The 60948-nt window shown below is 41.8% G+C and overlaps 2 protein-coding genes across 7 annotated transcripts in view; both read right to left on the bottom strand.

Moving 5' to 3' along the window:
• Positions 1-452: 452 nt before the first annotated feature.
• LOC131456680 (lysine-specific demethylase RSBN1L-like) lies at positions 453-37469 on the bottom strand. Of its 2 annotated transcripts, XR_009239921.1 has the most exons (10): positions 36778-37469; positions 29203-29355; positions 23551-24122; positions 23308-23466; positions 13957-14094; positions 11667-11809; positions 6455-6622; positions 6243-6351; positions 2431-4941; positions 453-1018 (listed from the first exon to the last, which is right to left on the bottom strand). XR_009239921.1 is itself a non-coding variant. In XM_058625205.1 (9 exons), exons 1-9 carry the CDS (start codon positions 37382-37384, stop codon positions 3010-3012), a joined length of 3981 nt encoding a protein of 1326 aa, XP_058481188.1. In that variant the 5' UTR covers positions 37385-37469; the 3' UTR covers positions 453-3009. The 2 variants fall into 2 exon arrangements, 1 of the variants encoding a protein (XP_058481188.1); XM_058625205.1 differs by having other exon boundaries at positions 453-4941.
• A 4842-nt stretch (positions 37470-42311) lies between these two features.
• ptpn12 (protein tyrosine phosphatase non-receptor type 12) overlaps positions 42312-60948 on the bottom strand; it is a 40041-nt gene continuing 21404 nt past the window's right edge. Inside the window, exons 9-18 of one of the 5 annotated variants that reach the window (XM_058625216.1) lie at positions 60326-60392; positions 60160-60237; positions 58714-58812; positions 56198-56283; positions 50326-50515; positions 48598-49549; positions 44418-44489; positions 43567-43620; positions 43076-43163; positions 42312-42463 (exon numbers count right to left, since the gene is read on the bottom strand). In XM_058625216.1, the coding sequence (XP_058481199.1) occupies positions 42454-42463; positions 43076-43163; positions 43567-43620; positions 44418-44489; positions 48598-49549; positions 50326-50515; positions 56198-56283; positions 58714-58812; positions 60160-60237; positions 60326-60392 (1696 nt within the window). In that variant the 3' untranslated portion in view covers positions 42312-42453. The remainder of the gene's footprint in view (positions 42464-43075; positions 43164-43566; positions 43621-44417; positions 44490-48597; positions 49550-50325; positions 50516-56197; positions 56284-58713; positions 58813-60159; positions 60238-60325; positions 60393-60948) is intronic. The other 4 variants (XM_058625215.1, XM_058625217.1, XM_058625219.1 and 1 more) reach the window with 4 other exon arrangements.

The raw sequence follows: 60948 nt of genomic DNA, 5'->3' as shown, positions 1-60948 counted from the left end.
TTTACCCCGTTTTTATTAACGACTTGTTTTGAGTCATGCTGTTTTATTGTCGGTTTTTAGGTCTTTCATGTTTCAATATTTCATTTTTCGCTGATGTACAGCACCGTGTTTCACCTGTTGTTGTTTTTAAGTGCTTTATATTTTCTATATTTATATTTTCTACATGTGTGAACACTAAATTATAACTGAAGACAGACGCCTCGTACAATTAGCTTATACTATACCACTCAAAGTCTTAATATGGTTCCTCTTTTGAACCCTTTTTGCATCCAAGCCTGTTTTGTCTAATCTATAAAATACATAAAATGTCATAAACTGTGAATAAATACATTTCAAAAGTACATGTTTAAACACTGCCGGAGCAACAATAAGCGTACGTTCTTAAACACGTTTTCATACATTGAACCTTTTATTAGCTAGGCTCATATTTACTGTAGAAACCACACTACAAGTTGTTGTTGTTTGTTGTTTTTATCCTCTTTACAAAACGTCTTCTTATGTACACTACAGTGCTGACGAGTTTAAAAACCACAGAAACACAATAAAAAAACAACAACAACAACAAAACAAACAGAGCTGGAGATAAATAAAAACTGACGACACGGCCCCCCGAAGACTTCTCGCCGTCGCCGTCGTTCTCAACCATAACAGTTTGTCACATTTTGTACATTTAAAAAATAAAATATGTTCCTGTCATGTTTCGTGATTCTGTAAAAGGCGTAAAAAGAAGAAAATAAAGAGCTGTAAAAGGCTCTCGCGAGTGGAATCAAGTGCTTTTTTTTTCTCTCCAGAGCCACACGGTGAAGAAAGAGGAGAAGAAAATATAAGGCGTCATTCTGTCAGTTGTGTTGTTTTTATGTAAAGCACGTGTGTACAAAACGATGCGATACAAATAAAGCTGCCTTGCCTTTCCTTGTGAAACTCCGTGATTCGGCCCCTCCCGTCTTCTCCGCACGGCTCTGGACCGTGAAGCAGGTCGCGGTTGCGAACAGGCACGCTGTGGGGGAAACGCTGCGGGCTACATTAGCACAAGTGGACAATGATCATATCGATAAAAGTCAAATTGAGACCTAGATTAAAACAAAAAGCAAGAAAAACAAGTAAAAGACAAATCCTCTCATCATCTTCATAACTACAAATAGAATTTCAATAATTTACGATACTCCGAACACATAAGGTTACTTCAGTCCCTGGTTGATAAATAATAACATATATACTTTGTTTTTTAATATTATACAAACACTGCAGAGAGAAACTGATAAATAGTGCGTTTTTGACAGTGTACCATCTGTTTTTCTCTGAGTCCAAAAATAAAAACATATGCCTCGGCCTGAATGTAATAAATTCACCAACTTGGAAGAACCTGAAATTTGCCCTCTTGATAAACAAACATAAAACATTGTATACACATACATATATGTGTATACATATATATATACATATATATTATATATATATGTATATATATATATATATATATAAATATAATTATTTTTATATTATACCAACTGTTTCCATGTTACAAAGTGCTGTGATGAGTCATGATAGATGTTGCTCACTAAAATGCTGCAGATTGAATCCTATTTTAACATTAAAAGTGGTATTAAAGTGGTTTGTTTTTTGTTTTCTAGTAGAGTCATGGAACAGTTTTTTTTTTCTTCCTGAGACTGTAACCGAGTCTCGCTCTCGTCCCGACAGACGCTGGGAAACTGAATCTGGTGAGATTAACGACAGTGGCATCTAGTTTCATCATTGAACGGTAACAGTAATTTTGTCAATGATACGGTAATATTGAGGTAATACCATAATAACGGGGTTATAGTGTCCGAATAAGGGTGAAATATTACAGCGAGAGTTTGTTATTTCCAAAGTAATATCCAGTTTAAGAGCTTATTCATGAGAATTTCCATGAAAATGCCTCCATTTAAATTCACAATTATCAAATTACAAAGTTGAAATTGATGGCCCACGCACATTTTCATGGCTATAACCAAACTCAGTGATTACTTTACAATTAAGAGGATATTACCATAATATTACTTCCCTATAATATTATTGTTACTGTACTGTTCAGTGCAAGACTGCACTCACCTTCCTGCAACTGATAATTAGGATAATTTGCGACGCTCAGTGACGACGTTAAATCTCCGTCCTCTTTGAGGAACATGACTCCAAAAAAGAGGGGCTTGAAATTCACCCGGAAAATACTGACATTAGTCAGTGATTTGGGCAGATTATTGCTCAAAATACAGTATTGGATAAAAAGTTTGTACAATTTGAAAATGGTGGAATAGTGTTCATTTGAACTCTTTTTTAGTGAATATTTAACACTAAAGTAGCTACATAGTGCTCAATAATTTAGCTACTTTTAGCTAACTATTTTAGTTAACCTCAACTATTACACCATTTATTTGACGCTCACTGACTTACTTTCACTGTGTACTGTAGTGACGAAATGTAAGAGATATCAGTTTGACCCATCGTTATTCCAGAAAACAGTCTTGGGCACAAAGAATAAAACCTGAAAAATAAAAAAAAAATAAAAGACACAAAATGGAAGCATTAGCTGCATGTTAAACAAAAAAAAGATCATGAACATGACCCTTCTTTTATATATATATATATATAAATATCTGACATAAAGGCTTTTCTTCTTCCTCCCTCTGATGTTCAAAAGGACTATGCTCACTTCAAAAGTTTAAAAAAACAAAACAAAAAACAGAACACAGCAGTTTGACAGACTCGTCCTTGGAAAATCTCTCCTTCAGTGTCGGATTCCGGTGCAACCTCATTTCACTAAAGAGCAAAAACTACTGCTACATGCGAAAAATACTGCCTCTGGACCAGAGCGCGACCAAAGAACCACGAGGTGTGGCGTCTGTTTTATAAAATACTGCGTCCAATCACGTCCCCTTCCTTTTTTTTACAAGTTTTACAACAACGCCGCCAAAATAAAACCTCATACATTTGCAGTTGTTTTAAAAATACAGTGTCGTTATCTACAAAAAACTATAAAATCTGCTGCTGCTCCTCGTCATGCTTTGGAGGAAAAGAGAGGACGGATGGGGAAGGCTGAGGAGGGAGAGGAGGTGGGAGAAGAGGAGGAGGCGGAGGCGGAGGCGGTGGTGGAGGAGGAGGGGGTGGCAGGGCATGAGAGGAGGACGGGGGAGGAGGTGGTGGGGGAGGAGGGGGAGGAGGAGGAGGGGGAGGGAAAGACTGCGACAGAGAGAGCTGAACCTGCGCCGGTGGCGAGTTCTGGTACTGCGGGTAAGAGGCTTGGGAGAGGAACGACTGAGGGTGGAGGAAAGGGTGAGAGGAGAAGTGCTGAGGAGCGTAGAAGGGTTGGTGGTGGGGAGGCAGGTGAGGGGGGAGAGAGTGGGAGCTGGTGAGGGGGGCAGTGTTAGGGGGCTGGTAGTACGGCTGGGACTGTGTGGTGATGCTGGGCTGGTGCGGCGGAGGCAGGTGGTGCGGCCTCATGTGGTGAACCGGATGGGTGGACAGTGGACTCGGGGGCAGGTGGTGGGAGTGCGGGAGGAGAGGGGAGAAGGAAGGGGGGAGCATCTGAGGGAGGTGAGGAGGTGGGAGATGCTGGGGCGCGTATTGCTGCATGTAACTCCCCTGCCTCGCCGCGTCCTGTGCCGCGCGGATCTGCGCGTCCAGACCGTGAGTCCATTGCTCTGAGAGCGTTTGTGTGCGACCGTCGGCGCCTGCGTGTGTCCTCGTGTCCGACTGCGAGGCGTGTGTCCTCGTGTCCAACTGCGAGGCGTGTGTCCTCGTGTCCAACTGCGAGGCGTGTGTCCTCGTGTCCGACTGCGAGGCGTGTGTCCTCGTGTCCGACTGCGAGGCGTGTGTCCTCGTGTCCGACTGCGAGGCGTGTGTCCGCACGTCCGCGCGTGTGTGGGTCTGCGCGTCCGACTGAGTGTCCAGCCTCGGGTGAACGCCGACTCTCGCGGGCGGTTGGTCCTCGCGAGAGGGAGGAGGCGTCCGTTGAGATGAGAAGATGGTGGAAGGAGGAGGGAGGGTGGGAAAAGTGGAGTTCGGCGCAGGTTTGGGACAACTCATGAAAGACGCGCTGGACGTGGATAGAAGAGGAGTGGAAGTGGAAGAAGCAAAGGAGGAGCAGAACGGAGAATCGGTGGATCCAGCTGACGGCACGGAGGAGTGAGAGAACTTTGAAAAAGACGGAGAAAGAGGTGATTTGCGATCTGAACAGGACGACGTCTTCCTGCCCTCTGAGTGATGGTGATGATGGTGATGAGGTTTTGACGACGCCTTTGGTTTTACGTCCTGGTGAGAAGGAGGATGGAGCGAAGAAAGAGGAGACAGAGGAAGAGGCGACGGTGATTTATTTTTGCAAACAGGAGGCGCCGGAGAATCTGTCTTTGTCTTAACAGGAGGTGAATCCTGCCGTTTGTGTTTACCCCCTTTCACTCTCTCGTCAGTCTCCTCCACTTTGTCTTTAGTGCCGCACACAGAGTCCTTTGAGTGAGCGAGCGGAAGCACCTGAGGTGGATGTTGTGGAGGAGGAAGGTGACAATCCTGCTTCTCCTTTACGGCAGCTGACAACGTCCTGCTTTCTGCCACCTCCACCTCTTCATCTTCTACTTTTATCTTCTCCTTCGCTCCTTTCTCACTCTTCCTTTCACTCCTCGCCTCCTTTTTTTGCACCAAATCCGCCGTTTCTGCCTCCTCCTCCTCCTCCTCCTCTGCCTTCATCTGAAGCGGCTTCTCCTCCTCCACCACTCCCTCCCCTTCTCCTTGGTGGTACTGCTTTAATCGCACGTGCCACGCCAGGCTGCAGACGGCGGACACGGTCTTGAACTGGTGGACCACGTTGCGGGGGATGAAGTAGACGTCGTTGTGACACAGGCGGATGCGAGCGTAGCGAATGCCCTCGCGGCGCATCAGGTTCAGTTTGGCGTCGTCCACCCACTGCACGCACTGAAAAGAAAGGAGACAAAAGAGACGGGGCATGAGACGAAGAGGTCGCCCACAGTAAAACAGGCAATGAAACTGTTGTCATAAATGTTTATTTTTAAAAACCCTTCTCCTCTTTATTTGTACCAGCCTCTTTTTCCACTGCAGTAAATGACTACACAAATCTCTTCGGTAAACGCAGGACATATTTAGAGTTGACACTTTATGGCGCAGTGTGAGACGCCGCAATCTATTTAGACGAGTGTGGAACAGCCACAGAGATAAGGAGTGAGCATAAAGACGACAGCAATAGTCTGTAGCAAGTTTAGATCACGCAGAACGAATGAGGACAGCTTTGAAAAAGTCACTTTTTTTGGATCCCACACAATTAAAGAGGTCCAGTGTGTAAAATTAAAGTTATTTTGATTTGGCAGAAATTAAGGGGTACACCTTAACTAAACCAGGTCGCCATTTTGGACCACCATAGCGGTGTTGCCATTATATTTCAGTACCCTTCCCTTGAGGTACCAGAGTAATGGTATGGTATGATACAGGTGGAGCTAGACCGACGACAGTGAGCTGATTGGGCGTCAGAAAAACGTCACTCCCTTGCAACCGGTGTTTCTCAGCGCCTACAGTCTATCCTCATGAGCCTATGGCCAAGTCGAAAGGGAACTAGGCTTGTATCTGGAGGTCAAAAAAGGGCTGGGGTACCCCTGAGCAAGGTATCTAAGCCCCATTGCTCCAGGTGCGGGCAGCTCCTAATGGCTAGTGGCTAGTGGCCTGGAAGGGTTCTAGTAGAGGATGGGTTAAATGCAGAGAAGGAAACTGATGTTTCTGAACCTGAACGATCATGGTGTCTGACGTGAATCGACTCTGCGCAGAAATAATACTCAAACAAACGACTGCACACAAACACCAGACTTGTCCAACAACTTAATGCAGTTCTTTTTTGCCACACCAGGTGGCAGCATACAACACCAATGCACAGCATGTTACTGTACCACCTGAATTACGATTGGATATGAAGCATTACATCAGCCTGTGGGGTGATTCTGTGTCTAAATTAGGATCTGGAAAGCATTAGTGTGCTCTGTGTGTGTGTGTGTGTAGGGGTTTACTTGTATATAAACCACAGGAAGCAAGGACATTTAGTGAAATTGAGGACATTTTTTATCGTCCTCACGTTGTCACACCTTAAAATGGCTGGTTTTAGGGTTCAGTTTAGGTTAAGGATTAGACATGCCGTCGTATCGGGGGCTAAGTGAGTGTCACTTAGATGGTATGTGTGTGTGTGTGTGTGCATGTGTGTAAAAATGTAACACCTGAGACAGCGGAGGTTCATATAAGTCCAGCTGCAGCCTCTGAACTACATAATTGAAATCACCGGCATGGAAACACACAACGTCTTTGGTAACTCGAGGAGGCTCCGAGCTGAAAACAAGGGAGAAACACAACAGCCGTGTCTGCCCGTGTCCAAATAACTTTAGACAGCCAACATGTCATCGTGTTGTTGCGTCCAGTGTCCGCTGCCTACCCGTCTCCACACACGGCCTTCAGCACTCCGACAGCCGCCGTCGTCTGACGCTCAAAGCCCTGGCCGATGTGATCGGCATGGGCCCGAGTGCGGTCCTCGAACAGCATCTCCCGAGGCTCGCTCGTCCTGGGCAGCGACTGCAGCAGGTTCTTCACCTCGTTGGTGGAGCTACGAGAGAGGAGAAGATCACTCGTTCATTATGGCTGACATACAGAAAAGGTGTTTTTTTTATACATATATATATATATATATATATATATATATATATATATATATATATATATATGTATGTATATATAAGTAAACAAAGTTTTCAGATTTTTCAGCTTCTTAAATGTGAATATTTTCTGGTTTAGTTTGTGGACAAAACAAGACGTTTGAGAACATCATCATTTCCAGGTTTGAAAAACACTGAGCAACATTTTATGGACTAAAAAATAAATTCATCGAGAGAATAATCGACAGATTTATAACTGCTTTCAGTTAATTAAGCAAAGAGTGTGTTAGAAGACATAGCAAAAGAACATGTTTATCACATTCTGTTCTTCACAGTTTGATATGATTGCAGTTTGTACAATTGTATTTTTTCTTTATTCAATATGTAATATTTTCATCATTGTTTGAGTGCATATTTTGGTCTGTGTGCATGTTAAGAGAAAGTCATTAGAAAAATCTGAGGAACTGTGATGTGTGTTCACTATTTTCTGACATTTTAAAACTACAAAAAAAGAACCTAACATTTCTGTCTATGTACATAGCAAAACTGCACCTGAATTGTTCTCTCCTCAGACTAATACAGTATCTTGCTATTCAGTTTACTTTCCTGTGTTGACTGGCGGCAAAAATGTGCAAAACTCGCAAATGCACCGAATAACACGCAACAGGAAGAAAAATTAGAATGAGTGCGAGTGCTTTGTGTGGAAAGCCGACGCCGTGTTTGAGATAAATGGTGGTTAAATTAAAATGACACAAACAGACGTCGATGAGCGTGGTTTCCGTGTGCACTGTGCACACTGAGAAGTTAATGAGTGAAGGCATAAAAAACACGAGCGGTGTTGCCAAACAATGGAAGCACTGCAGTCAGCTTACACTACTGGATCAGTGACTCACACCGGAGCTGCAGTCAGATTCAGACATGAGTAAAAAAAAAAAAACAACACACGCTCACACAGCATGTGAGAGGAGAATGTTATGTTACACTGTCACACACACACACACACACACACACACACACACACAGGTTTGCGCAGCTATTCTTTTCAGCCATCCAGACTAAACAAAGCCTTAACCTTAAAGGAATACTTCACCGATTTGCAACTCACCATTATTTTCAAAATCAACGAATCTGTCGATTATTTTCTTGATTAATCGTTTGGTCCATGAAATATCAGAAAACCTTAAAAAATGTTGAGCGGTGTTCGTCAAACCTGGAAATGATGATGTTCTCAAATGTCTTGTTTTGTCCACAAACCAAAATGATTAACTTTTAATGATTTCTTTGCTATCCAGAGCAAAGAAATGAAGAAAACACTCACATTAAAAAAGCTCAAACAATCTGAAATCTTGTTTTAATCATGAAAAAAGCTTTGAACCGACAAATCGGTTATCAAAATAGTTGTCAATTAATTTAGTAATCGATTAATAACCAATTCATCGATTAATAATGGATTCATCGATTAATTGTTTCAGCTCTAGTCTATTCTTTGTTACGTGCCCACCAGTGACACTTGGTCCTGTTAGCGTAACTGTTAGCAAAGATGGCGGACACTGTTTACATTCTGGGAATGAGGTCCCGTCCCCCTACGAGTGGGTCTAAAAAGTGCAGAATTAGCATTGCAGTTTCAAGCCTCGGACCAAGTGTCACTGGTGGGCACGTGACCAAAAAATAGAATAAAGATATTTCTCGACTCAGGGGAAACTGAGGTTGGGAGGCACAATTTTTCCTATTCTAGTAATACAAAGCTAAATGCAAATCGGTGAACCCAACCATAACCTGACCACTATTCAAAGTATATGCCAGTAAGGTCCTAAAGAGGTAACAAATACAAGTATACATACACACAGCAGCAGCAGCAGCAGCAGTGTGAGCGTGACTGCACGTGCTGAACAGTGAATTGTGCGTTTATTCATTCAGAGATAAGAAGAGATGGAAGAGGAAAAAAAAGAAGCAGGAAAATACAAAAAAAAAAAGTGGAGAGCGGATTAACACACACACACACACACACGGCTTAGTGTGTCTGAGCTGACTGCAGGATGACAGTAATGAATGTAAAACCAAAAAAAAAAAGAAAAGCTGGTGAGTTAGATTCGGGAAAAAAAAAAGGGGAGGCAGTTTGAGGGAGGAGTGATGAATGTGCACGTCCACCGTTTCTTCTCCCCTCAAAGCGTTTTCCGTAACTCACCGAGTGTGAGGTGCATTTGTCCCGTCGCGATGTTTTACGACTGTTAGCGGAAGTGACCGACGTGATTCATGCGCATTTGTGATCGGGCAAAGTGAACGGATGAAAGGGAACAGATGGGAGAGAGAGATGATGGAGGGTGGAATAAGGTGGTGGTGGCGGTGGGGAGGGGGGGGGACAAGGAGGGAAGCACATTGGAATACTGTTGATGTTCATTTACATTGCAGCTAATACAGTTATCTGAGGAACGCCAGGCTTCTCCCACTCATTATTCTCATTGTTTATTAATCTGCTGATTATTTAACCAGTGAATCTATTATCTGTACAAATCTGGTCGCTGGGCTTCCGTCCAATGTTAATGCAAAATGTACAGTGAGTCAATAAATAGAAACAAAACAATGGGGTTAATTAGGTATAATAGAAACTCCTAGACATCAACTGTCGGTGGCACTAATTCTCCAGCCGGGTGCAATTAAACTGTTAATGGTAAAAGGCTGAAGACATCGTGAAAAGCGCGTCAGTCAAGGCCAATAAAAAAAAAAGGCTTAAAAGGAAAGGTGATACTTACTTTTATTATTTTCTGTTATACGCCATTATTGTATTATCATTTTCAGTAAAACCAAAAACTCTCAGGATTCAAAAAAAAATCACCATGGAGCACAACAATGGGGCAGTAAAGTGTGTCTTAAAACTTGATTTCAAACTCTATAGACAGTCAATATTGCTGCTTGTTGACCAGTCGACAGCTGCTGTCGCTATGTAATTATTGTCAGCCTCTGTAAGTGCAACACTTGTCCACTAAAAACTGAAATATTTCTGGTTTATTTTCCCTTGTCTGACCTCTATAATCAAAGCTGAATTCTCAGACTGGGAGTCTCGGGCGCTGACGGAGGCAACAGCTCGACCTTTTCCGCTGAAACCAGCAGTAAGACAAATGTTCAACCTCCTTACAAACAGTCAAGCTCTCACTTGGAATAACATTATGCCCTTCTCCCTTTCTTACTTTCTTTCTTTCTTCTTTGTACACACACGGAGAGACACAAACAAAAAACGCCGCTGTCACATGTTTTATAAATGTGCTTTCCATAGACTCACTTCTAGCACTTTAGACAGTAACATCACGTCTAAGATAAATCAACTTAACAAAGGAAGGAGAGGTCACAGAGACAAAAACGGAAGACGGATCGTTAGAAGAATGCAGAGAGACACACAGGGCCAGATATTTTAGAGGTAGCACGGGGACAAGGACAGAGAGAGGAGGCAGAAGTGGGAGGAGTGGGGGTTAAGAGGAGAAAAGAAGCTAAACAGAGAGGAAAAAAAGTACACCTCAGTCAGTGTGTGAATATCATTTCTAACGGTGCAGTATAATAGAGATATCGAAAGCACGTCTACAGTATCTCTATAGAAACAGATTCTTTCAGTCCCAGCTGTTACACAAGTGTTTCTGACATTCATTCACACCGACACACTCATTCTTCAGTCACCCCCCCTTCAAACGCTGTCTCGACACTCTGCAACAAGCAGCACATGACGTGCACAACATACTGCAACACAATGCACCTGCACATTGTGCAGTATTCATAGCCTCAAATAAAGTGCATTTCCTTTATTACAACCTATTTTTTCTGACTGAGCAAAGCTCAAAAAAAAAATCATCATCATCATTACTGATTTCAGTCAACACAACTTACATTTACAGGCATGTATTGCAAGTATTTGCAGTGTATGTATTATTTTTGTATGTGCTTTAAAATGTAATTGTTATCATTTCTGATTGTGTAGCACTAATAGCAATAACAACTACCGCAATAACTACCCAATTTGTGGTATATGTATTACCTTAATGTGGCAGCATTTAATTAGTGAATGACATTTATGAGGTTCCTTGAACGCACCTTGTAGTCACTCCACTAACCACTAAGCTCAACAAGCTGTGAACTGACGTCGCAGAATTAATTTTAAGCCTGTCAGGCAAGCTTGGCTTTTTGCTTTTGGCAGCTTTACACAGAAAAAATGACTGTACCTCGTAAAGCACAGTCCAAATCCAACCATATTCAGTTAATCTGTGTGCAATAATAACGAAAACAAGAAAAAATCCACACATTTTGATGAATGCACAAATATACGCTTTTTTTCCCGGCAAAAGCAAACAATTCTAAAACATATTAAATGACCGGATATTAGCGATAACACTTCCAATCAGCAGAACAAGAGAGAAATAAATGAGGCATGGATGAACTGTGTGTGTATGTGTCTGTGTGCTGTGGTTGGCCGGCTGCCATATGAAGTAGCGTCTGATGTTGACTCTATTAACATAGAGATGATCTCATCTCAGTGGAAAGCCACAAAGTGCTCACATCACAAAGAACGTGCTCAAATACACGCATCGTTTCTCTCGTGGTCTCGTGTGTGTGTGTGTGTGTGTGTGTCTGTGTGTGTCTGTGGGACACAGACTGTGTGCAACAAAAACACAGTGTGACACAGACTGAAATTGGCTGCTGGGCTACAACAAAGCTTCATGTGGCTTCGGACTCTGTTGCTTCAAATGTGTTATTGTGTGTTTTGTTACTGTTTTCATATTCAGCCCTCGTGGACAGCGACCAGAGCACACAGGGAACGCTGGGTTACAGGCACACACACACACACCATTAAGACCTTTACGGGCGGAACAAACAATCATATGAAAACCAAAAATCCCTGTAAACTCAGTCAACTCAGAGTGGGGTTTAAAACAAAATTGAAACCACTGGCTCATTTTTTTTATCCCAGTGTATTTACACTGTGTGATGTGCCGTAAACTGTGGAGTGCTCACCGCTTTCTTTTAAACGGGGACTTTGGTATATCGGTCACGGGTATCATCTGCTCCCCTGGTCTGACCCACATGATGGGACCGTCGTCGCTCTCCGTGGGACTCATCAGACTCAGACTGGAGGACGTTCCCCATGGAAGGGTTCTCTGTAGCAACACAGCCGGGGAGAAGAGGACATGAGGGAAACGGAATCAAAACACTGCATTAGGACATTGTTCACTCTGAGCACACAGCCACGTCTCCTGTTTGGCCTCTAGTTCTATTCAGAACCTTGATGTCGTCAGTGGTTCCCACACCTCGGTTGTCATCAAATTCAAGGCCTATTTAAAGGACTATGCAGGAGCAATACCCTCAAATTCAAGAACTGAATGCGCTGACACAGTTTAAGATTAAGGAGGGCTAATTGTAAGAGCCACTTCGCCCCGTGGCGTCCTCTTTTATTGATTTCCAGCCCCACTCTGCATCTGGCCGAGTGATTGTCCTTGGGATCTTTGTAATTGTCTTTGGTGAGACGGAGATCGTGCAATTTGCATTTTCCCAGGCATCACATAATTTGCTCTCTCGTTACTCAGCCATTGTTCTGCATGGAATCTCACGTCAAAGGCAGAGAGAGAGAGACAGTGGACGGTGTAGGTAGTAGGTGGTATCGTAACAAACAAGGGCACAGGAGGCATTTACCCAAATCTCAACTTAACTTCTTACTTGAAGTTAAGAACCTTGAATCTTGATCTTGAATCTTACTTGCATAAAAGTCAAGCACTTTCAATGATCCATGTCCATTTAGGGCAATTTTCAAAAACTTTCAAAGGCCTTGAAAATGTTTTTTTTTAATTCACAAACTTTCATGGATTTCAATTTTCCATCCTTCTTCCCCTCTGTCTCCACTGGTGACATAACGTTCCCGTGGGGAAAACAAACATTTTCGTTTGCCAACAGGAACCAACTTTTCAGGTCCCAAACCAATTTATTTTTGCTGTAAACACACACCAGCCAGTTCAAAATGTGGTTTGGGAATAGGAACCGTGCTGGAGCAGTGCCAGTGTGAAAGCAGTTATGTGTCAGTTATCAGCCACTTCATCAAATATTTTAACTCTATAATTCTAAAAACAAAATCACACAACTGAAAAACAGGAACTGTCAGGAACTGGCAAATATGGTTCCTCTGAGCAAAAACTCTCAACAAGAGAGGAAGCACCAGAGGATGTTGTGTCTTTTAATATTCAGCGAGTGACAACACTCCTCCCTCTGCACGTTCATACGAGACATTTTAAGTGTCACCACAGGAAAGACCAACAACAGCAGCAGTCACGGCGACATTTCAGATGGGGAGCAAGAGAGCCATAAAGTTTTTGGAGGTTTGTTCCTGCACAGACAAATTTAAAACAAAATAAGAAGCGACTCCCCGAAATGAAGCTGCGTCAAATCCCTCCGACGCGTCCACTTATGGCCTCTTATTTTTCAACCACCACCGAGAATATGAGGGTTTGTGTTGTGGGTGTTCACCATCTATTCGGTGTGTGTGTCTCATTACCAGATAGTCAAGCTGAATTAGCATTCAGACATTTGGAATAAACTGATTTTATATGAGGAATAAGTGGGCATATTAAGAGAAGAGAAACTACTTTGAGAGACAGTGTTGGTCACACAGACTAACAAACAGAGATGAGGCACCACTTAGGCTTTGTTTCAAATCTTCTGAATATCATGGTAGCACACACAGAAAGTATCATGTAAGGCTAATTTAGGAGAAAATGTTCACCTATGTAACAGTTGGCCACACTGTTTTCAATAAATTAATAAATTATTGCATTAATCAAAAAAAAGGGCTTGAGTCTGAGGGATTTGAGGGATTTTAGTCTTGCAAAACTGATAGTTCTGGTTTAAAAGCTGCTCTTTTGTGATTTATTCTCATATTATTTTCTTATTTTGCTACAATAAATCACACATAGAGAAAAAAAAAATTAATTAAAAATAATTCAACCTTGCTAAAAAAAAAAAAACATAATCTTTGTAACCAAAGCATGGTACTGGATGATCTCATTTCAATGACCACTCTGTTGCACTTATGTCCTTCCATAATCATTAAAAAAAACACATGTACATTTTTTTTATTAATAATAACAATAAATAATGTAGGTTCTTTGAGGTCAGTCACACATTAACCAGCTTCAAATAAACCACTTTATGTGAATAAAGCCTGTGCCGATAGAATTTATTTTAGCTCTCGTTATCCACCTAAAACATCACTGTTGTGGTCCAGTCATTGCTGCACATTCACGCTGATCTGACTCACCTTCAGGAAGGGCGACTCCTCCAGCATGCCGAGGAATTCTGGGAAATAATTCCCGACCTCTTCGTCCACGGCTCCAACGAGGCTGATCTGTCTCATGGCGCCGGCTCTGTATGTGCCGTTACTGTACGTCTTCTTCACCTGAAGAAATAACACGGCCATGTTGGGATGTCACGCTAATACACAAGCTTTTATTATTAGGCATGACGACATGATGTGATTGTAAAAAATGTAATAAAACCAAAGGGCAGCAGTGCAAGATGCTCACCTACTATTTCACAAAACAGTGTTCCCATTCCTTTTGTGTGACACCTTAAAATGAATCAACATCTGTTAACACTGTTCAAAGTTCAACTTGTTGTGACCAGTTCAACCCTATTTTTGCATTATCTGAATCATTTCAAAAGAGGAGTGATGCAGAAAAAAACAAAACATAAAACATAAAAAGATCAGAAGTTTTCAGCAGGTATTTTTACTGCAGCCAGCAGAAGAGTCTCAGGGCTCAAATATAAATGTCAGTAGATACATTTTCTTTTGATTCATGCCCCGAAAGTCGAGACTTGTTCTTTTCTTATGTTTGTAATGTGCAGGTCTTCATAATCATATTAAAAAACAAGTGTCAGACTGAATGAGGTTAAATAGAGAATAGGTTTTAATATAACAAGCTTGGCCTGGAAATAATTCGATATTAATATTATATCGCAACATCATTTTCTTCAATATCAATAATATATAGTTGTTATGGATAGTGTAAAAGATATAATCACAATATATAATACTGTAAAAATGCTTCTGTGTTCATGAGTGTTTGTTGTTTTCTGTCCATAAAGACATTTAAAACAACAATGCACTGGTTTGTTCAACTGTAATCGACAGATTTGAAAAAAATTTCATCGTGACAACATTTATTTGTTTGGTCCATAAAATGACAGAAAACATTAAAAAGTGTCAATCAGTGTTTGTCAAACCTGGAAAAATTAGGTTCTTGAATGTCTTGTTTTGTCCACAAACAAAAGGATTCAGTTTGAAATGAAGAAAATATTCACATTTAAGAAGCTAAAACAATGAGAAATCTTGTTTAAATCATGAAAAAAGCCAATTCAAACCAATTAATCGATTATCAAAATAGTTGACGATTCATTTGGTAATCGAATAATCGAGTAATTGTTCCAGCTCTAATCGCAATACGGCTTGCTGCAATATTTCTTAAGGCCAAAATGTGAGAAAAATTGCCATTTTAGATTAATATATTGTCCTGGCCTTTACACATCATATTCTATAGACTTGGAGAAAACATCTTTGTTTCTCACAGATCTACAAAATGAACACACAGTAATCATTTTATATATGTTATTCAAAGGAAAATGAGAATAATTACAAAGTGTAAGTGTATTCGCAATAGCAGATTCAGTCAACATAATCGCAATTACACAACAAGGCATGCGGTCAACCATATTACATGTCCTAGGTACTGGGCAGGGCAGGTTAAACAAACAAAAAAATAAATAAAATAATCGCAATTAGATATTTATTCGAAATCGTTCCACCATAATATGTATGTATAATACAATACAATACAAGCCAGGGAAGGACAAAGGAAGACATTTGTCAATTTGGACAAAAAAATAGCCTGTTATTCATCACTGGGCACCAAAATAGTCTCTCTGCGTGTGTGTGTTGGCTGTTTCACTTGATGTCTCTGCTCTTCTGGTGTGACTCAGTCTGTTTGCTGCTCTTCACTTGGCTGACAGAGCACCACGTCTGTGTCTGTGTGTGTGTCTGTGTGTGTGTGTGTGTGTGTGTGTGTGTGTGTGTGTGTGTATGTGTGTGTTTCTAAAGCGCCTACCATACCCTTGGCCCTCAAAAGTGTCTTTGTGTGTGCGTGTTTGTGCAGTCCATGCAGCATGTGGCCAGCGTGCTGTACTCTCAGCTGTGTGTGTGTTTGTGTGTGTGTGTGTGTTGGTCAACTCCTTGGCTGCATGCCTCCAGTGAGTCACCACTTGACAAACAAGGCAAAGACAGAGGGAGAAAGAGAGACACCAGAGGGATGAGAGAGTGAGAGAGTGAGGATACACAGCAGAGGAAGAATGAGGGGAAGAGACACAGATGGAGAGAAGCAGTGAGAGCAAAAGAGGAAGAAAGTTCAGAGAGACAAGCTGTGAAATGACAGAGACAAAGGAGAAAATAGGAGGCAAGGATGGAAATGAATCAAAGGGAGGAAGTCGACGCGATGTGAGCCGAGGTTATAAAAAGATATATATATGATGTGGAGATGTTAAGGAGACAAATTGGCGAGAAAAGAATATAGGAGATGGAGGAGAGATGAGGGCAGGTGAGAGGATAGGAGATAACGAGAAGTAGTGAAGGCAAAAATATTGAGTTGGAAAACGATTTAAGGAGGGAGGAAAGCCTGCATGCGCCCCTGAGCAAGGCACTAAATCCTCAAACTGCTGCTCACAGTCTCTAGTGTGTTGAAGCAATATCCACACAGGTGCATAAGAAAAAGTTTCCAGTCCAGATGTGTAGTACACACACATTAGGTAAGGTGATAAGTAATCATTGACCATAAAGTGAAAATGTAGAGATAAAAAGGAGAACTCATCACCACATACTGGATTGAGTGATACAGCTAAATGGCCACATATATAAATTCCATCCATCCATTATCTACCGCTTTATCCTCCACATGAGGGTCGCTGGTGTCAATCCGAGCGGACAGAGAGTGAAAGGTGGGGTACACGCTGGACAGGTCGCCAGTCCATCACAGGGACACATGTAGAGGCAAACAACCATTCACTGTCATACAATGTAGTGTCCAATTTGCCTAATCTGCATGTTTTAGAACTGTGGGAGGAAACCCAGAGACATTAAACCACACACACACACACAGGGAGAACATGCAGAAAGACCTGTGTTGTTGTTGTTGTTGGGTCAAAGAGTGCTTAACTGCACAGCCCTAAAGCAGTTCCCACACCGTATGGAAATCAGCAATTCGACGAGAAGGTTTCCAGATGTGAGCGGTAAAGAAAAGAGAGCGGAGCGCTCTGCACTGATGTGAACATCGCGTTTAATGTGGTAGCAGCTGATGTGGATGACAAGCTACAACATGAAGTCACTGATCCGCAGAGCGACGACAAGCTCAAAGCCTTGCTCAGAATCTCCCGGCTGCACCTGCCACCAACGGAAACTTTACTGTGGTCAATCTTTAGTCACTTATTAATGTATGATTTATTGTCGCAGCGTTGACCTTCACTGAGGAGACATGTACGAACAACTACACAATAAGAGGGTCTGTTTTTACACCTGAAGGGAAACACAATAATATATTAAAATTCTCTGCACTGGGAAAACAGTGGAAACGGTGGATACAGCAGACCTGAGGGGGAATGTACGACTGATGAGGGAACCACAGCATTTAGAGCTTAGAGCGAGACACAAATATTACGATAATAATAGATGGAGGAAGGAACGAAATGCCACCATGTCTCCAGTCTTCGCATTGCGCCTCTCTCATCTCTTTGTGGTGACACAGACGTAAAAGGAAACTGACTCCAAATATTCAATTTACAGCAGTGGAAGGAAACATGCTTTGACAGAACCTTTAAAAAATTCGGTTAAAGTTTTGCTCTATGTGAAAACCCAGCTATTGTGAGCAGGAAAAGACTCTCGCAAACAGCGACTGACCCAAAACTGGAAAGCCAGCAGTTTCACTCGTCACATTAAAGATGTTAGTGGGATGATACACTGCATGTATTCAGTAACTTGATATGGCTCTCAGAGAATGTTGTAAAACTGAAGTGGGGCCTTGAGAGAAAAACTGAATCATCTAAACAATAAATCATCCGACAACTCTAAAATTAGAGTTTTTACTCGGGGATAAAGTGTCCTGTGAGCATTTGCATGTTTCGCCTGTTCTGCCTGTTGTCCTCTGGTTAAACGCTAAACAAAAGCTACGCATGCATTTAATCTATGATTCCATGTACACCTGGTGCTCAGTGCATTTCATATCCAAGACATATGACTTAAACCTGATTATATTTAGACCCGTTATTGATATGCATCTCCGGTGTCCACACTGAGAGGATTAAAATTCCTCTGACCAGCTTACATCCTCCTCAGGTGTACAGAAATATTACCCCAAAAAATAAAAATAAAAAATAAAATAAAGAAGAAGAAGGTGAGCATCCTTGACAATGTGTGCATATGCTCGCTTGGCTTTTAATTAGCCTCATCTTCACTAAGTCTACACCTACTTAAATCATATGAAGACTGAGAAAAGGGCTGATTTATTTTGTGTTTTTCTCGCTGCTGCTGCTGCTGCTGCTGCTGCTGCTGCTTCTACCCCACTGAAAAAAACCTGTCATGTGTGATTATTAATTCCACTTTCGCCGTTGCCGTGTGTGCATTGACGGTGAAATTGGATTATACTTGTGCTCGGTGTGGTCACAATGCCTTTGTGTTCAACTATAGCGCTGGTTTTTCGCCGATCTAATCACAATCCATCCTCTGCGTGTCTGTGTGTTAATGTGGTCAGACTCCAGAGCCGCTTTTTCATTATACCGTTCTCGCACTACTTGGCCGTACTCGGCTTGCTATCAGGCACTTCATTTTCCATTACCTCCTCAATGTGGATGGGGGGGTCGTGCAAAAGTTTTATACGCGACACACGCAAACTAGTGACGGATGTTACGCTGAGTTCTGCGTACCTGCCGAGAATTGCATGCATCTGACACAACTGGAACCATAGGACATCGACAATGTCATACTTTTGATGGCAAGATATGGCTTTAAGGTGCACATTTTTGGGATTTATTAGTGACGATTAGTTATCCGACTAGCAACGGACATTTCTGGAGACAAACGCAGTGTGTGAATGCGTTACAATTAAGCCCATAATGGTCTACAGTGCATTCTATACAGTATACAGGGCTGATTGTGGAGCTGACAAGATGTGCATCATCTATTTTTAGGTGAAAATGTAGCCAAATATAACAGGAGCATTTTTTTAGCAGAGCTGGTTTTACAGTTGCCAGGTTTTGCATCCCCCCCATTTTACTGAGCCAGGAAGCTTGTTACACATGTGAAATTAACTCTCACATGCAAGAAGACATCCAAATATTACATGAGCACCACCATTTTTATCCCAAATACCCTAAAAAACAAATGAACAGGCGGATGCATTTTTTGACAGCGCTGGTTTTGCAGCTGCCGAGATCTGCATCCCCCCCATTTTATTGAGCCAGGAAGCTTGTTACACATGTACAATTAACTCTTATATGTTATAAGACATCCAAATATAACATAAGCGCCACCATTTGTATCAAAATACCTCCAGGAAGAGGAAGACTATTAACAAACGTGACCTCTACTGCTTAAAATAATCTGATTAATGTACTGTCTGTGATTGTCTCTCTCTCTAGTACTTGTTTGTAAGATGTAAAGGGAAACAGGAAATGTGACAGACTTCCTCTGAGCTGCTCTTTGAGATGCTTGTTGAGTATGTGCATGTGAACACACACACACACACACACACACACACACACACACACACACACACACACACACACACACCGGACTGTAAAATTAGTAAAACAAAAAACAAACAATTAACATCATATTTACACTTTTCTTTCATTCTACGTAGGAAGACAGCAAATAACAGAAAAACCTGTACCATCAAGTCAAACAACAACAACAACTCTGCACTCAACATAGTGAGAACTCTTTAGTATTATCTAAATTTGCCACATCTCGTTTCCTATTCCATGTCGTCGAATTCCCAGCATTACAAAGCCCACATAATTATATATAATTATCGTGACTATCATTTTCCCCCTGCTGTCACTTTCTGAGGCTAAAAGTAGTATATTTTTTTTATCAGACCAACTAACTCCAATTTTACTTTATCTCTTTGTCTCTCGGTGTGTGTCAGCCTCCTCCACACTCCTCCTCCTGCATGTCTTCCCTGATAAAACACATGACCCCGATGGGAAGTTTATTAGATGAAGCCGCTCTCTTTCCTGTTCTATTTTCCCCATCTCTGGTTAATTCTATCACAACTTTTTTCTTTGTCCTGTTGACTCCTCTCTCGCTCTCTGTGGATCAGTTTACGGTGTGACTTCATCTCACTAATCTCTGACCTCTTCCTCACCTCCAGTGTGTCCCTCTAAATGATGATCTTCAGCCAGTCTCTAGAGCAATACGTCTTTTAGCCTATTACCCTGCCTGTATCACAGCTATGCTTCTGACTGCTGATATAACACAATCACAACCACACAGACACACTTGATTAACTCAAAAATAAATCAAGGCAGGTGAAACTGTTTTTTTTTGTTTTGTTTTTTTAAATAATGGAATGGTTCCTATACTGAAATATCAACAATGGTAGATATTATAATCTGAAGGCCAAGTGCAAAGATTAATTTGAATTGACTACTAATTTTAATTGGTACAGTACACAGCTTTGAGTGTGGATATAAACACAGACTAAAACTAAATTTAAAAGCTGCAGTCCATTTATTTGCCTTGTACTAATCCTCTGATGTTGTGGCTAAACTATAACTCACCACGGCTAAATTACCTCACTGTCCGAGGAGCACATCCCACTGTATATTGGACTGTCGAGTTGCACTTGCCCTGAGAAAATTGAGTGCCGTAATCTCCCATAATCCTTACCAGCACCGAAGATGCCTGAGGTCAGGTGCTGAATACATATTACTGGAACAGACAAAATACTTACATTCTCCTGATCATCACAAACACAGGTCTCTCACACACACACACACACACACACACACACACACACACTGCTCATTATCTACGACAGGATGAAAGTTGCACATGGCTCCACACACAAAATTACTAACACAGCCAAACGACGCCCCCAAATCACAGCTACTCCTCTTAGGACACAGCATTGATTCCATTCATTTGGACAGCCTAAAGAAAGCGTTATCCTTAACCTTAACTATAACCTGTAAAGTAGGGATGCACCGAAATGAAAATTGGCCAATATGTCTCCTAGCGGGCTCTCCGTATTCTCTCCGTATTCAACCCAGCCCGGAAAATTTCTCTATGTGCTGCTTCATCCCCACATCCAAGTAATGACGGGGATCGAGCACAGTCGCGATGAAGTGCCGGGGATTCAAGTCAATGTCAATGTCTGTTTTTGGACAGTGGGAGGAAGCTGGAGTACCCAAAGCACACAAAGACCCTTGGTCAAACAGGGTTTCGAACTGGTGACCTTCTTGCTGTGAGGCAAAAACACTAACCACTACATCACTGTGTCTCCATAAACATAACCAGTTTGGGCGGTGAGGCTGTGCCTCATTCAGACCAGGTTATGTTCCCCATGAGGGCTACTGGTCCTGATCAAGAAGCCAGAAAATGTCCTAAAGTGGTAAAATATACAGGCACAGGGAAAGGGAGGGAGAGAGAGAGGGGGGGAGCTGTCTAGTCACTTGTAAATGGAACAGAGACAAACAGCAGAGCAGCAACATAAAATGTGCACGATAAACCATTAATCTCTGTGCACGCACGGGTGTGTGTGTGTGTGCAAATGGGTTTGTGTGTCTATATATATCTATATATCTCAATGTGAATGCTCACATCTGTGTGTGTGTAGACTGTATGTCTACTTCCCAAGGTCACTGCTGAAAGGTAGTAGGGAAGGGGGGGGGGGGGAATTAACAAGACCAGTGGACAATGACGTTAGCTCTGCAAGGAACACTACTCTTAAAGGGACAGCTCAGGACACAGGCGTGACGGGAAAACTCGCTGATTCAAGATGTTTCATTCATTCGCTTCATGTATTCACAACTGGGGAAGAATTTAAGAAAGTGTGTGTTTGTGGAGGCAAAACAGATAAAAACACACTATTGTGATGAATATTTCATAATAAGGGCGAAGAAGAAAAAAAGGAAGAAACGACTGCCTAAAGGAGAGTGATAAAGAGCAGAAACTACTCTACCCCCTGTAGTACCTCGGCACACACACACACACACAGTCATGCAGTGTGGTGGTCCATGTTGCCTGCACTGACATTGAAAAAGAGCAGACACTATCTTGATACAATGCCACTGAGCATGTTTGGGGCAACAAAGGGCTTTTCATTGGTGAACTGAAGACATGGGACAACTTGAAATGAAGAGGACCTGCTGTGTTGCTGAGCACAGGCGACACAATCCAGACACACACCAGCAGCACACACACACACACACACACATATACAAACACTTCTTGATTTTCTAGTGGTCCTCAAAAGGCTTCAGTGTGCTGAGGGCTGGGATCGAGGCATCTGAACTACATCTGCTCCTATACAGTGCGCAGGAAAAAAAAAAGAGAGGAAAAAGCGTCTTTTGTGCCGACTTTGACTCTATAGTCTGCCACCTGCCTGACAGCAGTCATCTCCTACAGTCTATAAAGCTGCTCGGTACTTTCCATGCACAGTTAATATGAGCTACAGTTATAGCTGGACAACACCATTTGACTGGAGTACTGTTGCCGTGCCAGTGTACAAGCACTAGTGGGGAATCAAGTTATTGAATTAAGTATGTGCGCCTCCGCTCCGCTAGGGCGCAAACCCCCCATCAGTTTCCTCGTCAGTCCGATTAATGCCACTGTAAACTATGATTATGTGAACTTATTTCTTATCTATAACACCTACTCCAGTTATTCCTTGTAATGTGGTCAAAACTTAACAAACATGTCTGAGTTGAAGAAAAAAGAAAAGGAATAGCCAACCACAAGTGAAGTTAGCATCTCTGCTAAACAACCAACGCTCTGTGCTGACAAATGATGTATAATCACGTTCATTTTTAAGGCAGTATTTTGAGTTTTACTCCTGTTTAAGTGCAGCCTGAATTCTCAGTGTGTCAATGCCATCATCCCTTTTCTCCACTTCTATGTTGCTATATTAAAAAAGGGAGAAACAGAACGCAACACTTTTGTTGAGTCATTAAAAGCAGAGCACGCTGATGCACCTGACAACATGAAATCAGCGAGCTGCAAAGTCAACGTCAAGCTGAGAGCTCAGTGCCGAGATCTCCCTCTTCCTCTGTGGGGGGGGGGGGGGTGCACTCAAGTGTTGCATCATTGTTTTGAGGACAACCTACAGCTGTGACTCGCTCCGAACAAAACTGACTCTGCCGCTCGCTCTAGTGTGACTGACCGAAACCTGCCTCATTAAAGATAAGCAGCTTCAGCCATTGCACTTGAAAGAAGAATGAGTCAATAATTCTCTATAACTCCCCGAGGCTGTTATTAAAACAGAAATGGTCCTTGATAGGTTGAAGTTCCACACTACGGGCCTAATCGATGTTTCTCTTGGCGTGTGTGTGATTATGTGTGACTAACCTGAGAGTAGAAATTGGTCATATTTGTAGTTTCTATGTCCTTTTTCCCCAGTATTTCCATTTTGACTGGAGCTGCGGGGAACTTGGTGGAGAAGTAGTCCAGGAAATCAGGCAGGTAGCTGGCGTCTCCGTGGACAATTGCCATGACGAAATGAGCTGCCTGGAAAGCACAGAAAATTGTCTTAATGTTCAATTTTTTTTTTTTTATGATGACGGTTTAATCTGATAAATATCAGCGCCGTACCTGGGATGAGTCCTCGCGGAACGCCAAGGTGACAAACTCTTGGGCAAATCTGTGCCTCTGGACCGGCGACAGAGTGGTGAGCTGTGAAGTGTAGGCATGGGCCACCAGCGCCCCTCCGTTAGGCTGGTTCTCTATGTGGATGTACGAGGCGAACTCCAGACCGGCCAAACCGGGATGCGTGCTCTCAGGCTGTTGTTTGGTTGGGGAAGTTAGCAGTTTCTTGGTGGCGGAGGAAGAAAGGGAGTCGGTAGTGTTGTGAAGAGAGGAGTTTAAGAGTGATTTTGAGGAGAGAGGATGAGGAGGAGGAGAGGGGGGCATGTGTGAGGTCTTGTTGTTGAGTGACGGGTGAACCGGTAGCGGCGTCTTGAAAGGAGACAGAGAGGAGTTGTGCTTGAGATCCGAGGACAGGGAAGGTGAGGTGGAAAGCAGGCCGGCACAAACGGTTTGGCAGGAGCGGTGGTACATCTTCACTCGTTTGTGCTTCTCCCCCTCTTTGTGTTTCTTTTTCTTTTTCTTCTTCACTTTTTTGATTTGTAGCTCCTCCGCATTGATCTTGGGTTTCTCTTTTTCATCTGGGCCATGACACAGAGAGAGAGAAAGAGGACAGAGTTATTATAGAGTTTTTGCTAAGAATCTACTTACTATATATAAAAATTGAGGTAGTATAAAGTGGCAGATGGCCACCAGGGGGGCGACTCCACATGTTTCAAAAAAGATTGAATGGAAGTCTTTGAGAGAAGATCATCATATGTTTTTATGAATCGCTTGATTCAGGTATTCTTTAATTGAGATTAGATTACCATTTAAAACATTTGAGTTGACACCAGTGTGATTGGCAGCGGCAGGTATTGGTACTGGTTGCAAGTTACAAAATATTTTCAGGTATTAATACTTTGCAAACCGAAAGACAACGTCCATTCTGCGTGCTCACGTGTTATGATAAACCAACAATACTGATTCAGGCTCTTTCTAATATAGTATGGCAAAAAGTGATCATGCTTGAATTCCTTCACTCAGATTATTGTATGCAGTCTTGTATAAAGGACCTAAACGTGATACTTGAGTAAAAGTACAAGTATCTTACCAGAAAATGACTTTGGTAGAAGTCACTTTTTTTAATATTACTTAAGTAAAAGTCTTAAAGTATATGACTTTTACTGTAAAGGTGAGGAGAAAGGATTGAGCCATGGTAGCTCAGTGGTAGGGCGAGTTGTCTTTCAACTGGAGGGGTGTGGGTTCAATTCCTGGCTCTGCTAGTCTATACGTGTCCTTGAGCATGTGGCAGCGTGTGAAAGCTCATCACAGACCATTACAACTCTTCTTCTTCTGATTTTATCTGGTAGTAACAAAGATTAGTTAGAGGAAATGTAGTGGAGTAAACGTAAAAGTTGCTAGAAATATAACAAAAAGTAAAGTACACACAAGTGAATTTTCGTACTTAAGTACAGTAAAGGACTATTTTTAGAAAGTGTGGACAGATGGGTGTATAATTTTCACAGATGGTGGTACAGCCCAATAAAAAGCTCTGCAATGAATAACTAAGCCAGGACTTAAGGCTTCCTAAAGTGACATATCCAAACAGACACTGTGCATCGAAGGCCATCTGGAAAATCAAGACATGTCACTTTTGCGTTACTATGTGTAATTGTCAGTGAGAGTGTGAGACTCAGAACCATCAGTGTCAATTGACAAAAATGTAAACAAGAGGGCATGTATATGTTTATTGTGTGGTTGTGCTTGATAGAGCCGCCGCTGCCTCAGCGTTACTCAAACATCTCTCTCTCACACACACACACACACACGTATAAACATACACGTTCAGTCTAGTTTGTAACCCACACACGTTCAGTGCAACATGAGACAGGAACGAGAGACAGGATGAAAAATGGGGGGAGAGAGAGCGGGCGAGAGCACAAGCAAAAAAAAGAGAGCAATAGAGAGAGAGAGGGAGAGAGAGAGAGAGATGGTATTTGCAGCACAATACCAGAGCTACTAATCCAAAAGCTCTTTAACCCACATGTCACCCCTCCCCCAATGTCTCATACGCAATAGTACACACATATTTATACAAGTTTATTCCCCAAACCTCAGCCCTTACCAATCCACAGAAAAGCAGCGCAATATGAAGAACATTTGTTAGATATTACTCTATAAAATACAAACTATTTTACTAGTTCCTGCTTATCAACCCCAACATATGAAAACGGAACATTAACCGTATGTCCAACAATTGTATTAACACTTATTATAACAACACAGCTATTTGTACAGCAAACCAAGACCTGATAATGATTAAATAGAGATTTTGCAATGTCAAACACATTTAAACATTTATGAAAAGCTATTATACTATAAATGCAATGACAATCTTCCATTGTGAACACACATGACAGCTTAGCATGTGTATTACATAATAGGAATATAGGTTGTCTGTAAGGCTGAAACAATTACTCGATTACGAAATTAATCGTCAACTATTTTGATTTGGTTTGAGTGTTTTTTTAAAGAATTAATACAACTTTTTCCAGGTTTTTCAGTTTCGTAAATGTAAGTATTTTGTGGTCCCTTTGCGCTACATAATGAAAGAAACTGAATCATTTTGGTTTGTGGACAAAACGAGACACTTCATCAACATCATCATTTCCAGGTTTGAGACACTGGTCAACATTTTCTGACATTTTATGGACCAAACGATTGCTCGATTAATCAAAAGAAAAATCGACAGATTAATCTATGATGAAAATAATCGTTAGCTGCAACCCTATTTGTCGGTTTTTTTATTGATTTTTTTTTAAGCAGGTGGCCTTGACTGATTTAACAAGGTCAAATAATTTTCCAGTTGAATACGAACACACACAGAGAATCTGTATGTTCACTCTGGCTCTCTCTCGTTGAATTGTAGACTTAACACCTCTCTCACTGATTAAATTGCCAACTTTGTCGCCCAATCTCTCTGTTCTCTCCTCCAAACGTTTGCAAACACTGTGATTAAATGCAAATGTTCTTTGATTAAATGGCTTCATCTAACCATCGACTATTGTCAACCCATGCTCTGATCTAATTCAATAACTCGCCATGTATCCCAGTGTATATTATCATAAACACAAGATTAAATACTATGATTTCTCACAGGTCGACTGCAGACGCGCAAGTCTTTTTCTGAACTCTGTGAGCAGGGAGAGACTGAAATAGTGCGCCAAATAATCCATCTGTAATTTTCATCTGTAGCCACTCGCCATGGTATGAGGCCAAAGCCTTACTAAGACTTTGAAATGTCACAGTGTGGTCATGATACACCAGCACAAACACGGCAAGTCCAACTGGAGCTTAACAGCCAATCAGAATCAATCAAAATAAACACAGAGTTCCAGCACATATGTCACTGTGTGTGTGTGTCAGTGTGAGTGTGTGTGTCTATAAAGGTCAGGTTTTACAGAGAAAAACTCTGCTGCTAACAAATGGAGAGCTGCAGTTCAGTGGTTGAGCTCAGATAACACACACACACACACACACACACACACACACACACACACACAGACAGACAGAAAGAGAGGATGGAGATTACATCACACTGCTCTGTGAATAATACACTCCTGTCAAAAGGTGAACAATGAAAACCTCCACTACATCCTGAAAATGTTCACAGCAGCAGACAGACACGTGGTGGACGCAATGAAAGAAGATTCTCCAAATGTTCCCACAAATATTGCTAGTTTTGGTTGGAATACAAGATTTGTGACAATAAACATTTGCAGAAGAGACTGTTTTTTTGTTTACACTGAATCAAATGAGCTTAGCGCCGAGTCTGATGTGCGTTGGCGTTGGGAATCAGACACGCGACACCATTCCCTCCTTTAAACAGGCCTATGTAAATGAGGCCGTTGACAAAGTAAACACGGACAGGCTACGTTGCCCCTTGCTCGCCTCTCAACTTCTCTTGTCACAAATCCCGGTGACCAGATGTAAACCACAAACAGTGCCACAGGGGTCGTACTAAATAAACACGCCCCCGCCACCCCAACCAACCCCGAGCCAAATTTCTTCACCCACTGAGCAACACAGTGCAAAGGTCCTGCTAATGCCAGGGATCAAATTCCCAAAGGAAAATAATAGTTACAGCCAGTGTCACACTGTCCACATACTGCTCTGTAATGGGGCTTTTAATGGCTATGACAACGGTAGGACGTGATTTAACACACCGAGTGTCAGTTGGATCAAAATGTAATATGAAGACACCACTATAGTCTCTGTGAAGTTGTCATCGTACCCGTTTTTAGAATGTGTTGTATTTAGTCATAAAGTGACCCAGATTTGTCGTCAGAGTTTCAGGAAAATTCTAGCTTCACTGATAACAATAATAGAGGCAGGATATCCACTGTTTACTGTGAATTTAGGGCATACAAACTCTGTTTACTGAAGCTTTAATTGAAGGTTTTTTATCCTTTACATAAGCGTAAAACTAACATATAGACAAATAAGTACAAAAACAAACATGTGGGAGTAACATTCTGTTTTTCCCGTGGTCTCAGTCGCAGTTCTTGTCTTGAATATTGACCATTTTAACAATTTTTCTTCAAACTGAGCTTTTTGTAGTCTTAGGGGGTGTGTCATCTTTTCCAGTATGTAACTCTGTTTAGGTTTTGAGCTTGTTTTTTCGCCTTTTACACCACCAACCATCCACCAAACGGTAACAGAGCTGGTGGCACTTCTACAGAACTATGGGTCAGAAATAGCTTACTTTCAACCAGAGAAGAAATTGGGGCTGATTTTGAAAAATGCAGAGAGCAATTGAACCCTCTTACGACCATCATGATATTCAGGCCGCCTGGATTTATGTTGAATTTATGGCTGTAGAATTGTCAAAAAATGGTTCAATGAGTGAGTGCTTCTCCCTCTTTCCAAAATAACTTTCACTTTCAATATCTGGCAGTTACTCAACCGCTTAGGAATCACGGTACTGAGAAGCTGACGTCACAAATGTGTGAATCTTGTCTGTGATTGGACGGTCGTTCCATGGAAGTCCAGAGGCGCTACCGTAACGACAAGTATATGGGCGCAAAGCTCTATTTCTCTGCTTCCCGGTATCAATCCATCCATCTTCTACCCCTTTATCCTCCACATGATCGCGCAGCGAGCTGTGCCAATCTCAGCTGACATATGGTGAAAAGTGGGGGTCACACCTTGGCCAGATCGCCAGTCCATAGTGCTTTTAATTTTCTACATATCACAAACGGTCTAGGAGTTACGGTAATGAGAAGTACGCATCCTGTCAGCGATGACAGGATGGTCACAGGAGGGTTAAAGACAGATTACCAGGTAAGCATGTAAGCTTCAGCCAACCCACTTTCTCTCTCTCTCTCTCTCTCTCTCTCTCTCACTATAATCACACCTCATTATGTGATTATTCTCTGCTGCTCAGAACAGACACACTTTCAATCTCTGCCTGTGGCTGACACCTGAAAGTTAACCAAAATAAAAGTTTGTAAAAATGGAGTAAAACAGATTATGTAACACAAGATAAACTGTAAGTGTAGGTCTGTTGTGTTGGATCGCTGTACCCGTTTTGTACGCCAATTCACAGTTTTGCAAGTAATTTGTTAGTATTCACGTCTCCAAAAGTCGCTCGGTTTGCAGTTACGAGATTTCACCAACCTTTAATCGGCTGCTGGACTTCTCCGTTCTCCCTCTTGATCTCGTTCATCATTTTGTGCTTCTTCTTCCCCTTTTCCCTCGCTTTGTCTTTGACCTTCTTCTGCTCTCGCTCCTCTCGGTCCCGCTCCTTTGCCTTGTCCTTGGTGGAGTTTTCTTTGGAAGCAGAGAGAGAGAGAGAGAGAGAGAGAGAGAGAGCGTGAGAGGGAGGATTTAGGTCTCAATGGTGGGAAAGCACGAGCACACAGATGTGATCGCTCTCAAATGTGCACACTTGCGACTTTCCAATTTACTTCTCTGACCTCGTACCCATCGCTTTGACTTTTACGTCTCCGCGTCAGTCTTACTTCCCCCGGTGCAACAAATACATCTCTCTCTTTACAGCCTCCAGTGTCACATCTCATGTTTTTTACAGCCGTGTAATGACCTTTGAAAGAGTGCAGCTCTGCAATGACTTCAAAGTTTCATCTTAACCAGATATGTCTCATAATACCCCTTAACTCACTCATGTCCTCTCATGCTCTGACATAAGCAGCAAGAATACACTTCAGTCCTAGAATCCTCCTTGAATCATTTTCATTTCCTCTTACAGCACTTTTCCAAGTGTTGGTTTCAAATGTAATCAATGTTTTAGGAGTAATGTCAATAATTCATGTAATTAACTCGTAAAAGTCTGTGTTTGTCCTATTTCATGTCAACAAATGTCTGCTGTGAAAAAGACATTTTATGCCTGGTTTTTTTGAGACATGCTTGAGCATTACATAGACAAGTATCAGTTAAACTCATTGATAGTTTTCTAATATATAAGATCAACTGTCAATCCAAAAGTGTTTGACGGACAAAATCAACAATAAATATACTATGACACATATCCGCAGTTGTTGGGAGTGCCGTCCGAAAGGCAACTGGACACAAACACATTCACTTTCTGAAAAGCAAAATCTCTCATCTCCAACCGAGCTAAGAGATTTTTGGAACTTTCTTTTATTATTCGCCTTCTTTGATTCTTTATTTCCTTTCATTTGCCCATAAAGAAATAAAAAAGAAAAGCCTTTATTATTATTTTTTTCCTCCCCACATTTGTTCCTTTGCACTTTTTCTTTCCCTCTCTGCAAAGAACTTTTTTTTTGCTTTGAACTCTGTCAGATCCATCTTAAAAAGGAAGCTGTGTTTTTCAGCCTGTTCACTCTCCTGTGGGTGTGAGAGGGAAAGTGAACACAGTGGGGTTGGACTCACAGTTTGCAGGATTAAAGGAGGAAAGCTTTGAAAGTTACAAAAAAAAAAAGGCTTACATGAGCAGCAGGGAAAATTAGAATTACATCGATATGCTCCACTTAAATAGAAATAAAAACCTGGACATTTTAGATTGTAGCAGATTGGTTTTCTTTGTTTCTGAACTTGCCTCTCATACTCGTGTGATTAGGCACAGAAAGTTAACAAAACCATTTTAAGAACAATGCTAAATAAAAACAGTTCCACAGGAAACAGCCCATGGGTCGCTCACATCTAGTGCCAGATTCATAAAAACATGTCACGGCACTAACATTCATAAACTTAGAAGTTGACAGGTAAAGTAAATTAGGCCAGATGCCTGGTGTAGCTGTGAAGTTACAGTGTGGGATCTCTATCACCCCCTGTGGACGTCTGAGTAATTACCACAACACTGCGGTCCTGATTTGACCTAGTTTTTCTCCGCCACCCTCCCCAGTCACACAGAACTGGGGCCAACTTTTTGAACAGTACTTTGGTAAGTTATGTGTTGATTATCTGTTTGTTTAACATAACACTATTTGTGCAGGCACCCAGGCAGGCAGTTGTTTGTGGAAGATGCATTTACAAGACCGGACAATCACGTTAAACCTTGCAAATGCTTGTTGTCCATGTTAATTTAGAATCTAGAATCAATTTTTGAAGCTTATTTTAGGCACTTCTTGGTGATTTCAGCTAAAGTGCCGTCTCGCTTTACTTGAGCTGTGTGCTTCTTCCACCTTGCCCTGCTTAATCGTGTCATTAAGGCCATGTCCACACAGAAACAGAACTTTTTCAACTCTGACCTGTAAGTGGCGCTGCAACACTACACCAAAAACGGAGAGGCTATATACATTACAATGTAATGTACGCAAAGAGATGGAGACAGATTGGACCAAGCCAGGGGAAATAAAAAAAGAAAAGAAAATGTTATCATAAAGCACTCGGCAACGGTCTCCACAGACACAAAAACAACTTGTGTGAGTCCGACAACACACATTTATACGAATATTTAAAAACGTACAAACTACAGCTTTAACACAATGGAGAACAAGCTGATTTATCACAGCCTGGTCTTCTTCCTAAAAATGGACAACAGACAACTTTTAATGCACTATTATAACCAAGTTGGTTTTGCCACCATTCCTGAGACAAACAGAACAAACAAAAGTGACAGCAAGACTTATAGGGGATCAAACATGAGCAAATTAGGTCTTGTTTTTATTACATGGTACAATCAGTTTTCGTACCTTATTGGAATATTTAAGTGGGAAGGACAGTTTTTCTTTTAGAAGCACGCTAATGAAGACAGTGACAGATGATACTGCAGTAGTTACACGGGCTGAACCACAGCTTAGGGGTCACAAGTTTAAAAACAAAACCAAACCCATAAAGCCACGATGACTCTAACAGCCCAGCACATCAAACAAAACCGAAGATGTAAATGAATCAGAAAAAAAGCTGTGAAACTGAAACTGTTTTTTACCGCTTGTTTTCTAACTTTGGTGCAGCTTTCGGGGGGAACACAGCAGGTGGTTTTCACTGAATGTGTTTGTCTCGATGATCACAGAGGAGACACAAGATCGAGAGCTGCAGGCGGTTTGTTAACTTTAACTACACCAGTCTAACTTTTTAAAAGTGTGGAGGAGAATCACAAATGATTGGAAAATCAATGTGTTGCTTGCTTTTTTTTTGGTAATGTAAGCTGCAAACCCCGAAAACCTCTTGTGAAATTAACTTTAATTAGTGTGTGTATGAACTAGTTGTAACCTGAGGCAGCACACTATAGCCTGGCCAAGTTTAAATGTGTGCTTGCAATATGATAAGACTGGCGACCTGTCTTGAACGCTCCCTGCTTCTCGCCAAAACGCACGCTGCGACTCCAAACAGGAAGCAAATGGCACAGAACGCGCAAGAAATAGCTGTACTAAACGCAGATCTTACAAAATGTCTTACAAAAATTTAATTTCTCATGATTAATATAAGATCCTACATTCTGAGTATCTAACTTTCAACTTTCTGTCATATTTTCCTCATACAGATGATTAAACTGAATCTTTCAAAATGTGCTCCTGAGGAAGAAACTCAAGGATTCTAAGATTAGACACGGTGAGATCAGCTCGCCGCTCTGAAAATCAGTGCTCTCATGTGAACAAAATGCCGGACGCTGACTGAGTCTGTATCTCTATAAAAGAGAACAGGTACATGCAGGCCCTCGACGTCAAAACTAAAGTGGGAAGACAAATGATATCACATTTAGTACCAATGTACATTAAAGAGAAGATGATGTGAAGGGGAAAGGTAGCTCTTCAGATTTGAATAATGCCGCAAACATAAAATGGTCAAGTTCACACACGCTTCACCATTTTGAGTGATCTCCGACAGTATCTGCAAGAAAAATAGGGAATCTGACAAGTGTTCAGTAGTTTAATCGAGCGTCGATTACAGCTAAGATTAGATTTCTCTCCGTTTTCTCCCCTCGCTGCACTCGGCTGCAAAAATTTATTGCCAGAAGTATTCAAGCATTCTGTCGGCAAATAGTGTTTCCATGCACCCAAATAACCTAATTAAAGCAAGAGTAACCCGACCTCCCCTAATAACCCGGTTCTATTTGTCTTTTTAATCATCAAAAGCAACAAAAGATGGTGATTAAAAGACTATCACGTATTCCAGCTCCATTAATTGACTTATGGTCACTTTTACTGCTCAGCTCGAGTAAGATTATCCACCACATGCACTGCTGAATATTACGTAGACCCCAGAGAGAGTAGTCACTATTACACATTACAGTAGCTACTGTGTTAAAATCCATCTGTGCTAATAATTAGGAGAGGTGCATTTTATACAATACAATGTGTGTAACTGCAAAACTTTAACACTTGAGGCCGAGTATGGCAACAACAACTTGAGCCTGTGGTTCAGTCGTATCTGTTGTCCAGTAATTTGTTGTCTACTTAACGTTTCCTTCTCTTGGCCTCATGTTGGACTCATGTCTCTTATTTCAGTAGCAGATGAAGCCAGGAGTCCCCTCTCTCCTACAGCTGTGACAACGTTTTATTTATTATAGCCCAACAACAAACTCTCACGTCAAGTAATGGGGGAAAATACGTTTAACATAGAGGGAAAAACAGAGAAAATTCAGGTTAGAGAAACAGAGGAGAGATCCCTCTTCCAGGACAGACAGGACATGCAGTGATGATGATGTGATACTTTTTGGATTCCTGTAGGAAAATTCCTTCCCTGCAGGAAGGTCAGAGCAGTTGGACTACTCAGCTGCAGCAGAACTCTCTCTCTCTCTCTGTGACTCAAGGACACACTTCCCCAGTACTGTGCCTCAGAGTCGTTGTGTCCTTAACGCAGCCTGTCTCACCACTGGGTCAGTCTACCTGCCACTCAGTACCCGAGAAAAAAAAACTGTGCCCGTGATTAATGTGCATTAACACTCATTCGAACACTTCCTCATCTTCATGTTGAAAACTGCTCAGTATAATTACAACCTCCTGCCATTAGCCAGCCGGCAGCTCTACACTGAAGCAAACAAGAGATTCATTGCTTTTGCTCGTGGTCACCTCTGAGGTAATGTTGAAGGAGAGCTTTTATATTTATGTTACTTAATGCTAATGCGTGCTGCGTGTATCCTAGTGGGAGCTTAAAATAACTGTTCTTGAAGATAATGTATTGCCTTTCCGTGTGTTTTGCTTTGCTTCGCATAAAGCATTAACTGTAGAAATACAAATAAAAACCTATTACAACAATAAAACCAAACCACCATCCTTAGTGTTGTGAGTGCTCAATGCTCATTTGTGAGTCTTCAGTTGTTTTGAACCCCTTCTAAGGCACTCTATGTCTGGCATTCTTTTTCTGGCTTGAAGAAAATAAAGCTGACATCCAGCAAATCCCATTCACCAGACAGTGCTTTTGTCTTTTTTACGGCTAAGAGCCAGCAACGCATTCCGTGCTGGCGTTTCTCGCCCGCTACAGGGGCTGTTCAGAATGTGTCGTGACCCCTTAAACTACCCGACTGGAAGAGGATGACATCATGCACTCGCAGATGTGTGTGTCCACTCAGTGATTCTGCTCACGTTGGAAACATCAACAGACAGATGCCTCGACACGGTGGCAAACACTAGGTCCCTGCGTACACAGGTTTTTGACATCGCTCTGAGGTGACAAATGGCAAACACGGCACCACAAAAACACGAGATTGATGAAGGAAGCGTGGCGCACTAATGAGACAGTTGTAAAAACAGACATTTGTGGTTGTGACAACCAGTGAGAGGAATGCTATATTTATGCCACAGGAACTAATAAAAATTTGTTTATGTTATAAAAAGAATAATCTGATTAAAGGCCTGAAGTCTATGGTCATACACAGCTTTCAATTCATTTATACTGTGAAGCAAAGAAATCAATTCAGCTCTTTTATGCTGTATGGCTTATTTTCCCTTGCTGAACCAAACATACTTCAAATCATTACAATTATTGCAATAATGTTGTGAATGGCAGTAATTGCAAGATAAATCTTTTCTAGGGACAATAATATAACTAATTAATTAATCAAGAAGTTTGAGAAATTTCTTGATAGTTTTCTCGATTAAGCAAGTACTTGTTGTTGTTGTTGATCAGCATTTACCAAAGCTGGAAATTATGTTCTTGAATGTCTTGTTTTGTCAACAAACCAAACTGATTATCATAATATTTCAAAATTAATTTAGTTTTCGGTTAATAATCGTTGCAGCCCTAGTCAACAATGTATATATTTACTGATGTCAGTAGTGCCCAGGGAGCAAAGAAAGTAGGAAATAATCCCATTAAAAAAAACAGAAACCAGAAAAACAAAAACAACTAACTGATGGTGATGTACTCCAGTCGAGTATTAATGGAATTAAGTGTTGCCGTCCTAGTGAGAACATGCTGTGTTAATGCATCATTCTCTGCACGCACAACTGAAAACATAGACTACCAATAAGCAACTAAGCCTCTGTGTCTGTTTCTAATAAATTGCATGTTTGAGTTTCTTTTCTTCTTTTTACTTGATTTTGTTCACAAAATTAAACATATATATGTAACATTCCAATAGTTTTCATAAGTTTTAGTTTTTATTTTGTTTTGACTTGTTGCTTTTAAAATGAGCTAGGTTTAATTCGTTTTTAGAGTGGGTTTGCTAGTTTTGATTACTTTTTATTTTTGTAAATGCTTAGTTTTAGTTGGGTTTCTTTGTAATATGGAGTATTTGCCAGGTGCAAGCTATAAAATATAATATTACGACTTCATTATTTTAAAGATTTTAAATTCAGTAACTTAAGCTTGGCTCTAATACTCCGTAGTACCAAAGGTTTATACATGAATTAAATTTACAAGGACGAAAACTAAGCACATTTTCACTACAAAAGTTTTTATTTTTACATTAGTTAGCGAAAAGGTTTTTTCAATTTCAGTTTTAGTTAACTATAATAAGCTTGATTCTTATAGCCTCTGTATATTTTAATATAGTCAAAAAACAGCCTCAATGCTCTGTGTTCTAAGGGTTAAATACTACAGTGTGATGCTGCATGTTGCAAAAACACATTGGTGGCGACGTGGTGGAGTGAATGCACAATTGTGTGCATGTGTGATTGTCAACAAGCTCCTGAGTGCGTTCCGTTTCCCACACAGCCTGAGGCTACAGAAGGGGGCGTGGTGCTCCACCAAAACAACACTCACACTATAATGGCGGGCGGCTGTCATATTGTTATGACAACGGCGTGTAGTTTCTGCTCCGAGTGTGATATGAAATAATTAAATATGCGTCCAGTTTACGTAATAACCGACAACGCAGCGCAATGGTTTCGACGACACCGCACAGATTAGCGCTTTAATTTCCCCCATTTATGACATGTTAGTTTGGATATACATGGAAATATATATAAAAGCTAACAGTGTATGAAATGCGCTATGTTTTCATCAATAGCACGTTACTACGTAACAGTTCCGCAGCAGCACGAGAGCAGTTGTTACAAGCTGGTCGCGAGACTGCCGCTCTGGTTCAGTCCAGCTCGAGGGTTCACGAGCGGGTGAACGAGCCACGCAACCCCACGCAAAACAGTCACTAAACTGGGCTTTACAGCCTCCAAACTCACCGTTAACGAGGACAAATGTGGTTCATTAACAGCACGGCAGTATTCTGTGGCGTACTCGGCGTTACAGAGAGCGCACCTGAATCCACTTTAGCTGGACAAGGAGGTAAACTCCTGCCCACTCGTGACAAACAAAAACACCACACTAACTTTATCAATCCCCGCCGCAGTTTTAGTGTATTTTAAGCAAATAAAACAGAGTTGAATGGCCTACCTTTGGGTGGCAGCGTGACCTCTCCATTCTCCCTCTTCACTGCAGAAATGTAATTAAATTTGCTGATAGCGTTCGCGTTGTTGTTGTTGTTGCTAACGTTACTCGCGGGTGCGGAGGTCAACACCAGTTTATGCTTCTTTTTCTCGTCTTCGCCTCCTTTGCCCGTCTTGTCCCTGTCCTTCTCCCGCTGCTTGTCTTTACTTGGTTTCTTGGGGGTGGACGAAGGCGCTTTGTGGAGGAAGAAATCGCTCTGTTTTAGGACTTTTGTCGGTGTTTGAGTCCCACCAGTACTGAAGCCCCACACAGCCGTGCCGCCGCTGCTGCCGTAACTCTGCTGCTGTTTCGGGGGCTGCTGGAGTTTCTCTTTGCCGCTACCGTTGCCTCCCACTCCGCTGAGTTTCTTGGGCTTCGCACTCTTCTCATCGACTCGGACCTTCTTGGGCGGCGGCGGTGGCGGGTCGGAATCCTGCGAAGACTGGGAGCGGTTATCGGGGGCTCCTTTCGCCTCGGTCAGCTTGACGTGCGGGCTTTTCACAGGCGCGACCGTGGGGGCTACCGCAGTAGCCGCAGCTCCAGTGAGGGAAGCTGAGCCCAGTGAGTCAGCCATCTTGAGGCGTCTATTTACTCTCTTCCCCCAACGGTCGTCGCTGCTGTTTCTGTGCGACTCGCAGGCGGACTAGCAAGGGGGCGGGATTCAGGTTTGATTGACAGGCGGTCACTGGCGGGCGGGGCCAAGGCGTGATTGACAGGTCGAGAGGGAAAAACGAGAGGCGGGGCTTAGCTGCTGTTTTTGTAGCCTGCAGATAGTGTATTTAAAGGTCCAGTGTGTAAGGGTTCAGCTTCTTTAATGGAAATAAGATATTGTTTATTTTTTCCACTGGTCTGATTCACATTAATAAAGGCGTGTGCTGGACCAAAGTTCATAGAGAAAATCTGATTTTCTGATTTTCTCTATGGCGGCACACACACACACCGACTCACAGAATGTGGAGAAGTTTTGCAGCGGCTGGTTTTGCTGAGATGAAAACGTCCACAAACAGATAATCCTATCAGAATTACATCCTTATACGGTGTCTTGAATCCTCAGGTACTGTGTGAACACTTCTTAAACTCGCAGTTCAGCCCGTCAGCCAAGTGGGAATGCTTACAAGGAGGGCTGTGTGACAATAAACATGATAACGCAATTAAATGTTATGTGTGTGCAGTGGCAGCAGAAGGCCTGAGAGTTGGTGTGTGGGGAAGTCAACGTCTTTTAAATGAGGTTGAGTATATGTTATGTATTACAGATGCTCACATACTCTCAACTTACTGTATAAATGTGTAGACCATTATGTAACAGCTCCATGGGGAACCTGAGGTGACCCAGTTAAGATAGAAATCTGGCAGAATGTATACTACACACAGTTGTGTGTACTTTTGTGTATGTGTTGCAGAGATGAAAGTGCTGCATAGATAATCCGGTGTGAGCAAGTACATGGAGCATCATAAAACAAAGGAAAGGAAACACTGGGGTGTCGAGAGGCCGACCGCTGCTTCATTATGTACGCATTCAACATAAGAGGAATATTAGTCTTGTGTCTGAAGGCCATACGGTTATTTTTTAGATGTACATTTAGATTACGTAAAGTGGTAGTTATGTATTTCATTCATTTCCTGGTTCTTTTTGAAGTGAGCAGTTTTAAAAATGGTCAGAGTAGAAGGAAAACTCACAGGGAAGGTTTGTAAACGCACACTTGTTCTTTTTGACGCAACCGAAACATAACATTTTTGGGAAATATTTCACCACAGTGGGACAGTAAGACAAAAAGTTGTTTTAGGGCCACTTCACCCAAAGAATATACAGGTTGTGTACACTAATTTCCAGAGATGAATGTGTTATTTGATCAGAGGAAAGTTAGGATTGAAAAAAACAAATAAAATTGACAAAAGCTGACATCCAAAGACACTTCCTTCAAAGGAAATAAAAGCCGGTCTTTTGGTCTTTACTGTTTGTCAATAAATTTATAAAAAAAAGGTCAAATTTGGTCACATTAAACAGCAGCATCATAATGATTTTAAGCCTATTCTTCATTTGACCAAGTGTGGAAAATGGGTGAAACAGCCCTATAATTTCATTTGTGTGACTGTAGTCTAATGATGCTTCTTTATAAAGTGACAGTTCTTTCCGTCACGCGTTATTCGTCAATAAATGTCCAAGTAAATGTCAAAAATGTGGTGCTTTGTGTTTGTAAGAATGACACTAACATGAAGACAAACCCACCTAAACCACCCATGCTTCAAATGAACTACACTTTTTTTGTTTAAGTGTATTCAATCGATCTCATCAGTATTAATGAATGTGAAAACTCCGGTACAGAGTGTGTCTGAGCTCACCTGCTGAGCCTGGGCTGTGTCGAGAGTCATGTAAAGTGAATACATTAATGTGAAACCCTGAAGGTCTGAGGGTAAGACAGTGAGCTAATGTGTGTTTATACCACCTGCTATGATTAATTAATTGCTGAATTAGTACGTGTGTGCGTGTGTGTGTGTGTGAGTGCGTGTACTCTGCATTCTGGTCGGTTTGTGAGAGTGTTTAGACCCACTTGTCTCTGTGAGGACACTCAGGTCAAACTTACTGGGTCTTAACCCTCATAAAAGGCCAAAATGTCCTCATAAGAATAGGTTTGAATCACAATGAGCCTTCACAGCCTACAACAAACACACACACTTAATTGAAACTAATGAGAGTGGAGGTTCATTTTGAAGTCACTTGTGACTGACATTATCCGATGAAGCAACAGGAGACGGGATTTAATTAACTTTGGAGAAAAGTGGTTTACTAACCACCTGACTGGTCTATGTTACTACACACACACACACACGTTTGCATTCATAGTGAGGACATTCATTCACAGTAATGCATTCCCTAGCCCCTTAACCTAACCTTAACCATCACAACTAAGTGCCTAACCCTAAAACCAGGTCTTAACCCTGAAAAATACATTTTAAGGGGTGTCAGAATGTAAGGACAAGCCAAAATGTTGCTCACAAAGATACCCATACAATAACACACACACGAAAAAATAAGAAAAAAGAGGCTTATTTTTACTTATCGTTCATTTTTACTGATTGAATTCTGCAACATACAAACATTTTTGGGCTGTGTGTGTGTTTGTGTGTGTGTAGAGACAGGAATGGGGGGGGGGGGGCTAAATAAGAGTCCCACAGGAGGCAATGAGCAAGCAGCAGCGAATCATATCACTCACGCTCATGCCACTAATGACGATTGGAGGGGACGGGACGAGGGGAGGGAGGGAGGGCAGGCGGGCTCTCTCTTAAAGGCACAGGTGGGGCTCTTTTCTGAGATCGAGGCTAGTGTGCGGCTGAGGTGGGAGGTGTGGGGGCAAGAAGAGATGAATGATTGAACAAAATTCAAAATTCAAAACATGAGGGTGGGAGATGAAAGAGAGAGAGAACAGAGGAAAAGAGGAGAATAATGACATGTTGGCCATCGCTGTTGTTTGTTTTACTTGCTAAGAGTAAAGAGCAAGACATCAGAAGAGAGGAGAGTGGAGGTGTGATCCAACAAACAACTGTGTATACAAAAATAACTTTAAAATACCATTTACAAAAAAAAAAAACGACCATTATTATTATCATTAATATTATTATTACAATCTCATTAGAAGCCCGTTGGTGCCGTCTGAAAGGAGGCCAGCCGGCAGTCTAGTCTTTTCATCTGCTGACCAATTAAAATTAAAACAAAACACGTTCTTTCACCTTCTCCAAAAGTAGAATTCAAAACCCTGACATATCTGACAGAAGCAAAAAATAATTTACAGTCTAAAGGGGAAACATTTTGTAGGGAGAGGAATAATAATAATCATCATCATCGTCGTCGCTATGTACTGACTTTCTTACATCTTCTGTTAATAAGAATATTTTAGCAAAAACAAAACAAAAAAAAATCTGAATATTATATATCTTAACTGTCCTGTACAGTTCTTTATCTTTATAAAAAAAAAAAATGCATATACTGTATAAGTCTGGTAAGCTAGTGAAGGAGAAGTTAGCAGAGTTGGATAAACAGTAGTCCTGGGTCCCTAGCTGCTCCGGCTCTGATTTGTCTCACAGAAGCACAACGGTTGGCCATCGCACGATAAACCAATACATGTCGTGTGTGTGTGTGTGTGTGTGTGTGTCTATATGATATGAAAATCTGTCACGATTCCATATCCGCGTTACGGGTGACGTGTGACATTCATACGTTCCTAACACTGGATTGTTGTGAGTAAACCAAGAAAGAAGAGGAAAAACTTATAAATAAAACAAAACAGCAATCGTGTGTCCCAAGGTAAGACCAGGAGAAGCCCGAAAACACAGAGAGAGGAAATTACCTTGAGAGAAAAGCCAAAATTAAGGCTGTTTTCTCTGGGTCGACGGGGCGGGGCAGACTAAGGCAGGCTCATGGTCCCAGCAGTGAGAGCCAGAGTCACGAGGCCAATGATGACTTTGGCCATCGACGATGTGCTTCAAGGTTATTTAACTCTGTCAGGGATGTCTCAACTCACTATTCATATTCAGTCTCTGCTTTGAGCTTCACATCCCGACGCAACAGGAACATCATCATCATCATCATTATGGTCCAGTGCCACCTGAAATACAACGACCAAACCACATCGGCCTCGTTACTCTGATAAACAGGGAGTCAACAGAGAGAGAGAGAGAGAGAGAGAGAGAGAGAGAGAGAGAGAGAGACTAGAGCCGACATCACGGGGAAAGGAAAGAATGAATGTTGCCCTCTAAATCTGTCGGTTTCTATGATGATCCTTAGTCATGTAGCACCAGCACACAGAGAGGGAGAGAGAGAGAGAGAGAGAGAGGGAGAGAACCCTGGCAACCTGCACATACCTAGCAGAAAAAGGTTGCATCATGGGTAACAGATTATCGAGGTTCGCTTTGAAGATTGGTCTTCTTTCGGTAAGAGGGAAGCAGATGCCGGACGCCTTCTGCAAGTTCAGAACCCCCCGCGGCGGCGGATTGAAGACAGTGTCAATAGTTTCTCATTTTGGTTTGAACAGAAAAGTGTCAGCACTTCCGACTTAACGCGGAAGGGTCGCACCTGCCTTCCTCTTGGTTTAGTCTAAGAACGAGCGAATCTTCGTGATGTGTCTACAGCTCAGAGAGAGAGTGAGAGAAAATAACAAGGACTCTCAAGTCACAAAAAAAGAAAGACAAATTATCCTTTTACCATTAACAGGGAAATAACTAGAGTGATCCCAGGTCAGCGTGTACAGAAGTCAAGACCTCTAACATCAGCAAGCTGAGCAGGAAAATACCGGCTTTGTTCGAAAACGGACAAGCCACTTAAACAGCAACTGTTGCACAGTGGCACTGTAAAGGAAGGGCTGAGGAGGAGGAGGAGGGAGGAAGAGGAGGAGCTCAGTCTTGACAAGCTGTTGGCACAGAGTCACACAGAGGGAGCGTCTATGTAACCGTGTGCTGTCTGTCTGTCTGTCTGTCTGTCTGTCTGTGTAGCATCGATCAACTTGGTATTTTTCTTTTTTTTTGGACCAGCCAGGTGAGAGTCGGCAGAGTCCGCCCTCCTGACAGGTGAGGACACTGCCTGCTGGCGGACTGCACCATCATGTCCACTCCAGGGGGGGTTCCCGAGGGCCTTTAGGCTGGATGCAGCGGTTACCGAACCCTGGAAGAAGAGGAGGGAGCTCTTAGCTGGGTTTGAACCATAAAAAGTGGACAGTTTTTTGGACAGGTTTTGTGAAGCGTCTGACTGCTGCTGAAATTCACAGTCTTCACTACCAGCTGTCAATCACAGGGCGTCCACTCGTGTTTTATCTGCATACATACACTGCATCGTCTATTTTCCTATAAATGGGAACAGAATTGACTAAAGTGAGAACATAAACTCCTTAGGAAAACGTTTCCTGGCGTAATAAATCAAGTAGAAGTGGGCACATTTTCCCATAGACTTCCACTCAAACAAAGACTCAGATCTCTATGGTTAGAAGTAGGGCTGAAACAAGTCTTATTGTAAGTCGCTTTGGATAAAAGCATCTGCTAAATGACATGTAATGTAATGTAAAGTCAATAATCAGCAAATGTGATTCTTTATCTATTGCTAGTTATCTGAATCAAACATTTTCTGCACACCCTGCCCAGAGCTAAGGTTCCAGTCACCAAGAGCAGAGCCACAGATCGCAGGAAACTAAAACTTAGTTCCTCTAGAGCAGAGCAGTCACAGAAGAACTCAGAAGTAAAATCACAGATGTCAAGGAGTCTGACAAGAGGAATGACTTACCCACCCAAGTCTGCCTTGCTGTCTGCTGCTGTGGTGCCGGCCGATGCAGGGTCCACCGGTGAGGTCTTCTTAACGCGGTCCGACACGTCTGCGCACAGGGAAACACACACAAACATCGGTCAATGGAGGGGGGAAGCACTGAGTGAATATCAGCGGTGATGCACGACCTAAATCTATAAATGACACGCGTCTATAAACACCGACACTGGGCTACAGTTGTCAGACATTTATTCCCTTTTTTTTGATTGTCCACACACACAAACACTCGCTGAAACTACTGGAGCTCTTAATTGGCAGTGACATCATCGCACAGTCCTTCTGGCAGTGATAAGCATATGCACACAGACTATTTTCCCTCCGTATTCTCTCTCTTCTTTGCTCGGTTGACTGAAGAAACGGCAGATAAACGCCTCCATGAGCGCACGCACCGCTGCGGTACAGATAATCGGGCGGGAGTGAGCAGTTACCAGGACTTCTGTGTGTGTTTGTACCTGTGTGTAAGCCGCTCCACTCAGCCGAGGCCAGCGTTCTCACTTCCTGAGGGTCTGATAGGGAAGTGAGAAAAGGAGGGAGTGAGAGGGAGGCGAGAACACGCATGGACAGAAGGTTTAGACACGCACTCACGCACACACACACACACACACACCTGAATATCAGGGATTATGTCCAATATTGATGCCAATATCATAGCCTTGAATTCTTAGCAGCAAAATCAGATTTATATTCCTCTTTTTTTTTTTACATGTATCAAACAATTTAACCAATAATGTGAAATACCTGCCGTTACACTCGAGCCGTGAGTCAGAAATGATCCAATCTAGTAATATTGGCCGAGTATAGGACCAAATATCCAGTATAGGATCAGCTCATCCCTACCAAGCACACAGTCAGGCACTTCTTTTCAAACTCACTATGCGTCACAGCCTTCTAAAATGCAACCTCTCCTCCACACTGCAGGGGAGACCACCCTTAAGTTCAACTGGGAGCAAGAAGTGATGCATATCTGAGACATAACGAGGCGTCGAACACAAGAGAAACACATGCCGACCCTGCAGCGGGTAAACTGCGCATGCTGCCCTCTGGTGTTGCAACACGGATACAGCCGCACAAAAGCAACACGGCTCACAAAGATCTCCTGAGGTCATTAAAAGTACAAATATGGAAAGATTACATTTGATATCAGGTCTAAACAAAGCAACAACAGCAACACCTTTTTGTTTTTTTAATGTAAATCAAGCTCACAACCACCGGAGGGAGGGAGGGAGGGAAGGGGAGAAACGGTGTCACTGAATCCACAGCATCTGGAAACACACCTGTGAAAGCTTGACCAATGCAAACGCACCTGTGGCCAGTATGAAGGACTCGGGGGTTCTCGCGGGGAGAGGGGGAGGGGAGTCGTCGCTGTCCCAGCAGTCTGGGGTTAAAGGGTTAGAGGTCACATGAGAAGCAATGTTAAAAAACTGGACAAGGAGAGAAGGAGAGAGAGAGAGAGAGAGAGAGACAAGAGAGATGGGCAGATCGATGATGGGGGGGAAGAGAGAGAGAGAGAGATTCTTCCTGAGGACAGCAGGAGCACAGAGAGAACACAAACACAAAACTGTGATTAAAAAAGATGCGATTTACTCCCTTTTCACGATTTATCGTAATGTTGTTGCTTAAGAATCATGAATGAAAGTGTAGAAGCTTTTTTTATTATTATTATTTTAAAAACTGCATGTTTCCCACATTGTCTGGATTGTGTTTCAAGAAAGTGAGAAATAATAACAAATCTTAATGATACATATGATCTTTTAAAAGATATATTAAATAAAGAGACATTAAATGACCAGTTGGTGATGCACATTTTGGATATCAATTTCAAAACACTTAAATTATGAGGCTTCATAAACCACATTTTTTTTAATTATTAAAAGGATGTCAGAGGAAATGTGTGTGTATATGTATATATATATATATATATATATATATATATTTGTGTATGTACACATATATACACATACATATATATATGTACATACACACATACATATATATACACATATATATATATATATATATAAATAAATAAATAAATAGAGCATTATTTGACGTTCCTTATCTCCAAGAGCAATATTGTTCCGTCTTTGTTGTTCTTGTTGTTGTTTTATGTTCATCTCCGCTTAACTATAAACTCAGGTCGACACTTCTTTTGATTTATTCTTAACGCCTCGCAGTAATAATAACCTTCTTTTTGGTTCTCTTTGGAAACCCAGAGTAATATTTACGCTGAGATTTACGCAGCCACTCTGAACATTAGCCTGCCGTTATAAATATTGTGAGCCTCATTTCCTGGAAAGGAAACTCTGATGATTCACGATCAGTCATTCACAATAACTCCACTGCTCCACTTGGCTTAAGCTGAGCTCCTTTAATGGTTTTAACGTGAACAGTTTTGATCAATTCTCTCCCCTTGAACGTCGTTGTTTATGCGTTTATGCAAAAACACGGGTTATTGTGGACTTTGAATGTCTCTTTCATGTTGTTGTCCTTCACATTATTTTAATGTTTCACATATTTTGATAGCAAATTGCTACTTCCATTCTGCCTTTGTTATATAATCGGATAAACACAGAGGAAACTTCAGAGCATGTTGTATGCTGACTTAGAATGTGTCATGACGTGCTTCAACCAGCAGAGGGTGCACTGACTTCACTGTTTCTGGGGACTGTGTGAATATGAAGGTCAAATACAGTGTAAATACCTACAGATATAGAGAATATTTGAACTATGTAAGGTTTGTGTATGTTTGTCATGAATTGAAAAAGAAAAAACATGAATGAATCATTGATAAGTGTCAAAAAAAAAAAAAAAAACAAGCAGCCACCAGCTTTTCCCCCCTTAACCAAACACAAAGCGGCAATGTTCTCAATGCACCTCGTCAACAAGCAACCATTAGATTCTTGCAACCAATTAAAATTAAAAAACAAGCAGCATTAGCTTTTTTCCATCACTGATTACAAAGCCCCACCACAGCCCAAACAAATGATGAGCCAGAGAAGCCAAGCAAACCCACACTCTCTGCATTTGGTTTTAAATACTGGAATTGACTTGAGGAGAGCGTCATGTATGTATGACGCCAGACACTTAAAAGAGCCAGACTTTAAGGTAACTTTTGACTGTGGAAGTTTGTGTTTCTTGGTTTAAATGAGGAATAACAAAACTATGTCAACCTCTTTGTGATTTATCCAAATTATGCTTGAGATAAATTCCTCTTCCATCATTCTTTATGTCAGGGGTCAGCTCTGCTGTTGCTGACCACAACACTGTTTTACTCATCTCAAAAGGTCCAGTGTATAACATTTAAAAGGGTTTAATAGAAGATATTGAATACCACCACTATTTTGATAATCAAGGAATCGGTTTAAAGCTTTTTGTCATGATTATAACAAGATTTCTGATTGTTTCAGCTTCTTAATTGTGAATATTTTCCTTATGTCTTGGAGCCACATGACAAATAAATCTTTAAAAGTGAATCATTTTGGTTTGTGGACCAAATTCCACTTATTGACACATTTTTTTAAAAGTTTTCTGACATTTTATGGACCAAGCGATTACTCGGTTAATCGAGAAAATAATCGACAGATTAATCGATGATGAGAATAAACGTTCGTTGCAGCTCTACTTTACAATAAGCATTGTGGGTTTAGGTTTGTAGAGCAGCCTGCATTAAAAAAAAAAATAGCTTGGGTTTTATGGTTTGAGGTGGAAGCTTACAAGAACATCATCATCTCTGGTACACAAAGGCCACCATAGTTTCCTGATGCACTTAAGAAAGGGAGCGGTGAGCGGTCTCACCATTACATGTCACTAATTATTACACACTGGACCTTTATCACAATCAAATACAGCCATTGTCAGCTGAACTAAAAGGATCCTTAAAGGATCATTGTTGATTTTAAGAGCCCGACACTTCATCGCCACATCACGCCTCCTCATAGCGTCATCCAAATATCTAAAAATGCAGTTATTTCATCCACAGGTTTAAAAACCGTTCCAAAGCCAAGTCCAGTACAGTCCACTTCGCATCAGCTGCGATCACAGCAAGAATCAGATTTCAGAATCACTTGATTTTGAAATCAAAAAAAGGGAAGAGAGGAGGAGGAGGAGGAAGGAGGAGGAAGAGGAAGGAGGCGTTTTTCTTTTTGATCCAGAGAAGCTCAAAACCTCGTCACGGCAACCGTGACAGTGCGGCTACACTGCAGCGTGTGACACTGCTGCTCTGCTCAATCAGGACGTGCACAGGCGTGCGTGTTTCACATGGGACCGACGGCATCATGCAGTGCTGATCCTTCCCACACACACACACACACACACACACACACACACACACTCTCTTCTCACGCAAACAATTCCGCTGAAAACAAAGAGGAAACACAAACAAAACATCTCTCATTCTGTTTGCACATTCACCCACTTGGACAAACAAACACAGTGGAAAAGAGAGACAGAGGCGAGTTGTTGTGACAGATGCTTGCCTGCCTGTGTTTGCAGCAATCCTTGCAGAACCGACCAATTAGTGATACAGTCATGCTTAATATGAGACTCGCTGCAAAGTAGCTCACTCTTTCTCCCGTCTCTGTTGTTGTTGCTGCTGCTTCTTATTCCTTTCTTTTTGATTTCACTCGGCACTGAGAGCAGTGCGGCACGCGCGGTGTGCGAGCGTGTTGACGAGGCGCGGCTTGTCATCAAGCATGTGGTCCGTCTGAACTTCTGCGCCCTCCCCCGACTGACGCAGGAAAATGACTGGACCGTGTGGTTTCCTGGAGCATAACGTAATGCGAGCACGGATAATTGCTTATTATGTTTGTATGTTTCTCCTTAGACGATTACGGAGTTAATTCAACTTATTTTTAGGGTCTTTCTTCCATCTTTTTACGTTTAATCATCTGCTGATACTGAGGGGAGTCTAATAGGGATAAATAGGGGGGAGGACGGAGGTGTCACCAGCTCTCTGGCAAAATGCTGCAACGGTTTATTTAACAAACTGTAACCGAAACGGTAAAAGTATTACTTCTCTACACGGTTTGATAGTTAAGTGCTGACATTTAGATTTCTGTACAAACACTAATGGGTGGTGTTGTTATGAGTCAGCTGTCCACACCTTGGTAACACGGCATGAGCGAGTGAGTGAGTGTGAGTGTGAGTGTGAAAACTTGGTACTTTAGGACCTTATCAGTACTAGTATTTCCCCGTGTGGATCGAAACCTGGTTCTAATGAGACAGAATCTCATTTCTGGAGGAAATAAAGCCTCACTAAAAGGATCTGGTCACTGCGAATAAAAACCCTGGAAAACCCTGCAGCTTATTGTGTAAATGACTGGCACAGTTGATCAGTGATCGCCTCTGATCTGACAAAACAAAAGGACTCCAGAAGTTAATTTAAGTCAAAGTAACTCAAATTAAATCGATTGTATCGGGGAAAGCAGCCAGTTAGCTGAAGCTGTTAGGTGCAGTCATTCAATTAGTGCGGCGGATTGACATACTTGCTGTGGTCGCAGGCGGTGACGGAGAGCTGTGTCCGGCGATCGACATCGGCAACACCTTCCTGACCGGCTGCTGGTCTCCGTGGTAGGGGGACGTAGTAACCATGGCCGTCGCCGTGGATACATTAGTGCGGTAGCCCTCCTTCGCGTCGCTCATCTCACCGTCCCCCTCCTCGTCGGAGTTGTCGGAGTGCAGGGGGTTGGTGAAACTCAGCGCAGTCCTAACGGGGGTGGAGGACGAGGAGGAGGACGAGGAGAGATGGGAGGAGGAAGACGACGAGGGAGCGACACGGTCCGAGGACGAGGAAGAGGAGGAGGTCTTTGGATACTGTTTTTCGGGGCTGCTGCAGAACTGAGCCCACGTCGCGTGGCCCGCCTTCCCCTCCGCTTTCTCCCCTCCCTGCGCCTCCCCCTTGTCGCCGCTCTTCACGGGGAGATGGTTTGGCCGCACGAGGACGCCCCCGTCTGCGTGACTCTCCGCTCCTCCCCCTCCCTCCGTGCCCGAGTCCTCCGACAGCGAGGAGCTCGACGAGAGCAGGGATTGGCCGGAGCGCGCCTTGAAGGCGTGGCTTCTCTGCAGCATGCTCGCACTGTTGGTTGAAGCGCTGCTGGGAGCGCCGGCTCCTCCCATCGAGGAGGAAGTGTCAAAGCTACGCGGCCCTTCCTGCAGCGGCACCTTTTTAATCTCAATGCTGAGCTTCCGCTCGACCCGGGGAGCGCCGGCACATTCAACAACAACCGGGGAGAGGGGGGACGAGGGAGTCTGAGTCTGGTATTGGCCCGATTCTGATTTTGATGACGCTGACGACAGTTTGTTGTTGTAGTTGTCGTTGAGATCCAGATTTGAGACCTGGGTCTGCTGTTGCTGGCGTTGGTCCTTCTGCTCCGAGGGACTGGTCTGATTGTTTGAACTGGGTTCTGACTGGTTTTGCCGTTGGTCCACACCTTTATTCTAAAAGGAAAACAAAAGAGGGAAGAGAAAGTGTATTTAGAGGGCGAGAACTTTTCTGCTGATATTTAGAAATCAGTGCAATCGACGTCCAGTACATGAGAAATCCTCCTTCTGATAAAATATACGAGTTCTCCAGCGAGTACTATAGAACTTCATGGTCACATTTGATCAACTCTAATGTACAAATGTGCATTCTGTGTCAATAAACATGGGCACACCACTCTTTATACAGAAAGTCTTATAGTTAATCTACTGTTGTGTGGCACAACAATGATAGAAAACTATTTCTTGTTTCATATGATGGTCTTATGTGGGTTTTTTTTTGTTGCTTATTTTAAATCATGAAAGGGCCGGAAAATGTCCTGTGACTAAGTGTAAGCCCATTTTTCCCAGAATAACTTTCAATGTCTGGCAGTTACTTATAATTTACTGCATGTTAAAATGGAGTATTAACAATTTAAAATGAAGAAAAACTAAAGTTTTATTTAAAAAAAAAAAAAAACCCACTGTAGTTGTACATGAACACCAGATTGTGTGTGTTAAATTTGAAATTTGAACAGTATAAAACATATTTAATGTAACATTTGTTTGAGTCTTTGTCTCAATGTCCAAAAATAGGCAGAAAAATGGAAACTTATGCACAGGCGTTTTTACAACTCTCACAACAACTCTAAAATGCCATGAGTATAATATGAAACACTACCACAGAAATGCAGATAAGGGACGCACAAACACACTAACGGTACACACGCGACAAATGTAACACGCCGGCTCACCTTCGTCTCGTTCTGCTGCGCCGTGGTCAGGACGTGGATGAGAGGCTTGGGGTGGTAGCGGTCGTTGTCCTGGCGCACGTTGGTGACGGTGGGGAAGGCCGAGGGGGGAGACGGGGTGAGGATGGGAGGCACGGGGTGAGGCTCCGGAGGCTGGAGAATCTCCTCCTTGACGTCGCCTTCTGTCTGGGAACTGGACACAATGGGGGAGAGACGGTGAGCAAAGGTAACACATCAAGGACTTTTGACACATTTGAGCTTTTGATGTCGTATGCTGAGAATTCATAATTCCACCGTGCCGCCAGAGTAACAGAGGTGATGGAATTAAAATACGGAACTCTTATATTTAAATAAAATTGAAATAAAAAGGTTTGAGGAAGCGTTAAAAGAAGTCATGTTTATATTAATCCGTCTCATGATGAAACCATGACGATTAAATCAACTGGTATATTACATTCATTTTATACACGCATTAAAAAAGCTGAGTTTCAGCTCATTCATATTTTTCCGCTATAGATGCAGAATTTGAAATGAGGTCAATGTGACGTCCTTCAAAGTTAATGATCACAGTTATTTGCCCATAATTAGTTTTCTCTGCTAATATAAAATGAAATGAAAAGTGAATCCGAGTCTGAATCAGCATTTCAGTTTATTCCTCCTAGTGTACTCTACATACATTCAATTTTATGTTCCTGAAACTTCAGTGCAAATGTCCCAAATGGGATCAATGTATCTTTTATTTTTGGATTATTTATCAATCATAAAATCAAATAAATCAAATACACTTAAACAGCTGGAAAATGAGCATTTTAGCTACTCTCAAACTTCGAATTATGCACTTTTCCCCCCATTTTGCCTCACACATGAACTACACACGAACGCACTATTGCCCAAAAACTAACTGTTAATTCTTCACACGGCGACAGAGTGTAAAGCACAATCTACACAGTATACACACAGTGGAGGTGGGTGGATTACATACAGGATGTGGAGGCTGTGACAAAGTTCACCGCAAAACAATGGAAACTTATACATTAACATATTTGTTCCACTTCACAGAATACGCATTCACGTTTATACACACACACACACACATATACATATATATATATATATATATATATATATATATATATATATGTATATATATATATATATATATACATATATATATATACACATATATATATACACACATATATATATACATATATATATACACATATATATATATATATACATATATATATATACACATATATATATATATATACACACACACACACGTGTGTGAATATATACAGTATGTACACACACAGAGAGAAAGAGAGAGAGAAAGATAGATGGTGAAAGGATGTGGTGATGTGCTGAATCAAGAGCACATGACTGAAGTAAGAGCCAGAGGAGGACTGACAGCACATGATGCTGCCTCTGTGTGTGTGTGTGTGTGTGTGAAAGAGAATCAAAGAAAGACAGAAAGTCACAAAGAAGTTGCACGACCGAGGCACTGGGGATTTCCTTTACTAGAGCAACTCATTGCACTCGTATGGCATGAATATTGGTTCATATAGACTTTCTCTTCTCCGTTTTTGAGCCTCAACCAAGGCTAATAAATTTCACTTAATGTCAATACACAATACACCTTTTCTTTTCCTTTAAAAAAAAAAAAAAAATCCCGCTCCTGCATTTGCATCATCACCAAAATCGGATCATTTACAGCTTAGGCCCACGGTTCTCAAACTGTGGTACGCTTCCTCCTGTTATTACTTTATATACCAGGGTACGTGATCGGAGTGGAGCTGAGGAATTTGTGAACGCAGCGTGTAGAAAATGAAACAAATAATAAAACAAAAAGAATAATAATTAGAGCCACCTTATCTTAATCTAATTTCACCACACCAGTGTGTGAAGTATATGTGAGGAAGAGGAGAACGAGAGATCAGAGAGATCTGCCTCCTGTAGAAAAGTCAGTCGCCTTTTTACGCCACTGTATTTTTTGTGTGTAGTTTGTTGTGTCTCTTCTGGGACACGTAATTAGGACATTATTTATCCAAGAACTCCGTTTGGTGTTTTCTTTAATGAAAACAATCATCACCTACGGGAATCCACTCCTCTGCATCATCTCCATTCTCCCGAGCAACAAGAAGACATACTTAACAATAATAACGCAGATGACTCCCACGGGTGATGATTGTTTCCATGGGGATGTGAATCACTCAGATACCACAGACACTGATGAAACTTAAATGATTTAAGGGGAAGCTGATGCTGTTACAGTAGCAAACATTATATAATAAGCCACAGCTAAACATATAAGCAGCAGGGTGGGAATATGGAGAGATTATAAGCCAAAGCCAAACACGGATGAACAAATGTTGACGGGAAGGTTAACATTAAATTAATTAAGTCGTAGTAGGTTTTTTTCCATAAACTGGGACTTTCGCTTTCAAGAAATAAGCAAACTTCACTGCACGTGGAACTGATTAATCCAAAAGATGAATTCATCTTTTGGATTTAAACCAACATCGTATTTAAAAATTATTTAACATCCTAATTCAATAACTTCACATATTAGCTGGGATCGTCTCCAGCTCCCCCATCCAACCCAAATATAATTCATTGAACAATAAACAACAGTTTCCATTCACATTCTCTTATTCTTTTTCCATCTCCTTCAAATCAAGAGTTATGAGTTATAAAGTTCAAAGCACAAGAATTCCAGAGATTCACCTGCGGTAAAATAAGAGCAAGTTGTCCTCGTCGTGTCAAACAAACTCACTAATGTTCTCTTTTACAGCAATAAAATGTTTATATTTATTGCTTCTCTGGTTGTGTCCAATATTTCTGAAGTTTGAATCATTAATTTTTCCCCTTAAAGCCATAAAAGGCTTCTGTCTTTAAAAAGGACAAGAATCCGTGACAATTATACAACACTTCAAAGAGCTTCAGACTACAAAAACTAACCATGCGCTTCTGTTCTTTTAGTTTCGCCCTGAAGCATAAAAACACTACAACCATCCCCAGTGTTCTGGCATGCTAGTGACACACTTAAGAGGAAAAACACACACACACACACACACACACAACTTCAACTCCTACACATAAGCAGACATGTGGGCACACAGATGTACAGTATGCCTTCATAGGGGGTTTTAAATTTATGTGATAACAATACCCACACATACAAACACACACAACTGTCCAAGTGTACTTCCACATACAGTATGTGCTCCACAGAGAAGACGCTGCATTTGTGTGTGCTGGTTCACCGTGGGACCAGTCAGCATCTACAGGAGCTGGAAGAACCACACAGATGTGACAACAACTATCTGTACTACTATCTGCCTTCTGGATTATCTTAGATTATCGTGCATCTCTGCCTTTCTCCAAGTAACAACAAAGCTGTTTCAACAAGAGACGCTGAAAGTGAAAAGGCCTCAGTCGAAGAGCTGCATCTCTATGGAGTTAGAGTTGTGTCAATATTTTCAAACAACACTTTTTTAGAAGCAAATGAAATATTGATTTAATCATTCACAAATATTGTATTTTATTGTTTGAAAATACACTTGTTCTTTGCACACCCTGATTTCAGACGTTATCTTAAAAGTAGCCTTTACATTTTTACTCATTTTAACCATTTTCTAATTCGTTTCAGTCTTTTTTGCTTGATATATTAATCTTTTATAATTTCTTCTTACTTATTTCCTATGTTCTAGTGTTTGATCTGGATCAGGAAGGATGAACTTACTTTGAACGTAAAGTCAACTGTAATACTCCTGAAAACAATTTCCTCTTTAGTTAGGAGTCTGACGAATCATACCAGATAGGGTCAGTTGTCATTTTCAGTAAACTGATAAACTACTGTCTACATTAAGCAAAGTTATTGTTTGAAAAAAGATTAAACGAGATTAAGAATCTCAGTTTTCAACATTTGAGATGCCATAGACATCATTTTGGTGTGTAAGATGGACACTCTTTACCGTAAAAGTGGAGATCGTCACTCCTCAGGGTGCGGCTGTGATTAATATATATATGTGTGTGTGTGTGTGTGTGTATGTAAGATAAACATGACTCAGTGTCTGTGACTTGGATGCCAGCCTGATAGGAGCTCACTATCACCGTCCATCTCAAACACACAAAAATCCCCCCTTGAAGTGACCCAGGGGGGAGTGCGGGCAGAAGAATGTAGACAATGTTGATAAAAATAGCTCTCGTCATCACTAGAACAACTCCCAGGCTTAAACCAGGCCTTGACATTGTTCCTTTAGGAAACAGAGGGATGACGGGTAGAAAAGACACACATGCACACACTTTTGACACACGCGGTGAGGTTTTTACGAGTGAGACACCCGCATATTCTTGACCGAGCCTCGGGCTCTGCCCCACTTGTACCAACGCTTCCTATTTTGGCAGCATTTCCGAGCTGAAATGAGTGTGTTTTGTTTAGACTAGAAAATAAACTTTTCAGTCCCCGGATCACTTGCAGCTACATCCCGAAATAGGGACCTCTAAAAATATTTTTGCTTTCCCATCAAACTGGCTGCTACAGTAAACAAAAATAAGGAAACAGAGAGCATGATAACCTAAATGCAGCAAGAGAACGCATCAAGCATCACAGCTGAATTAAACCTTTCTATTCCCAATGGTCAAAAAAAAAAAATGTTTAATGCCATCTTTAAAAAGGTTTTTCATCAGTGGAAATGTGTTTTATTGGCATTTACTTCTGGGTCAAATTACTCTGTTATGTAGACAGTCTGTGGGAACGTGACACCTGGGTGAACGCGCCGACTTCTTCATCGTCTTCTGCATGTGCGCTCATCCTCCAGTGGTTAGCATTAATGTTTGTAGTGATCATTACTTGAGTTAGGGTTAGGGAAAATTACTGCCAAGTAAAAGGCTGATGCAGAGGCTGATGCAGAGGCTGATGCAGAGCGATCCAAGACCAGAGTGAACATCGGTGCTGCCTTTGAGCGGTGAAGACAACTGAAAGCCCACTGGACCGGTAGGTTAACTTTATGTCTGTGATCTTTCGAGAGTATTCTTTTGAAAGTCACCGATGCTGCGCTGTGCTCATGAAGCCGCGGTGAAACCAACACTCTTCGTGAACAAGCATTGTTCTGGAGGCGTAGCTTTGAAAGGGAAGCTTGGACATTTGAATTCAAAATGTAGCCTGCTCTAAAAGTTTTTCCAGGATCTCCAACCCTATCTTTAATTAAAAGGTTGGAAACTTTGTGTGGGGGCCCAAAAAACATCTCCCACGACCCATCTATGGGTCCCCGACCCACTGTTTGGTAATCACTGTTCTGGATAAATCCCTGGGGGAAAGTGAAGATGAACTGGTTGAGAAACAGTGGAGTAAATCCCCTGCTGAGCACGTACTATATAACTATAAGAACTTTAAAAACGAAATGGTAAGGAGGAGAACGAGAGAAAGAGGGATGTAAGATGATGGGCTGAGAAAGGAATGAAAAGAGGGAAAATTTACTAAAGATTTGTAGTTGAAAAGAGTGTTTTTATTCTTTACAGAGAACGAGTGTGTGGACTAGAAATAAAATGCCTTTCAAAGAAAACGTGATTTTCCCTCAAAGAGGAGATGAGACGAAAGAGTCTTTCTTTTACTTCAACTGGATGTGATTAACACTTTTCAGTGTTGCAGTAAACAACAAATTGGTCAATAAATACAGCTGCTCCTCAGGCCACAACAGCCGTTAAAAGCCAAACACGAGTAAAGTGTAGTTAAGTGCAGGCTGAACGGAGACTTTCTGCCACAGTTGCATATGTGTGTGTATATATATATATATATATATATATATATATATATATATATATATATATATAGATATATATATATATCTATATTAAAAACGTGTCTTACCTGCGTATGCGGGGAGGTTTGGGAGGCGGTGTGTCCCATCTTTCATCGTCGGACTGTTGGCTTGCTTTGTCTGGACTACTTTCAACCTGACACACATGCAAGGAGAAGTTTTTATTAACAACTGTATTTTCATAACTTTATATTTAGCATAATTTACTTTTGCTAAATGTAAAATATACATTTTGATACAGCAGGTTAAATGTCAGCATATTCATGATGTCTAACGCCTCCTTTTGTGTGTCCTTCTGTCCTAGATGAGTTTCTACACATGTACTCGACCCCCCCGTGACTCATTAATCTGCCTCTCTAATGAGAGAAGGTCAGAAAAACATTAGTTGTCATAAATTTATGAAAAAGGGGTTCAAATGGGGCTGTGGCACACAGAGTTTAATACAGGGTCAGATTACATCTGGGGCCAGATGTACAGTATATGCAGAACTCTGTGTGTGTGTGTGTTGTGAGCAATAAATCTGGAAAGAATCTTCCTTAAAAACAATTGTGGCTGCGTGTGAGCACAGAAACATGTGTGGGATGTGTGTATGTGTAGGCTTATTGTTCGTGCAGCCACTGAGAGAGCAGCGGTGTGGGTGTTTGAGGTGCTGACAGTGGCTGACTGGACATGAGTCAAACTGAGTCAGTCCAGCTCACTGATACTCGCTTGCAAACCATATGTCTCTGTGTGTGTGTCTGTGTGTGTGTGTGTGTGTGTGTGTGTGTGTGTGTGTACGTACACCTTTTTTTTTTTTTTTTGCGCAAACGGTTATTATTTTGTTGTTTATTTAAAGAAATGTTCCATTGTTTTTTTCTTATTTTCCACTGTCTTCATATTTTATTTTGTTATTTTTTTTCCACGTTTGAAATAAACAAACTAAACAGAATGTCTTGCCGCTTTACAAAATAACATGTTTACAACCAGTTGCAGCCAACTTGTACAAAAGATGTAGTGTAGTTCCTACAGGTGCGTTTTTTTTCTCATGTAAACGGGCTGTAAATGGCCGTATGAGCTCATATGACTTGATGTCTTTCGTGACGGTCCCCCCCCCCCTTTTCCAAACGGATGCTCGTCTATTCTCAGACTGAAAGTGCATTGTGGGAAAGGGGGTGATGTCACCAGAGCTTCCTAAGCAGGAAGTCAGCTGCCGGATTGCTGCTGCCACCACCACACTCTTTCATCGCCGTACTGTGCGTCCCTCCTGCTCTGCCTCTAGGGTTTGTCAAATCCCCCGCAGTGCCTCGCTGATCTTTTATATCTTCTGCCTGAGTTGGGTAGATGTGGCGATGACACTTTAACTACCTGAATAGATTTTTTTGTAACCCCAAGAAAGTTCAAAATATGACATTAATTAGCCGAAGTTTCACCCTCCCACAATTTCCCCCAGTGCAAACGTCAAATACATGAATGATGGAGCACACGACTGGCCAGCTAGTCACTTACTATTTTAACAAGAGGATATAATTGAGTATATATGTATGTGTATTGGTGCATATGTAAACATGGGATGTATATAGAGCTGCAACTCCTGATTATTTTCACAATCGATTAACCTGTCGATCATGTTCTCGATTAATGTAATGGTGTTGTCCAGAAAATGTTTTTCCACGAACCAAAATGATTCAGTGTTTAATGATTGAGCAAAGAAACCAGAAAATGAAAGAAGCTGAAATAATCAGAAATCTTGTTTTAATCGTGAAAAAAGCTTCAAACCGATTCATCAATTATCAAAATAGTAATGGATTAATTGTTGCTTACGCATGTACTCCTTCGTGGGTTATTAAATGTACTGCATAGACGTCTGTATGTTTTTGTGAAACTGAATAATGAATCTGAAAGTGGGCATGTAAATTTAAACTGCCCTTTTCTCTTTGAGAATGGTAAAGACGTTAAAGAAGTAAAAAATAAATTAAGAGAGTTTGTGACCAAACCATTCCCATGTCTGAGCGAGTTAATTCATGAAGCAGACTGTGACCCTTCAGAGTGGAGAGGGAGCACACGGGACTAAAAAAAAAATGATATTTTTGTCATGCAAATTAAAGTTTTAGTTAGGCTGTAACTGTAGTGTAATGGGAGGAAAACACAGGGGCAACTGAGGACGCGCGTGTGTGTGTGTGTGTGTGTGTGTGTGTGTTTGAGGGGAAATGAGGAACAGTGTGGAATAAATCAAAGTAATGTTTTTTCTCCCCTCTGTACACTGTACACACTCCTCTGAGGCTACCCTGTGGATGAGAGATCTCTTTGGCTCAATCTCCACAACTCGTCTTTTTCTCTTTGCAAAGTTTTCTAAAGGCCTCTCCTCCTCCTCCTCCTCCTCCTCCTCCTCCTCCTCCTCCTCCTCCTCCGACCCTCTCCCTCCCCGGTGACTAATTATTTGTGTTTTTCTCCTCACTTGGAGTGTGTTATACAGCGACATCCAGTCTTTCTTTAACACCAGACGCCACGCACAACATGTGTGGGTCCATACGTGCAAGTGTGAGAGAGCGAGAGAGAGTGTGTGTGTGTGTGTGTGTGTGTGTCATACCATGCCATCAAGTATCTGTGTGTTGGTAGGGCTCTCTAGTAGCAGCAGTTGTTTTTCAAAGAGCTGGGCAATTGCTTTGTGCACTAACTCGTACTGTTCCTGTGGAGGACAAGACACATAAGCAAAAACATTCTCAAACATCCATTTACAAGGCTATGAAATACATCCTGTGTGAAAACTCTGATCTCATTGCTTTCCCCCCGGTGAGTGTCCTGCACTTCACTTTTATGAAGATACATTACACTCGCTGGTTTGCCGGAGAAATCTGGTTGGGAGACCCGTGTCAATGTCCATCAGTGTAATTTATAAAGCAGGGCTCCTTTTACCGTCTCGCGGTTAAAACGGTATGCGTTTGTGGGCGGGACGCCATAAATAAGACACAAAGGCTCTGCCCTTTGTACTGTATTTATGAGTAGTGTGCTGTATGTCTGGGCGTTTTGTCAATTTGAAATGTACAGTATGTGCACTTGCAGACACAAATATGAAGAGTTATGCCCACCTGTCCCACTGCAACTAAAACACACGTGTCAAATTATGGCTTTACGATCCCACACCGGTCACAAAAATGGTGAGGAAGTGGGAGAGTCCACTTTCAAAACGGGTGGGCCACAAATAGCATTTGGCGCTTTCCACGACCTGGACTCGGCTCGCCACGGCACAGTTATTTTGCGTTTCCACTAGCAGTAGCGTAGCTGGCACCTGATACTTTTTTTAGTGCCTGCTCTGGCGAGGTTCTACGTGAGCTGAGGCGACACTATGCGTGACGTCAACAGACTGCCGGCCACTGATTGGTCAGAGTGCCGTCACAGGAATCAAGCCGAACAATGCCGGACTGTAGATCAGTTTAAAAGGACTTAACAATCCTAAAAATGCGGGTTCATCTCTGACAATTACCAGGGAAATGTCTAAAATCTCAATATTTAACAGAGGAGTCTGGTGTATGCAAACCCTGTATTTTCAGAGTCTGTGCTCCGGTCATGGTAAAACTAATTCACGTAAAACTAGTTTCATGCAGCCGTGCAGCGATGACTCCGCCCACACTGAGGAGATACTATATTGTAATGGAAACACAACTAAACCATGTAGAGTGCATACACCAGATATACAAGGTGGCAAGATCTTAATGCATTTGAACTTGTACAATGGAAATACTTGCGTTATGACATCCATCAGCTTAATTTATTTACAGAAACCAATAAAAGGAGGGAATTCAAAGAAACTAAGTGGGTTTTCATGTAAGGAAACAGACACTGTTTACAACCCACTGTTGGGAAACCAGCGTGTGGAAATCTGTTTATATATCAAATATCAAACAACAACATAGTAGTTTATCATATGAGCGTGACAAATCTGGGTGCAGCAACTGTGTTGGCACACACACACACAAGATAACATTTCAGCATTTTCCACATACTTTGCAAATTGTAAATGTGAACAAAAACAAACCTTGGTTTGTACTGCAGAGTGCCGCTGCGTCCTCATTTCTTGGATCAACCGAAAAACGTTAAAATCTTCTGGTATTTTCTTTAAAAGAAGAAAACACAAGGTTTTTGTACAGGGTTTTTGTTAGGGAATGCAGTATTTTTGTGAGTGTGTGTGTGTGTGTACATACCCCAGCTTTGAGGAGGTTCCATGTGTAGTCGATAGCACAGATTGCACCCGTCCTCCCACAGCCTGCGCTGCACAGTCAGAGACGCACAGATTAAACACGAGGACATGTGTAAAGACATAAACGTGCGCACTAAAAGTAGGCATGACATAAATCACAGAAGAGAACAACTTTGGGGAAAACACATTTGTTTTTAATGTGCGCGGCCTCGACACCTCGCGCAGACAGGATGCAGACACGGAGTCGAACAGAAGCGGAGATTACGTGACATGACGTCTGACACAGAAATAAATCATAAAGCGGCGCCTCATGCGGGCCCTTCTGCCTCTTTAACAAGCACACGCACACTGTACAGAATGCGTCGGCCCACATAAAGCATCTGTACAGACACAGAGACACGGCTTTTAGTCCCGCTGTGTAACGGAGGAACCAGGAAATGTCCTCGGGCTGCTCATTATCGCTGATTACACACACATGGAGACAGTGTGCGTGCTGTGTGTGCATTACCCACAGCAGTGTACGGCAGAGAAACGGAGGTGTCCTTGTGTATCGCTGCGTTTTTTATTCACCATTTCAAGTTCTTTATCAACTTTACAAGTGCCAAGGTAAATGTGCCACAAGTGCCA

This window comes from Solea solea, chromosome 3, assembly GCF_958295425.1.
Source record: "Solea solea chromosome 3, fSolSol10.1, whole genome shotgun sequence".
NCBI lineage: Eukaryota > Metazoa > Chordata > Actinopteri > Pleuronectiformes > Soleidae > Solea > Solea solea.
Note: the sequence above shows the minus strand (reverse complement) of the source record. Positions and strands in the feature narration are given on the sequence as shown.

Excerpts from the sequence above, each read along its gene's own strand:
- LOC131456680 (XM_058625205.1), bottom strand. The coding sequence starts at position 37,384 with ATGGCTGACTCACTGGGCTCAGCTTCCCTCACTGGAGCTGCGGCTACT. Across the intron at positions 6,352-6,454 it reads AAGGCCGTGTGTGGAGACGG|CTCGGAGCCTCCTCGAGTTA; the intron begins GTAGGCAGCGGA and ends CCTTGTTTTCAG. Across the intron at positions 4,942-6,242 it reads ATGAACCTCCGCTGTCTCAG|TGCGTGCAGTGGGTGGACGA; the intron begins GTGTTACATTTT and ends CTTTCTTTTCAG.